This window comes from Bactrocera oleae, chromosome X, assembly GCF_042242935.1.
Source record: "Bactrocera oleae isolate idBacOlea1 chromosome X, idBacOlea1, whole genome shotgun sequence".
NCBI classification, from domain to species: domain Eukaryota; kingdom Metazoa; phylum Arthropoda; class Insecta; order Diptera; family Tephritidae; genus Bactrocera; species Bactrocera oleae.
The window spans coordinates 35,314,632-35,386,720 of NC_091541.1; the positions used below are offsets into that span (position 1 = coordinate 35,314,632).

General features: G+C 34.8%; 1 protein-coding gene across 11 annotated transcripts; it reads right to left on the reverse strand.

The window, feature by feature from the left end:
* Positions 1 to 4,398: 4,398 nt before the first annotated feature.
* Positions 4,399 to 32,340, reverse strand: NfI (Nuclear factor I). 11 transcript variants are annotated; one of them, XM_070112748.1, is made up of 13 exons: positions 32,187 to 32,340; positions 31,828 to 31,966; positions 31,452 to 31,581; positions 30,941 to 31,387; positions 26,800 to 27,082; positions 18,243 to 18,398; positions 16,106 to 16,643; positions 15,438 to 15,533; positions 15,056 to 15,292; positions 14,712 to 14,978; positions 13,574 to 14,619; positions 7,092 to 7,317; positions 4,399 to 6,892 (listed from the first exon to the last, which is right to left on the reverse strand). In XM_070112748.1, exons 5-13 carry the CDS (start codon positions 26,878 to 26,880, stop codon positions 6,843 to 6,845), a joined length of 2,697 nt encoding a protein of 898 aa, XP_069968849.1. In that variant the 5' UTR covers positions 26,881 to 27,082; positions 30,941 to 31,387; positions 31,452 to 31,581; positions 31,828 to 31,966; positions 32,187 to 32,340; the 3' UTR covers positions 4,399 to 6,842. The 11 variants fall into 11 exon arrangements, with proteins under 11 accessions (XP_069968849.1, XP_036231741.1, XP_036231739.1 ...); XM_036375848.2 differs by having other exon boundaries at positions 32,061 to 32,340; XM_036375846.2 differs by lacking the exon at positions 31,828 to 31,966.
* Positions 32,341 to 72,089: the final 39,749 nt, after the last annotated feature.

The window sequence follows — 72,089 nt, forward strand, 5'->3', positions numbered from 1 at the left end:
GGTGAACAAAATTATTATACTCTGTAGCAACATGTTGCGAGAGTATAAAAAAGTAATAGTACTTTAGAAAGAGAGGTGCAAGAATTAAAAAAACAATTAGGAAAAAAAGAAAAAGAGATTAAGGCCCTAAAAAAAAACAGTTTGCCTATTGAAAAAAATGAGAATAGGCATATTGCTGCATGTGTGAGGAATAGTTTGACAAATAATAACCGTAATCTTCTCGGTAATAGATATGATAGGGAATTGAAAACCATAGCTCTGGGGGTTCACTTCTTATCACCTCTAGCGTATAAATATTTAAAGCCCTATTTTCTTTGGCCATCACCAAGAACTTTGACACAGTTTATTTAGATTGGCCATGAAGTCCTGGTTGCACATATAGCTGCATATAAACTCTGGAACTCCGTAGCCGTGGCTTTACGAGTGACCAGAAATACGTGTCAATTTGCTGCGATGAAATGTCTCTGAAGACCCATTTGCAGTATGATAGATATAGGGACTTAATTGTAGGCCTGGAGGATTATGGCGATGAAAATCGTACCTCCAGAATTGCTTCAAGTGTTTTAACACTAATGGTTCAAGGCATAGGTGGGGAGCCTTGGTCTCAACCGTTAGCATATTTTTTTGTGCATAAATAGGTCTTCACCCCTGCCATTTTGTATGTGACCAAGGGTCAAATTTTGTGCATTTTGCTCGGGTTGTAGGAGTGACAGAGGATAGGCCATTTCTCATAGTTAATAGAGAGGAAATCGTATTTTTTTACGATTCTCCTCATCTTATAAAAAGTGCGCGAAATTGTATGCAAAATACCAAGAATTTAGTAAGTTTTAATGGTCGTCTTGCAAAATGGAGTGATATAATTCACCTAAGATAACTTCGGCTCATCTAAGGCCTACAACTTTTGAGAAAATGAGTGTGCATTTAGCTACACAGGTTTTCAGCAACACGGTTGCTAGTGCAATGTTCGTATTATATAGCTCCGGGAATTTCAATATTTCTAAGTCTCCAACTTTCCTTAATACCAACGAAATTGTTCTTTTTTTTGATAAAATTTTTAATATATTTAATAGTAGTAGGCTTGGAGCCCTACGAAAATATAATGAACCTTGTTTCGGTAGTACGGAAAAAATTACCTTTCTCCTAGAAGCCGGGAATTTTTTTACATCTTTAAAAATTACTGATAGCATAGGTCGTTATATCACGAATACATTTTCTTTTATTAAGAGATGGCTTCTAAATATTAAGGGTTTACGACATTTGTGGAAGATCTTGTCCACCAAAGGTTTCGAATATATTAGAACAAGAAATCTTTGTCAAGACATACTTGAGCATTATTTCGGACAGATTCGTAAGGGGGGGGCGGAAATAACGTAAGAACTACTCCGTACATGTTCTCATGTCTTTTCCGAAAGTCCTGGGGCCTTAGGACCGTTAATTATGTGAGCTTTTTCTTGAAGTAAAATTCGTTCGTTTATTTTTGCGGCTATATGTATTCAAAGTTTTTAAAACTTCATAATTGTATGAATCCTATCCCTCGCCTTGAAGATGAAACTGATTCTCGTTTTCTTTTTTCAATGGAAAAAGAATATAACGACTGCAGTCTGATGAAACCCCCTTCAGACTTTATAAACTTCCTCGAAAAATTAGAGGAAATATTTTGCAGCAATTTTGATTCTTGCTGTCATTTACGAAGGTTTTCCAAATTTTTATTTGAAAAAATGCAACACATAGAGCCGTTTTATTGCTGTGAGAATTCTCAGCCAGACGTTCTTATATCCCTTTTTATTAGAATAAGAACGTACTTTTCTATTAAAATTTTAAATAAACAGACAAGCACACCTGCTTTCAAGCATGTGAAATTTTTATGGGTTGCACACATGTAAAATTTGTCTGAAGTCCTTTGTCCGGGTGTCTATCTGAAAAAAAAATCTTCATTAGTTGTCCTGACTACAACGTGATAGAAATTTTCACATTTTGAAGTGCTCAATTAATTATTAAAATAGGAATGCACATATATTCTTTTTATTAGGCACATTTTATTGATAGGTCCTACCCCACCCAACCATGCATCATTTGGAATTTTCTCAGGGTTTTTGTTAGATCTCCACTGTTGGCAATGCATGCATATAAAATGTATTTATATAATTATTGTAAAATGAACTTTTTAAATGTTTTTGTTTATTTATTATTAATAATTTTGTTATTTAGTTTTAAGGTATATGGGTGAAAATAGGCCTCCTGGGGAACCGAACACCCAAAAAAATCGGTAACGCGCCATTTGCATACCTCATGGTGGTGTGGAAAATGCATTATAGATATAAGGAAATGTACTAAAATCCAACGAAATAAAACATATTAGTTGGCACAGAAAAAATCATGTTTTTATTTAAACAAAGTATTTATATTAAGATGTTTAAATTGTTTCAATGAATGCAAATAGAGGCGTTGCAAATGAAGAAATTGCCCATGATTCTAACTTTTGTTGGTGTTGAGCACTATAATACTGGCCACATATTAGTTTTGGAAACAATTAGATGCACACTAAAACATTTACTCTGATAAAAGCAATTTGATCGTAGGAGTATGATAATTTACATATAAACAATTTTGTATCATTTAAAACGTAATGTTTGTTTCACTTTCCAAATCATTGTCATACATAAATCAGTTTCTAAATTTAAATCACTCAATCAAATTTAAATCTCGCAATCTAAGGAATCAGGACGTCTATTAATGAAATTATATCCTTCCAAAACGATATAAATATCATGCACATTGTGGGCGGGTTAAAATAGCTTTAGTTATTATTTATTATTCTATTCACTAATACACACCTGCATATTTTAAATTCTTGTGTGAGCAGTTTTATCAAGAGCAATTAGCATTAAATATTCACTATTTTACAAAGTTTGTGTTGCAAATTTTTAAACATTGCCCTCAGTTTCGTTGAATAAGCATTTTCTGCATCCCGTTATTTGACATAGTTGCCTAATTGCACCTTACATTTTTCTGTGGTGAATATTTATTAAGTTACCACAGTTAAAAAAAGGCATAAATATATATCGTAATTATTCTGAAATTTGCAAATAATAGCCGCTTTTTTAAGAACATATATTAAAATAAACTTATTTTATTTTGAAAACATATTAAAGTTTTACATATAATCAATATTTTTTGGACAACTTTTTCATAAATTAAAAGAAAATAGCAAGATGCAACCATTTTCCGGTTAAAAGTCGGCCATCTTGGCTATCAATAGAAACTCAACCCCAAGGCGGACTTGACGTTTCTCCATGGACCCCTTTCAGCTGTAGCATTGTTTACATCCATCAGCTGATTCTTTCTCTACTCCCCCTTTACGTTGATATTAACTGAACGATTGGAATAAAGTGCTTGCAAGGAAAGCTTTTTTATTTGACGAGGTATTCTTACGAAATAAAGCACGAGTTATTGTTTAAGCCATCTATGTATTCTCCGAAGAAATTATTCAGATCAGATCAATGTTGATTTTGACTTCCTTGTCTAGGAAGCTTTAGATAGACTGACGCTCTGCTTTTTCATTTCCCGTTTTAGCGGTAATTGATTTAGCTTTCGCTTGCTTCCTTTGCTGTATAAGCTCCCATTTTGTGTCAGATAACCAAATTTTACGGGTATGTTCTGGGTAATCGATATGTTGCTTTACGGCTTCACTGAAAATGTTTTTAATTGTTGATCAAATTTGCAATCGATAGTTGTTTAGAGCATTTGCAGCTATTTGGGGAGTGTATATTTTTTACATAGGACTTTGTAGCTTCCTGATGTTGAATTTTCTGAACTTGCGCTTGGTATGTTTTGTTTATTAGTATCGGGCCCATAAACTAAATTAATGTTTTCAGCCGCTTTGGCTGCTTTTTCGCTTTGATCAAAGAAAAATTGTAAAATATAGCGAATTTTCTCTTTGTTAGTGTCCATCTTTGACGAGCGCTCACAACGAACTGAGTAAATCAATCGAAAAACTGTCAAAGACAAACTTTTAGCACGAATAAACACGTTTTCAGCGCCGTATAGTATGACATGATGCGACACGTAACACTAGTACTATGGACAATAACGCCATCTCTTAGATAAAAACCGAACGAACTTTTTACTTGACCTAATATTTATGACTATTATTTAACAGTCCATTGATCAAACTCAAAGTAGAGTTTCAACGTAGGCGATTTATCTCGTAAATCGTTTCAATAATATCTTATATATGATGTTATAATAAACATAATTTACGCCCGTAGCCCTAATATATTAAAAATACAAAAATTAACCACCACAAAATCTATAAATACTTAAGCTAATGGATAACATGACTTGCCAGTGTACCTTATAGTACGAATTTCATTAAACAACCCCTCAATAAAATGCACATTTAAATTGCTTTTTAGCGGTTTCCTTTAATTGTTCTTGAACTTTTCGCTTAGTCAGGCTTTTCTAAAACTAAAAGAGTATAAATAAATCTCCACATAATTAAATGGCTAATGTACAATTTTTCAAATTCAATTAACCGGAGATTTCTCTATCTTTATATACAAGCATAGGTATGTCGTTTATATATATTATACATACGTTATTTATATATCATTTATTATTCTAAATCCTCTACGCAATAGCTGTAGACTGATTTATGCTGTTATTTGTGTGTTCCATTAATTATTTACGATTTCATAAAATTATTTGCTAACGTTATCGAGTTAATGTACATATGTTCTAATTATGTCTACTATTGTCTCAATTTAATCTTTTAGTTTATATCAGTGTAAGCCCTTGCTTGTACGCTTAATGAATAATTGTATATTTTGTAACCTCATTTTCTTGTTTCCTATCTACATAATTACATGATATAGTTTTGAGCCTATCCACCTTGAATATGAGTCATAGGCAACCGTATTGCATACATACTTGTATGAATATGTGCTAATGCAAAGAAAGCTTAAGTTTTTTAAATTTTAAAAGCCGCACCAATATTAGGTGCCGACCGAAGGAACATACTACTTTAAATAATTTTATGCTTTAAAACTCATTGATTTATTAAAAAAAAAAAATTACTTTAAAGTAACTTTGGAATACAAAAAAGTTTGCTCCTGCCATAGAATGTTTTTGTTAAATTTATGTGAAATATGGGGAACGTTTAGTTCCAAGTTTAAAAAAATATCTTTATTCAAGCTCTGTTAAATATGGCCGACTGATTACAGCCAATATTTTAAATATGAAGACTATTATACAATGTCGCAATGAAATTTTAAAAAATTTAAGTCTAAAACATGAAGTTTTCGCAGCGTGCAATTTTTTTCTAAATTTAGTCTTGAAATTTAATTTACATGAAATTTACTTTACAGAATTCTTAAATCGGTAAGACACGCAGCTAATTAAGTCCGACGCCATCTTTACCTAATTATCAATGTTAGTTTTGATACACTTTCTTCTTTAACCTGGAGAATGTATGAATGCAACACGAAATTCTCACGTTAGATGGAATCAAATCTTAATGTAATGTGTGTCAAAAGTAAAATATTATTGGTAGTAGTATTTTAAATATAATATCTACGCTTAAGAATATTTTTACACAAAGACGCAACGTATTATAGGAATTTTTGGTAATGAAAGCTTAAGTGATATAAAGAGATGATATAAATACATATAAAAAATAGTGATAACAACTCCCTAAAACTATTTAACAGTAAATAAAGTGCAAAAACAATAATAAATATAGACAAAGTATTTAATTGTATCTATGTACATATATCTGTATTTATCATGCTTACGCATGTATGCATGTAATTTATTAATGTGTATTTCAAAGCGCAGTTCATAAATATATTTCTTTCTTCACCTTAAACTAAGCAACTGCTTCGTCTTCACTACAAAACAAAAAGTTAATTGCCGTACTCAATCATCAACTGTGAAATCAATTCATGTTTTATATATTGCATAAACAATATTTCTAATATTTTATAGTAGTTCATTTCTTTATTGTGTTTCACGTTTAAGACGAATACTTGTAAGCGCTTTTTTGAAAGTAGAAGTTATCCTTAAATTGTAATAAGCACACATTTATTTGCAAATGTGTATACGTATTTAAATGAAAAATGCATCTTTTATATCCATACACATGTATTTTCTAATAATTGTGACCACTTATTAGAGCTAATATGTGTATTAGTATATATGCATTTTTCAATAATAATTTAAATAAAATATTGTAATAAACTGGTAAAAAAGTTTTTTCAAAATAAAAACATAAGTTAATAAAAAATTATGCACAAATATGCGTGTATATAGGTATATGAAATTTTTTTTATATATATAACACATATGTACTTATGTACATAGCAGAATGTGTATGCTACAGCAAAAATATAATGGACCTAATACATACATATATTTATATGTTCACTAGCAATGCATATATATATGTAAATGGATTTATGCACATGCCTTAACACATGTGTGAATTGGGGTAGCCACGTGCGTGTTTGAAGATGTGTTTAATATATTTTCTCGTACGTTATAGAACTTCATATTTTGTATTATTTGCTCACAAACTAGAGTATAAATATGAACGCATATTGATATATGTAGGTACATATCTAATGTGCCTATAAATGTATATGTATGTGTTTATTAGTATACATACATACACATATTTATGCATATGTGCTTCAATAACTATATAATTGCTTTATATTGTATTATATAATCGAAACAATATTCACTTGCCCTTAAAATGAGAAACTTACATATAAACCCTAACTATTATTATCTAAACAGTTTTAGTTATCCTAATGGTAGTCATCTGCAATTGGTATTTTTAATCATGTAATGTAGTCACGATTCTGAGTATATTCCTCATTATATCGGCCAGCTGGAAATTGAGATTTATTTAGTATAATGAGATTATATATTGTACTTGAGTACAGAACTTAAAAATATACTTTTAAGTGAAAAAATAATAATGGCAACCAAAATAATATAATACTACAATTCACTAATTCGCTTTATGTGAAATATGATATTGGTATGTATGTAGTATCTATACCATACAAGAAGTGTTTGTTGCTTACCATCTTCCATTAATATCACCGGAGTGTTTTCAGAGTTTGTGCTGGACACTGAATGTGGCATCATGCTAAACTCATCCTCCATAAGGAACGGCGGGTTCCATCGCGGCCGTGGTGTTGACCGATGAGGTACATTTGAAGCACCAGTGATCGGCGATGAATACAAACTTAGATTAGTCGGACTGATAACACCGGAAATGGTCGAGATTGAACTAGTGTAGCCAAGAATCTGTGAAAATTTTTTCTAATAAGTTAATAATACAATCGCTACGCTTAATGGAAAATTTGCATACCACACAATTAAAAAGGCGTTGCAATGATTTTTATGATGGTATAACCAATATTAAAAAAAAAAATTTAAAACAAATTACTACTGAAAAAATAACAGGATTGTTTTATTTGACCGTCATAAGCTAACGAAATAAATCTTAAAAATAAAACGCACTTAGCTTATTTCAGGTCAAACTGGTAATAGATACCATAGTATTTCGACGTAAGCAGGGACGGGCAACAGCAGGTCAGACGTCTTACGTGGGTATTGGTGGCGCCTCAATAGCATAGCATTCAGATAGGTAGTCTAACTATGGACGGGGGTACAAAAAGGGCTGGATCATGCGACCGGTGACGAGGATCATCCTGACTGGGGACCCTTAAATATCCCAGTTTAGAACGGAGCTTACGGATACCTGGCGCCTTTCGTAATAAGATAGCCTAACTGGATGTTCTAGTTGTTCCCAGAAGAGAGCAGCGTTCGTTACGAGCTCGAGAGTAGCCAGCGTGAGGACAGGAACGAAGGGGTGGAGACCAAAAAGGCCACGATGCAGATTCTGCTGTTTTTAATAAAGAAATTCATCGAACCACATAACCACTAAAGTGGCGGGGAGATCAAGTACGGATTCACGAAGGTGAGAATCACGACTTAGAAACCTAACGTTTTTATGTTATGTTAAGGTGTGTTCCAAAGTAAACAGGACTTTTAAAAAAAATACAGAACAAATGATTTTATCGGCAAAATCTTATAAACAAAATTTTATATTCAAAAAAGTCTCCTTCTGCTTTAATACAGCTTTTTGCACGGTCCCAAAGCATGTCAAACGAGTGTTTTAGCTCGTTGCCCGGTATGGCCACCAGTATCCCCGTGCAAGCCTTTTGAATGGCCTCCACGTCTGCATAACGCTTTCCTTTCATCGGCAAATGCATTTTTCCGAAAAGGCAGAAGTCGCACGGTGCCATATCAGGTGAATACGGGGAGTGGTTGATTGTTAAAATGTGAGTTTTGGCCAAATAATCGGCCACAAGCGTTGATCGATGAGACGGCGCATTATCGTGCAACAAACGCCAACTTCCATCTTCGCGATATTCGGGCGAACACGTCGAATACGGCGCACCAAACGCCTCAAACTCCAAGGTAGAATACCGCATTAACGTTTTGGCCGGGTGGAACAAATTCTTTGTGGATAATACGCTTGGAATCATAAGAACAAATCAGTATTGTCTTCACTTTTGACTTCTCCAGGCGCGATTTTTTGGGTTTCGGCTCATTTCTCATAGACGGCGCATTATCGTGCAACAAACGCCAACTTCCATCTTCGCGATATTCGGGCGAACACGTCGAATACGGCGCACCAAACGCCTCAAACTCCAAGGTAGAATACCGCATTAACGTTTTGGCCTGGTGGAACAAATTCTTTGTGGATAATACGCTTGGAATCATAAAAACAAATCAGCATTGTCTTCACTCTTGACTTCTCCAGGCGCGATTTTTCGGGTTTCGGCTCATTTCTCATTTATGTCCTCACGACCACTTTGGAAACGTTGAAACCACTCGTGCACTCTGCTACGGGATAGACAATAATCGCCATAAACTTGTTTCATCAATTGAAACGTTTCGGTAAAAGTTTTACCAATTTTAAAACAAAATTTAATGTTGGCTCTTTGTTCGAAGCTCATTTTCGCTCCGATGACAAAAACATACTGACACTTAAAACGCAATAACTTCACTCCCAATTGATTAAATGTCATGAAATTTTTCCTGGAAATCGATAAAGGATAGCAGATTCTAACGCACTAGTCGACATATAGATGGCGCCACTAGAGTTTACATTGTTACTTTTTAACTACTTTGGAACGCACCTTGTAGCAACCATGACACAGCAGCAGTAAACTGGAAAACGGGCGCCACTTACCGGTTGGTGTCAGGCTATACAATACGCCATATGGTGAGGAGCAAGTATCATCTCAGCTGGTAAAAAAGTGGGTACGGGATAGCGAGGCATCCAAGTGCAGTGTCTCAAACGCTCACCATACAATCTGGGGCAACTCAGACGTCAATGACAGAGGTGAGAGTCTCTCTAATTACTTACTAGGCATTAATATAATATTATGTTGTATAATATAGGTAGTATGCCAACGTTTGTCACAAGAAACAAGCAGTACTAGATATCACTTATATTTTTTCTTTTCGGATCACGGATATATTGAATGTATTATTGAAGAAAGGGCAGACAGAGTCAACAATTTTAGGAAAACGAACTGTCAGGTGCACATGCAAGAGCTGAAAAAACATATTCCTATGATTCCGCCTTTTCAGCCCAAGAACAAGGAGGACCTCGACAAGTATTAGAGGTGGCTTGTCCAATAACACGTAGTAGGGGTAGAATTAGGCCCCAATGGTGGTTTCCCGAACTTAAAAAATTACGAAAAGACTGCAGGATGCATTTTAGTTTAGTTAATCTATCCCAAGGCGAGAAATATTAAGTCATACAAAACATAGGTTAGGAAAGCAAAAAAAAATTTCTTGGAAATCTTTTCGCAATGATACGGCGGAAGCGTCCCGACTTAGGAAAATAATCACACAATCGGTGCATAGCATTGGATACCTTCAGAAGCCAGACCACAGCCAGAGCAGGCACCACTCTACAATTATTGTAAAGATTTACTAGACGAACATGTTATAAATTTATCTGAGTCTTTGTGGAGTCAATCCCTGACTTGCTCAACAAGCCGGCAAACGGGACATAAATGGAGTATGGGGCGCACAAACCGACTATTAAAATTCAAAAGGACAAATATAAGAACTCTAGTATGAGTGCTAACAAGACTCTGTCTAATTAGTAGACATACCAGCAGACTAGGTGCACTAGGTGTAGAAGCTGTCAGGTGGTAGAAGTAGAGGACACTGTAAAATATCTTCTATGCGTATGTACCGTTTTACAGAACAAGTATGGAAGTTTTAAGTTCGGGTGTAGCCGAACATTTTATACTCTCGCAACTTGCTAGGATCAAAGCCCGGGAAATTACTTCAGGTGTTGGCAAAACTGTATATTAAAGGAAGTATTGATCCGATTCAACCAATTCTTGACACAAAAACATACTATTATCGAGAGTTTCATTTATTTATTTTATTATATGAATTTCAATTATATATCTTACACATTGACCTATTTTTTCGGTAAAAAGTCAACGATAGGCACTGGAGTCCACATAATCAGTACCTAGGGGCTTGAACAGTTTTGGTTCGATTTAGACAATTTTTGGTCACAATGTGGCATACTTTAAACGCATTATTCACGCAAAGTTTTGCCCCGATACAATCATTGTTGCTTGATTTGCATAGTGGAAAGTGAAAGAATCAGATGGAATTTAAAATGGTGTTATATGGGAAATAGGCGTGGTTGTAATCCGATTTCGCCCATTTTCACACTATAAAATAGAAATATGGGAAGAATGTTATGTAGCGTATGTATTTCGTCGAAATCGGTTAAGCAGATCCCAAGATATGTGTTTTCACCTAAAAGTGGTAGTTTTTAACAGTACCGTTATATGAGGAGTGGGGGTCGATAGAGGTGCTAAAACATTTGTTCTCAGTAAGTTTTGTTATTAAAGTTTTAGCGGTTTAGGAGATATGCACATTAAATCTAAAAGGGGCCACGCCAACTTTTTAAAAAAATTTAAACTGCAGGTGCTCTTCCCTAATGTTATCCTGTATACCAAAGTATAAAGTCTTGTATCTAATTGTGGAGCTTAGTTATGGCAATTTCTTTGTGGCATGGTTGGTATAATGGCGATTTGTGGGCGTGGCAGTGGTCCGACTACGCCCATATGCAATACAAACCGTCTTACTGTACCAAGTTTCATAAAGATATCTCAATTTTTACTTAGTTACAGCTTGCACAGACGGACAGACGGACGGACAGACAGTCACCCGGATTTCAACTCGCCTCTTCATCCTGATAATTTATATATATATTACCCTATATCTAACTCGATTAGTTTTAGGTGATACAAACAACCGTTGAGTGAACAAAATTATTATACTCTGTAGCAACAGATTGCGAGAGTATAAAAATAATCGCAACTATCGGTCGAGGGTTTTTAGACGACGACTCGGAAGTTGCTCACATAAAACTATTTGTACTGATGAACTTTACGGGTTGGTTCAGAGAGGAGACAATAGTGTGAGGGAACATTAGTTCCGGTGGTATCCCAATAGGCCTTCTATAGGCCTAGGTGCGCCGTCAGACAGCCCATCTACCTGACAACCTAGCTTATTTTTTGTTTTCGCTTAAGTAAGGATTTGGTTGGCAATGCGAGCAAGAACAGTCAGCTGATATTCAATTTATTTCAAAATGTCTGACATAAAGAAAGATAAGTTTGAATTTTTAAATTTGTAAACAGATTTCTAACATACCATCCAAATAACAAAAGTTTTAATTGTCTTAATTTTAACCCAAATCCCTTCTACACGGATCTGTATTTTTGGTTTGCTAAGATACTTTTTGATAACCAAATATAACTATGTTGACTAAGTCTTCCATACCAAATAAGCTTGACGTACTGGTCAAATAAAACACGTCTAGTAATACTTTTGTGGAAAGATCGCAAATAGCTGCCAATTTTTTATATAGAATAATAGTTTAAGCGCACAAATATTAATACAAAATAACAATTAGATAAATTTATAGAAAATTAAAGGTAGAAGCGATAAAAATTCGGACATGTATTTAAATTCAACCCGTAAACGAACTAATCTAACATGATCGGTCAGCTTAAATGACGGGGACTGCAGCATATGTATAGAACAATTTATGCGAAGATTATTGCGTTGCCTTGGTCCATGCCAAATTGTGTGAAGATACCTTGTCAAATAAAAAAGCTTTCTATACGAGGACTTGTTTTTGATCGGGCAGTTTGTATGAACAATTTACAAAGTAAACAAAAGAGTCATTAACCCCTTAAAATATAAACAAAGGGGAAATTCACCTTATTGGATGTAAACAAAAATGCTATTGGGCTAAATGTGAGCAAAGGTTTTTGACTTGGCTGAAGATAAACATAAGGGTCGTTGACCCCACAAATGTAAACAAAGGGGCCATTCACCTCATAAGATGTAAACAAAAAAACATTGAGCTAAATGTAAACAAATGTTGTTGACTTGGCTAAAGGTAAACAAAAGAGTCATGGACCCCATAAAATGTAAACAAAACGGATCATTGATCCCATAAAATAGAAACAAAAGGGTAATTTACCCCTTTAGTATAAACAAAAATGCACACGCTCTTTTTTTCCAAGAAACTGCTCAGTACTCGGAATAAGACATAGCACACTTTTTTTTTTTCCAAGAAACTGCTCATTACTCGGAATAAGACATAGCTCTCATACAAAGTGATCGATCAAAATCAAGTCCTTGTAAAAAAAAATTTTCTCACAATGTAAACAAAGGGGCCATTCACCTCGTAAGATGTAAACAAAAAAACATTGAGATAAATGTAAACAAATGTTGTTGACTTGGCTAAAGGTAAACGAAAGGGTCATGGACCCGATAAAATGTAAACAAAACGGATCATTGATCCCATAAAATTGAAACAAAAGGGTAATTTACCTTTTTAGTATAAACAAAAATGCACATGTTCTTTTTTTTCCAAGAAACTGCTCATTACTCGGAATAAGATATAGCTCTCATACAAAGTGATCGATCAAAATCATGTCCTTGTAAAGAAAGCTTCAGGACATTTGGGTATAGCTGCCATACAAAAGGACGGTCAAATTCATGTCCTTGTATGGAAAACATTTTATTTGACAAGAATTTTCACGACATTTGGCTTGATTTATTTACCAAGGCAACACCACAATCTACGAATATATTGTTCAGATCTGACCACTACGCATATAACTGCCACACAAACTGATCAATCAATATCAAGATAAAGCTATGCGCTCTTATGCTATAAGAGATGTCTCTGCGAAGGGTATTTGAGCTTCGATACAGCTAAATTTGTGTTTTTTCTAGTGTTTCGTATTTTCGAACGATATCTTCATGGTGTCTAAGGAAAAACAATTACAAGTTTTTTTTCATCCCCCTAGTGTAAAATGTATTTTCGAACTTGTCAAAAAATCTTTTCCGAGCTCAGAACATTATTATTTAACGTAAAAAAATATTTAATTAAATACAAATAATAATAAAAAAAATTATAATGTATACTTACTGGAGTTGTTTGTGAATGGAAATGATTGAAATACTCCCGACTGGTGGCTGGTGAGTACGACTGTGTGCCAATGCCACCAATTGTCGAGGATTTTGTGCTCCGTACAACGTCTATATGCCCTTGAGGACTTATCGGAGGGGGTGGCGAACTAGCCACTACAATATCAGTTGAACTACTACTGCTGTTATTGCTACGACTAGTAGCAGATGTGTTCGTTTGCATATTGGAACTGGGAACGGTAACCGTATCCGTTGTACTCGAAACCGAAGTAGTATTACCGTTACCACCACTAGTATTCGTAGATGTGTTCGCCGTCACGATTTGACCATTTGATTCACCGTGCTCGACTGTAGTATGTTGAGGATGTGATTGTGGGTGGCACCGAGTCTGATGTTGTTGATTTTGCTGATCCTGATGTGTTTGCTGATGCCTGGATGATTCCTTACCCGATTGATTAGAGTTTGGAGGGGTGGCAGATGATGGTGGTGATTCTACCATTGTCAAATCACCTGTGGACCTAATTATCGCAACTGGACGCGCCATTGGTGGCAAAGGTGGCGGAGGTAACATCGTACTGTACTGTTGATAATGAGAGGCTTGTACGGACGGCGCTGCGGAGGATAATTTTGTATTACGACTAGATGACGGTCCTCCTGTAGCAACCGTTTGTAACTGAAAGTGGCTTTGAAGATGTGGCGGGTGGTGAACTTCATTAATGTGAGTATTGCTATTTCCGGTTTCTTGGCAAACGTAGGTGACAAACTCGGACATATCATGTCCACTTACAACTTCGGGAGAATATTTTGAAATAGAAGCCGCTGCAGCTGCTGCAGCCGCGGCTGCAGCTACTGAAATTTGTGAACCATGGCTGTGTAAGTTTTGTTGGTGTTCATGGTGTTGAGATTGTTGCCTTTGGTGATGATGGTTATGCTGAGTACTACTGTCATCTGATGAACCATTTGAACTATTATGTAACTGATAGTACATTGCACCAGGGCTCACTGAATTTGTAACCAATGCAGACGTTACATTGTGTTGGATCAATACTAAAGGGAATTTTAAATAAATTAAAATTACAAATTTATGTAAATATATTCAATATGTAGTACTCGGTTTCGTTACAATTTAGAAAAATTACCTTCGTTCGATCGCACTTGACTCATATTCAATAATGAGCGATTTAGTGAAGGGGTATATCGCTGAAGCATTGATATATCGCTTCCTTGTATGTTAGCACCCGTCGAATCATTTGGACGCAATATCACAGAAAAACCACCACCGCTACCGTTATTTCCACCAACATCAGGTGGCGAAGTACATGTGTCAGTTTTACATACGGCTGCTCCTTGAGCTCGCAAGAGGGGTGATGGGGGTAAATGCATACTGCGTGGATCAACAAAGTCAACTATTTTCGGAAATAATTAAATAATATATTACAAAATTATTCAAAGCAAATTATTTTCTTTTCGTCAGATCCCTTACTACTATACCCAGCTGGAACAATCATAGAAGAGCCCGAGGCAGCTGATCGGCCGGAGTCCGTGTTTGCTAACATATTATTCGACGCTACCAAGCTACTAGGGACATCTACACCAACGCCAATTGACGGTGGTGGCAACTGATATGTGTTGCATTCATAGGCTCCGGTAGAATTTTCCATCTTAATATGGCTAGCATTTGCCGATAATAAATCATTACTTGCCTCATCAAGAATTGATGCTATACAATGAAAAAAATTTAACTTTTAGTTTTCTCCTCACATAGCTTCTTATTAACTCATTTATACATGATATAGATATATCTAAATGTTTTGACATAAATCAAGAATACTCCCACATAAAAATACATTAATCTGTAAACCTACCTTTAGAGAGGCTCCACAATTCCTTCGATGAAAAAACACCAGTAGCCAATATTATATCGTTACATATAACTCCATTGTAAGGATTATGGCTGTAACCTAATTTTATGTAAAACTTATTAGTTAATACTACTATTTCTTCTTTACAGAGAAAGTATTTATAGAATATAGTTCCTGAAATTAGTCCTCAAGCTTAATAACGCTAATATTCCGTCAAAAACATATGTAATGTTTATTAAAATAAGCCTATTTCATAAGAAAATCATTCGCTAGTTTTAAAAGTTGCGGAAACTATAAAAACAATACCTTTTCGTTCGTATATATACAACAAAACCTACTGATGAATATACAATCTGGCAGTTACTTGCTAGATAAAAATTTCATAAGGCACAATTCATTAAATGGAAATCAACAAAAAATTACCTGAATACTCAAAAGCTAATATTAATTAAATATGTCCATGGCTTTTTTTATTTCCCACAAATCATAAAGAATATTTAATTTTAACAAAATTTAAAAATCAAACAAACGGTGTAATGGGCAACTACCAACAGTCGACGTGGAATATACAGCTCAGACTTTTAACCTTTCCGTAATATAGAAATGGATGATCCTAGCAAACGCATATATATATGTAGGTGTATTTAAGTTCTCCATACTGCTTTTATTACCTTTCTCTTTGCGTCCTTCACCATCTTTCTTTATTTTGTTCATATTGTTATTACTGCCATTTGTATTGCTATTGACGTTAACATGGGTGTGTTCGTTGTTATATGCGAATAGTGCCATTGATGTGGGCGGCGGCGACGGCGGAGTTGGGCTGTGAAGTGGATCATGTGTATTGATGAAATTCGCTAAATACAAGTCCAGTTCGCGAACAGATACATTTATGTGATAGGGATTTACACATAAGCTGGGATGTGTACATTCGGGATTTTTTTCCAGCCTTTCTCCATCGGTACTTTCAAGCGGTATCGCCTTAAAAAGTATGACCATTACCAAATCCAAGCGCCAAACCTTATCTGCCTGTCGTAAGCAGTCGATTCGTCGCATTTTTCCTTTTTGATCGGGATTCGAAAGTACGCAAATCGATTTTCGTTTACCGGTGATAGATTGCACGAAATCTTCTCGGCATTCCTGGGTAATATCTTTACGTAATTTGCCTAGTAACCGGGACGCCCACTTTTGTTTTACCTCCGCTTTTTCATTCTATTGCATAAATACACTTATATAGTTTTTCACACAAAAATTCATATCAATTGGAAAAATAAATGCAGTTAAAGAATTTCTCAATTAAAAATAACATCTCAATTAAAAAATATGTAAGTAAAGAAGTTTTTCTTAGTATTAGATTATATGCTTCGTCTAATAACGAAGAGCAAGAAGCTGCGGCGGAATTCAATGTTTTATTATAAATACATTTTAATGAAGATATGTATGTCGATTTGAAATTTAGCAAAGATAATTCAAATAGCCAATGGGATATTAATTTTGAACATTTTAATACAGTTTCATTCTGCCTTGTAAAGGGTGTTTTTTTAGAGGTATAGAACTTTAAATTGCAATAAAACAACGATGGATTATTTGATTGACATGAATTTTATTTATACGAAAGATAATCTTGTGGCATTACATTTTAAATATGATTTCTGGCATATGACCGCCACGGCTGGCTAGACGTTAAATTAGGCGGTCACCAAACGTGTCTTTCATTCAATAAATTGATTGCGGCACGAGCTGAGTGACATGTTGCGACGTATTGTTGGAACCACAGCTCCGGGACACCATGGTTGTTCAATTCAGGAATGAAAAATTTAGTAATCATGGCCATCATCGTTTTTGAAGAAGTTCGGACCAATGATTCCACCAGCCAATAAAGCGCACCAAATAGTCAGTTTTCTGGATGCAACGGTGTTTCGACATGAGGATTAGATTCACTCCAAATACAGTCGTTTTGTTTGTTGACGTAGCCAACCAGAAGTGCGCTTCATCTTAAATGAACGTAGTGCGCGATACGTATTCCGCACAGAACCATTATTTTCGAAATAAAATTGCACTATTTGCAAGCGTTGTTCAGACGTGAGTCTATTCATGATGAATTGCCAAACCAAACTGAGGATAAAAATCAGTACTGCCAACTTAAAGTTCTATACCTCAAAAAAAACACCCTTTATATTTAAGGCAGTTACATGAAACCAGCTTCGAATTTTGACGCCGGAATAATAACCTATGAATGTTATGAATGTATACGTTTCACTTACCATCCCGGACTTATGTATACTATCTTACTAATACTATCATTAAAAATGAATAGCTAATTTCGGATGCCGAAATCGTAATTTGTTATATTTCCTATTTCCAGGTGCTGATAAACTTTTACTATAACTTATTATTATTAATTAGAGTATAAAATAGTTCCGGCGTCCCGCACAACTACATTATAAGCAAGTAAAGCGAACTTAGCCCGGATGTAGCCGAACATTTTATACTCTCACAATTTTCAAAGATCAAAGCCGGGTAAATACTTTCAAAAAAACTTTATATTAAACAAGTAAGGCAGAGCTAAGTTCGGGTACTGGAAAGTTTACCGAAAAAGCAAAAATTTTTATATTAGGTATATGAAAAGATCAGTATATGGTGGTTTAGGGAAGATATGAACAGATTTAAACCTTCCTACTGTGATACTTTTTAATATACTCTAGTTTTGTTCCATAATATTTTAAGATTTTTTCATATTTCAAAGTCTCACAAAATATAGTTACCATTTCAATATTATAATATTTGGGAAATGTTGAAAATAAATCTTACTTGTAGTTCATCCTTGCAATGTCGCTCCTCCTCCAGTGACATACGTTTTTCATGTTTTTTGTAGTACTTTCGTTTGGCAGCTTGCAAATTGAACCATGAATATGAAAACGATTTGACAAACGGCAAGAGAGCCTCAATGAACGGATGAAATTCATCCTATGTTGACGTGTTTAGTAACACGGAATTCGTGAAAGAAACAAAATATTTCATAAATGCACTTGGCCTTCAAAATTTCAAAGTATTAATACCCATAAACAAAATATAATATATAAATGGCCCTGCAAGAAACAATTAGGTACAATCAAAGTAAAACGAAAATAAAGAATTCAAGAGAAATCTGAAGCAGTTAATTTATTATTATTTCCCTTCTTAACAGGTTAGAAAACTTTAGAGGGACTGTAACTATTAGGATTATTTTGTTGATATCGGCTCAGTACATTAGCGATGCGACCTAGGTATACTACACAGCTGTGGCCGCCGCTACATCCGGGATTGTTAAAGTAAAATTTAATTTTTAAATACAAAGGCACTTATGAATTTGTTAGCGAATATTTTAATGTGCTTAAAAATATCAAGAACCTAAGCATGGCCTAAATAGTAACTTTAATGCCATCAATAGGAAAATGCTATTAATTAATCGTATTGTTATAAGGTTAAGAAATATTTTTAAAAAAATCCACTCGACATATTGTAAACTAATTCCGTTTCTTGCAAGGATTTAAATTTACATTAATATATTCTACTAATTACTATAAAATGCAAAATAAGTACATTTACATATGCACAATTACTTACAATTTTATATAAAATAAATATGTGTAGGTATGTGCATATGAAAAAATATAACACACAGAGGTTTCTAAGTTCTTAAATGACTGAGTTTGATAATAGTTAAGCGTAGAAGAACAACTTATATATATACATAGTACAATATTTAAATGCGAATTAAGTAAAGTTTCATACGAGTGCACAAATACTTACATCGAACATGTAAAGCTAATAAATGCCTATAAGATCCAAATGCACATAAAAGCCAGTGAAATATTTAATAAAGGAAATAGGAAAATAAAATGGCAAACAAAACCAAATATAAATTCGATGATATATTATAATGAGCCAAGTCGCTCCAATAATATCCACATTGTTTGGAATAATTTAGTTCTGTTATATTTCAGCCCTACAAATCTGATTAGTCGAGCTTTTCACCTAATATGTTAAAATCATATGCTACACTATCGGCGGCTTGATGATTCGCAACAACAGCAGAACATGTGCAAGAAAGAAGCAGAAATAAATACCTGACCGGCAAGGTAACCAAAAAAATAAACATAAGTACATTCTAGATGTATGCAATACGTTATAATATATTTTCAAATTGGAATAATGTGGTAGGAATAATATATACTTGTAATATAATAATTCACAAGAAACATATTCAACAAATTCAAAGAATTTACCTAAAATATTGTTTTCATATTATTTGTAATATTAAAAACCGTAGTCTCTTTTAAGGAGGTATATGGCCACCAATTCTATCTGTCTATATAATTTAAAATACTTGTTCTCACCTACCATCTACTCCCAAAAAATATACATACCCAAATAGGAAGAATTGTGACACATGAAAGCTTATTTGTCAGCAACATAGAAATATCGTATCTCCTATTTAGGAGAATAGAGAATGAATAGAGAATGTGGAGCCGCGGCACCAAATACAAGAATGTTCCAATTTAAATTTTTAAATGAATGTATATGTATATATATATATATATATTTATCTATACACGAAAATATATAGGGAATAGCTCGTCCAAACAAACTTTCATAGGGCTAAGTTAAACGTGATCGACGAATGACTTTTTACCGCTGAAAAAACTAAGTCAATTAAGAGACTTAATTCTTATATCTATCATATTATTAAATGTAAGCGATAAATTTTAATTAAAATTTTAAGAAACATTTTTTTCATATTTTTTCTATATATAAATGATGTGTTTATTATAAAGTAACTATGTGTAAAGTTATATTTACAAATATTTACTACTAATGCAAGTGTTAAAGAAAATATTTTGAATCCAATCAGTATATTATATGTATGTATAATGTATTCAAAGAAAAAATTAAGAGAATTATAGTTATACATTGTTTATTCCATGCTTTAAAAAAACAACGCATAGGGACTATGTGAACCTTGAATTGTTAGACACATAAAAGCCCAAAAATTCTTACGAAGCACAAAAAGAAGGTTTATTGCATTTTATACCACTATAAATTTTTTTTGTAATTTTAAGTCCATTAAATAAATAGTGCAATTAATGACCACCAAAAGTTTTAAGATATCAGTGACTTTTGAGTATGACATATATATATATATATACATATACATATATATATATATAATTATATATTATATGTATATTATATGTGATATATATAATTATATATATATATATGTATATGTCATTATTTTTTAATTCGAACACCTTTTTGTAAACTAATTCGAAAGCCATTTATGTATTGTTTCCCACACAAAAACTAATTGTTGAATTAGTTAGTTATGTATTGTATATGTGTATGCACCACTACGAAGTTTGCGGGAAGTTGAGATTTTGATATTTATTAACATTTCCACCAGAATAACTTAAACATTGCTAGTTAAATTTTAACAGTGTTGTAAAAATGTTCATGCTGTTTTTATTTGATAATATTTTCCAACCGAAGTCGTTCGAGTTAAATAATGATCTATAATATGTGTATGTATAGTATATAAAGTCACAAGGCCAGTACACACAAGATCGTGCAAATATGTTTTTGTTTTTATAAATATGGTGGTAACAATGTGTAGTTATAATATCCACTTTTGTACAACATGTTTAGCACATTAAGCAACAACGGTTCTGAGACTCTTTTCCACATCTTTTACAGGTTGAGCTTAAAATATTATATGCACTTTTCCTTAATTCCAGTTCAGCTGATGATGCGCAGATGATTAAATACATAAAATCACAAATAATCAAAATTTTCCAGTATGTTTACAATTCAAAGATCAATAAGAAATTTGTTCACTTATTTTTGATGCATTTAGTTAATTCGTTATAGAGAGGCAGAAAAATATAACTGGAAAATGCTTTAAGCAGTTTATTACATGACATTACACGTGTTAATAACACAGGTAATTAAATTTAAATAATTTGATTTTGCCTAAAACATATAACCGATTGTAATGGGATCCGTTTGCGTAGATTTTGAACCCGTACCCGTAGTTCCTTTTAATAGAAAACGCGGAAGTTTAACCTTGAAATATTATAATAATGCTAAATTACGAAATAATTAACTTCTTTGGCGCACGCTCATGTAAAAAAAAAACTGATTGAATTTCTGTATAGTATTTGTACCATAATTTTAAGATTTTATATTTGTAACACAAGATTCCTCAATTTGTATCTGAGTTTTATAAAAGATTGATGATATATGGGGGTTCCTCAATTTTTAGCACCAAGCCACATAATGTCTAAGGTATAACATTCGGAAATCATTATATTAGGAATGTAGTTCTGAATCAATGGTCAACACAAAAAATCCTCATAACTACATTAAAATGTTACCCATATTGTCCAATATATACAATATTAAGTCAAACGGATTTTCGAAAATAAATTAAGTATCTAAGGACTGGGGGAAATACTGAAACGATTATACCCATTCTAACCGCTAGGAGAAGATGCCAATTCCAATTTCGAAAATTTGAAACAATAAATTTTTTATTGCTAAAATCTAAGAGCAGATAAATACAAATGTAAATATTGTATTATGTGAGATCTCATTAATACGAGTATAATATAACATAATTTATCGTTATACGCCTCCGTGTTTTGTTATCTTGACACTCATATGACGGATGAATTCGCTCAGTATTGTTGTGAGTAGGGTGGATGTACATATAATATAATATTAAAGTTGAGGGATATAGGTATATATACAAGTATACCTATATATATTTTGTGAGTTATACATTTACATAAGTGAATCCATTTAGCAATTTAATTAACTAAATGTTAAAATTACTTTTTAAAACTGAACAGAAAATTAGTCAGAGTTTAAACGTTTTATAAATTATTGCGAACCAGATTTTTTAGCTGTTATTCCGTTTGTTTTGATCATTTTTGCTTTTGTCCCTAAACTAATTTCCTGCGCAAATAACTCCGTGTTGCATTCCTAATGATTTCCTCATACTAATTCGAGAATATCAAGGTAACTTTTAATGATTTTTTCATAACTTTAGGAATATCCTTGTAATCTCTGTTTGACAGTAATATTGAAGGCAATTCATAAATCGTTTGTTACGGGTGGCGATTTGCAGCAAAAACGTTGTCATTGTGTCGCGCTAGGCATTGCGCGCTGTGAAGGGTCTATTTTTGTGCATCATTTATGCAGTTATCTCACAAATTGTCCAATATATTCCGCATAAAATCGCTAGAGTAACCGAGAAAGAAATGAATGAGAATTCGATGTTTTTAACTATGTTTCAAATGAAAGCTGATAAAAACAAGTAAGGAAGTGTAACCGAACATTTTATACTCTCTCAATAATATATTGATTATATGAGGAAAAAGTCAACCAGAGAATAGGAAACCATTATATTAGGGATATGGGGTTTAGACGAAGGAGAAGATCGATGTGATTCATAATCAGCGCTAAGTCACACAATGATTAAGCAAATATGTCCAATTTAAACTGTCATTAAAATATGGCCACATGGTTAACAGTCAGCTGGAAAGTCGAAATCATGGAAGCTTGAAACTCGTATATTAGGTGTATGAGGGCTAGGGGTAGTATTGACCCGATTTTTTCCCATTTTTAGCACAAGGGCACATTATTATTAAGTAAAAATTCCTCTGAATTTCTATAATGTATCTCATAGATTACCAATATTTCCGGTAAAACCCAGATATAGGCACTGAGGACCACATTTCGGTACGTGGGAGTTTCAAAATTTATGGTCAGATTTCGATGATTTTTTGATATAGATATAAGATTAAACTAAACATAGGCAGTATCACGCACATCTACCAGTTTTTACACAATTTTGTTTATTTAGTGACTTATCGCTATTTTAATAGATTTCACAAAATTGTTTATGGGGAGAGAGGTGGGGGAGGTTTATCATTTGATTGCACCCATTTTTGGATTGTCTAAGGATCGGCACCTGCTGAACAATTTTGGTCGATATAGCTTTAGTGGTTTGTGAGATAGGTACAGTAGACGTATTAGGGGTAATACCATCCCCATTCTTAAAACTTTTCAAATTATAGATGCTCCTCCCTTCTACATATATCAAATAAAAATCTGCTATTTAGATATAACATTTTATAAGTTTCCGATTAACGAAATTTTGTGGGCGTAGCAATGGCCCGATTCTGCCCATCTACTATAATAACTTCCCGGGGGCTGACTGTCCGCCCGGTCGTCTGTACGTACAAGCGATACCTTAACTAAAAATTGTAACATTGTTAAAATTTGGTACATGCATTTCTTGGCGCCCTCCGGAATTCAACCCGTCTCTTCATTCTGATCATTTACATACATATATTTAACTTTATATCTATCTCGATTAGTTTAAGGTGTTACATACGACCGTTTGAAAAAAACATCTATTATACTCTGTGCAACATGCTGCTAGAGTATAAAAATACAAAAACACACATACATAACTGACAAGCAATTTTTATTTGCATTCACAGATATTTTCGCGTTCGAAGCGTATACATATAAAAATTCACTAAATCTTTCCTCTTAAAAATTATGAAATATTTTTGTAACATACTATCTGCCGAAGTGTCAACGTAACCAATACTTCGAAAATCGATATATTTGATGTATGAGCACTAGGCGAAGTACTAAACCGATTTTATCAATTTTTGCACCAGGCGACACTAATCACATGTCTATAATAATTGGCCAATAATTTCAGTTTAAAGTCAGCCATAGGCATTAAAATTATACTATTATACTCTGTATCTGGGGCTTGGAGCGATATAGTCCGAATTCGACCATTTTAAGTGAAGATAATCTTACTTGTGTTGAGTTCTATTTTAAATTCTTCAATGATTTATCTGTTGTATATGGAAAGAATCTTGTGTAGTTATTGGACTAGGTTTTTTTCTATAACTGTTAAAAATTAATTAGCAACTGGATGTTATGTTTTATTGAGACTTTTGAAAACACAAACGAAACGAGTTATTTTAATTGAGCCATATTAAACATTATTGCTCGAAAAAGGGTTTGAAGCAAAGACGCTGAAAATCTACTGAACTTATGCCATGTTACTTGAAGTCCTTTCGATACAATTTTTTTGTCATAAAATTGACACTAGTAAATCATTAAAATTAATATTTTAGATTGATTACTACCCAGTACTGTTGACAGAAGGACGTCTTGCAAATTGCGACAAATGTTGAGTGCTATCGGTCAGATAATATTTCATTCTATTTGTAGTATTTTACTTAAAGCGTACTCTAATGATAACACAGTAGAATGGAATTATTTACAAAACAACAAAATTCCGAAGATAAATATTTTAGGTTAATTTTGAACAGAACTAGCAATCGCTATTTTATTTCATTTAGAACCGTTGGCACTTACTTGAGCTAAGACTATGATCAAACAGGCACCTAATTGGCAAATACGAAAATTCCAACACTTTTACAATTAATTGTTACAAAAGAAAAATTGCATAAATTTAAATTAAAATTATATATCATTGGATGTGAAAATTAATGCACAAAAATCAGAAATTGAATTAAACCATATTAGTTTACAGTAATACATTTTAAAAAAATATATGTACATATGTAAAGTAACAGTGAAAACATTAATATAAAAAGTATTAAACACCGTTAAAATTTCCCCGTACAAAATTTTACGTCTACGAAGTTAAGCGTAGTCAGAATTACCAAAAAAACTATTTTTTTTTTTAATATTTGAGAAATATTCTCACAGAATTATGAGTTTATTTGGCAAATAGTTATGGGGATATGAGCGTATTTGTAAGAATTTTTTAACTTAATGTAACTGGCTCCCAAACTTTAAATGCGTTTTTCTCAAAACTATGATTTTTGAAGTGGTGACCACTATAGCTCGAAAACCGCTCGGTAGATTTCAATGAAATGTATACAGCTTTTTGAAAACATGAAAACTAACTAGTGCCTGATTGAAGGATTTTTTTTATTTCGATTTTTATTAAACAACTAACTGTTGCTCTTTTCACGAAAATCTGGAAAAAAATTTGTAAATTAAGAAAAGCTTCGACTAGGCACTATCTATTATCTATTAATAAAGCTACTTTTTTTCCCGATTGATTTTAGTTGAATCTCTAAGGATTAGTGATGGTCAACGCAAAGAGCTTCGGTTGGAACTGGACCAACACAAACAGCCATTACTATTAAAATTATTATATTTTTAAATGTCTGCCAAGTGAAGTCGAAACCTTCTTAAATGATTCTATATTTTCCTTTCTTTGACTACACCTAACCCCGTAAATGAATGGAAATTCTGATACCAATTGCGTAGTTAAGTCCCCGCTATAAAGGGCAAAAACCAAATTGCTGAGATAACATATTTGGCCTGTTTGAACATAATATATGTATTTGAATGTACCTGCAATCAATGTTTGTCAGGGATGTTTAACTGCAATAATTTCATGTAATAGGTATGTAAGTGTTACCGACTTCAAACAGAAACAACAAACCTTGAATAATTCTGTGAATTAAAATTGAAATGCTACTCTATGTTTAATATTCAAAAGGGGCACAATTAGATCGCTTTGCAAATTTTAAACATCGATAAAAAAATAACACACACATATATGAAGTAAGTGTATTGTATATAATAGATAAGCAGATAGATTTGATAAATAGTAGATAAAAAACAGATATTATTAGTGACCTTACTGTAATTATAATTTAATTACTTCGTATGCTTCGATAGGAGTACTTTGCTTGAACTTATGCTTTCATTTTAATGAATTTAATTGAAGTTAAAGCGCGACTCTGAAATTAACTACAAATTAGCAATTACACTTTTGGTACATACGTTGGTTACGTTAGTTTTTTTTGTTTTGTTTTCTTATTTGTTTTGTTTTTCTTTCTTCTTTTAGGCTTTTACGTGTATGGAAGTATAGTATAGTATATTAGTACAAAGTAGTATTAATTTATTTGCGATGATTGCAGAAGTAGTTGTACTGTCTTAATTGTGATTGGAATTAATCGAGGAAGTATCAAAGGCAAAAGAAGAAAAAACAATGGTGGCAGTAATTAGTCGCTGTATTGATTGCTAGTGATGATCCAATTCAATTTAATACTTTATGTCTTCTTTTTGCGCAATGTAAATTAATTGCTTATGTAGATAACTTTTTCCATAAAATGCATTAACTGTACTCGGATCATATATTAACTCTCATTATTTGTATTTATGTTTCGGCACATAGTATCTGATATTTGTTTGCTTTGATGACATTTAATTATCATGTTTTTTGTTTTGTTTAATTAAAAATCAGCACCTGTCCTGAGGATGATGTTTGCAAATATGAAGATACGTCCGTCTCAATCATGCAGCTTCTCAGTGTCTCAGGTATAAACATGCCCTGCGGCACTTTTCCACACCTTATTCTCGACCACTTGTTTTCTTTCGTAATTACAATTATTAATATGTTAGTTGCTCAAAAACAATTATTGCTCAGTTAAAATCCAAACGGCTTTGTACGGTTTAAATGTCTTGGCCAGCTAACTTCGCCTTTATACATACAAATGTGTATGTATATTAATTGGTTACGTTCGGATTTCCTAAACGGTTGGTAGGAAAGTTAAGGAAATAAATGGATTATACAAAATAAAAAAAAATTAGTAAAGAAAGTACATTTTTTTAATGCATAAATTATCCATCTCGAAGATGAGAAAGACTTTTTATTGAGACTTAATATAACGGTTTTTTTACTTTAACTCGAGCACATTTTTTATAATTTATTAAGTTTTACCACTTTCTTATAAAAAAAAAGTTTCAAATCCTTCTTTATTTTATTTTCATTGTTTTTTAGTTTAGCTATATCTGAATACCATACATTATAATAATCTTTTAGATTATTAAAAGTTGAAAAAAAAACTATTTTGCCAAAATTCAAAAATTCATATCTTTGAAACGAAAAAGAACACCCCTCTAAAAATTTAGAACTTCTTAAGATATGTTAGAGGTATAACATAAAAATTTTGAATGCAAAAACTTTAGCGCGATGGTTACTTTTTACGGTTCTGAAAAATTCAAAATTTTATAATTTTGGTAATAAGTATCCTCTGAAAACTCACCAGCGTTCTTTGTTTAATATACAATAGTTTCTGATTTGAAATTAACAAACTCATAGTGAAATTTTCAATAGCTCTTAGGAAAAATGTTTCTTTTAGCAGAACTTCGTTTTATAATAAAACAAAACTTTCCACCAAAATTTATTCGAATCGGTGGGGGTCGCATCAAACTATTTGTCGATTTGACATGGAATGGCCCATATAACAAGTAAGAAAGGGCTATGTTCTAGTGTAACCGAACATTTCATACTCTTGCAACTTGCTAAGAGCAAAGCCCGGTAAATACCTTTAGGTATTGGCAAAACTTAACTCACATATTTGCCGATATATGCGGTATAAAGACAGCCGGAAGTTAGAAATATAGTAATAGAATTATTGATCAGATTCAACCCATTTTTGAAAAAAAGACATACTATTATCAGAAAAAGTTTCTTTTCGAATTTCGCTTATATGTTTATCTCATTTACATTAGTTTTGGTCCGATTTGGACAATTTGTGGTCATAAGGTGACAATCTCAAAGGCACTATTCATGCAAAGATTTATCCGGATACATTGGCGTAGGCGTGGTTTTTGTCTGATTTCGCCCAATTTCACGTTGTTATATAGGAATGTAAGGTAATATTACTTATCGAATTTGGTTAAAATCGGTGGAGTAGGTCCCAAGATATGGCTTTTCACCGAAATGTGGGCGGTGTCACGCCCATCATCCAAGTTTGATACAGGCTGCTATAAAGCCCTCTCGTACCATCTCGGGTGTAAAATTTTATTTCTCTGGCGTATTTATCAATAGATTTATCGCACTTTTAGTAGCTTTTAACAAAACTGTTATAGTGTACAGTGGGCGGGGTTATATTCCGAATTCACCTATCTTCACAGGGTGGGTGGGAAAGAAGATTTCAGGAAAAGGATTTGTCCTGAGAGAATTTGGTTATTATAGATTGAATAGTTTAAGAGATATGCACATTAAAGGTATAAAAGGGCGTGACCACGCCCACTTTTTAAAAATTTTTTTAAGCATAGATGCTGGGTAAGTTTTCGATTAATGGCGTTTTGTGGGCATGGCAATGTTCTGTTCTACGAATCTGCAATACCAGCCCTCCTTGGGTGCCAAATGACATATGTATCAAGTTTCATCAAGATATCTCAATATATATTCAAATTATCGCTTGCACGGACTGCCAGACGGATGGACACACAGACAGTCGCTCGGAATTCAACTCGTCTCGTTTCATATATATTTATATATATATAACTCGATTAGTTTTTGGTGATACAAACAACTGTAAGGTGAACAAAACTATTATACTCTGTAGCAAAATGTTGCAGGAGTATAAAAATTACGTGTCACGTTTTCTCCGGGGAAAACTCCTAAACTATTGAACCGAGTTTAGTAAAATTTAACGCACTGTGTCCAGTTTGATCGAACTTACTCCAAAACAATTTATAAATAAAATATATATATTTCCGAACGTAAGCATCTAATCAAAATTAAAAAAAATTTATATATTATTGTAATTTTGGGTAAAATGCCAAATTAGTTTATTATTTATTTTTATTATTATTTATTTATTTATTTATTATTTTTTCCATTGACAAATATTTGTATCAATCATATTCATAATCAAACATCGAGTACAATCCTTTGGATTCTTTTACTGGCAATAATAGTATTAAATGTACACTTTATAGTTCTATTAAATCCTGTTACAAAGCTGGACATTGCGAAAAACAATCTAATGAGGCTGACTATTCATATTAAATTTAAAATTAAAACTACTTCTCTATTACTATTATATACTTGTAGGTATGTTAATGGTACATATTTAATAGTGCAGTATGAAAAATTAATTCAATATGAGTCGAGTCACTTCTCTTTTTTTCCGTATATGCACCTTCGCAATACCGCGCTCCGGTTTATATTAGGTTCAATTCTCTTTTTTTAGTGTTGGTTTTATATGTACATTTTTTGACAAGAAAGCAAACCCCAAGGATAGAGAGCAGAGAAATGGTATGACTGAAAAAATGCCGAATTTAGTGGCCTCGAACTGTTGCGAACAAGAACACAAAGAATGTTGTCAGAGTACGACCAAATCATAACACTTCCCCTTTTCGCTCCGTTCCTCTGCCGCAACGAGTTGCCGAGTTATTATCTTGTTTTGTTTTGATTACGCATAGCAAAGAAAGGGGAATAAAGTGAAGCTAGCTATGGTTCGCTCGATTTCGGTCATTCTCATTGAAATTTGTTATTTTTTTTTTTATAAAACTTTGAATCAAGTATATATTTGCATATCTATATTATTTTATCTATTCACTCTCAGCTGTCAAATATTCCCCAACAGTCAAGAGTTTTATGTTTATCTAAAGTTTCTATGTTATGATATTCCTAAAAAACAAAAAAAAAAGACGTTAACTTCGGTTATTACGAAGCTACAAGTATAATACTCTTCACAAATAATAAGTTTTCCATACAAGTTGCTTTGGACAATAATCCATGACGAATTTCGTGCAGATATCTTCTGAAATAAAAAATCTTTCCACGCAAGGGCTTCATTTTGATCGTTCACTTTATATGGCAGCTATATGCTATAGTGGTCCGATTTAAAAATTGGTTAGAAGATTGGGCAATAATACTTGTCAAATTTCTTGAAGATAACTTTTCAAATGAAAAAGTTTTCAATACATGCACTTCATTTTGATCGTTGGCTTTATATGGCAGCTAAATACATACCCAATAGTGTTCCGACAAATGTGCAGCTGCTTGGAGAGAAAAGGACGTGTACAAAATTTCAGATAAATATGTCAAAAACTGAGGGGGTATATACAGACGGACATGGCTTACGTCACGGGATCATTTATACACATATATTTTGTAGGCTTTCCAAAGCTTCCTTCTGAATGTTACAAACTTATAAACATAATACTTTATAAACATAATATACCCGGTTCAGGGTATAAAAAATGTTAAAATATCTTTGGCCTTGTAATTGTCACATTATATACAGACTATATTTTACATATATTATGAATCAAACTAGTGAAACGTTTACTATCGAAATCAACTTCCTTTCCTTCTTTAAGATGAGGCATCAAATAACTATACACCACTAGACATTGTTATTTAGTACCGTTTATATCAAAGGCATTTCTTTAATTGCAACTTATAATATATAATTGATAGTCGAAAGTTAAATTTAAAAGTCTTTGCTCGTTTCCGGATATTGAAAATATTAGCTACATACAAGTATGAATATCGCAATAATCGGGCTTTTATTCGTTTTCTTTCTCATGCTCAAAATGGAAAACTCAGCATTTCTAAATGTACATAATCCAACATACATACTCACCGTTAACAGTATAGTCTTGTTCGAAAATGGGAAGACGCAGATTCATCAGATAGCAATGCATGTTTAAAGGACATTTCTGCTTGTTATCTGATATTACTTGTAATTTTTTAAGTCAAGAACTGCTAGCTAATCCATTTCATTACATCATCATTTGGAGTATTTTATATTGTTTTTCATCTATTTTTATTGTCATACCGATATCCCGATATTTTTATTTGTAGTTTTTGTATGCTTTTTATGTTTAAGTCTGCATCCGGCAAACTAGTATGCATTAGGAACTAAGAAAAATGCTTGTTGATTATAATTGTTGTAGATGATAACTCCCAACAAAATCGTGAATGTGGCACATAAGTGCGACAATTACACATATTTCAAAGTAACTTTCGAGGCATGATATTTGGTTTTTTTGGCACCGGTCAATCCGTCGAGCATTACAAGGAAAATAACCTAAAAAACATATATACATACCTAAAAACTGCACACATGACAATGTGAATAAGAATATATTTACTTGATGGTTCAATAGCGTCGAATATACAGTTTGCAACAAAAACATTGCATGGAATTAATGAAAAATGTAATACATGTATATACATATACATGCGCTGCATATAGAGTGCCACTGGCCCACAAGCATTCTTCTAAAGGGTAGAAGAGAATTATTTTAACACAAAAACATCTAAAAAAAAATTAAAAATTATTTGATTTCTACTCTACAATGCTCCGAGTTCAGTAATAATTGCAAAAATATTGCTATTTATAAATCGTTCATTAAACTTTTCAACGCATTGTTTTTCTCTTTCATTTCATTTATTATGAATGTAAATAACATGTATGCCAATGTTCAAGCGAGAAAATTAACAACGGATCATATAATAAGTACTTGCCCGAATTATTTTTTATGTTTTGGATTTCGGTTGAATGTTTATGTTTGTGTTATACAATTTAGTTTTCTTCCTTTCTGGCTCAGATGGATTTTTTAACGCTTTTATTTAGCATAGTATTAGTATATACTTCCCGACCGACCTGCATTCATAAAAACTTAAACTTAACCTTAAGAGTACCCAACGTTTATTTTTTAACTGTTTTATAAATACACAAAGTGTCCTTTGTAAATTACTCGTATAATCATGTGAAAATTTCGGGAAACTAAAACGTAGTAACCTAACACATTCACACAAACACTTGCACAGTTGACGTTATCCGTCATTTTATATATTTATTTTTGATATTATCTGCTCATTACACAATCTAATGTAGTGTTTGCAACTAAAAAAGAAAGATAGAACAAGGTGGTGGTAGCGGCGGCGGCGTTTTAAATATAGAAAGCAAAGAGGATAATTTCGTTAGGCAAACACGTCGCGCCGCCCACAATTCAGTGTTGCAGACTGAATGCAAAAACGGTCAAAGCCTGACAACGGGCTGTTTACAATCGGAATGCGTGCATGTGTACTTACATATGAAACTATATGTACAAATGTACATATTTATGCAAAAATTATGTATATTCACATATACTTATGTAAGTACCTACGTACATACATATATACATATATGCGGAAAATTGTGCAGTAAAATTCGAAATAGACTTAGCAGTACCTCAAAAAACTACGTGCAATGCAAATGTGATTTGTATTCATACTAATAAACAATATACAACCATTTTTCCCTTCCTTTACTTATATTAACAATGTCCCGAGGTATATATGTATTGCTTTAAATGTTCTCAAAGTAACACGACAGAGCACCTTTACATTAATTTTATAACTTTAAAAAAAGTCTCTTTTATTATTTTATTTATATCGTCTCACAATATTAAAATAAAAACTTGTCAACATAACTAAACATATTTAATATCCATAATGTGAAAATTTATTGAAGCTAAACATCAAATGAAACGAATAACACAATTGGATAAAATATTCGTCTACTTTCTATGATTTTGCGCAATACTTGCCCAACGTTAGTTACTATCATGTAAAATCAAACCACTTGCATACATATGTATTAGTATTACATGATTTAAGTACTCCAATTTTGCAAAGAGCAACAACTTCAGTATTTGGCTTGAAACAAATGGCTTCAAAGTTCCATACAAGAACCTGATTTTGATCGTCCAGTTTGTATGGCAGCTATATGCTATAATAGTCCGATCTAAGCAATTACGGAGATTGTACCGTTGCCTTGGAAAATAATTTATGTAAATTTTCGTGAAGATATATTTTCAAATAAAAAAGTTTTCATTAGCAGAACTTGATATTGACCGTTCAGTTTGTATGCCTATAATACATAGTAGTCCTATCCAAATAATTGTTCGGAGATTTTAGCGTTGCTTTGGAATTCAGTTTAAATGTTGTATATATTTTTCACGAAGAAATTTTTAAAATATCAGCAACTATTCGAACGTGTTTCGGGAAAAAATTGGTTTGCGGTGGCTTTTCATAACTAGGTAACGCCGAAAGGATTTTTTTAAATACCAATTTTGAAAACTTTGAAGAAACAAACTCAATTTTAAGTAAAATTCGGCTAATAAGTTATTGTAAGATATTATACAATTAAAGACAAACTAAAAAATTTTTAAAACACAATTATAAATATTGTATTAACAATCTATGTTCATTCTTAAAAATTATTTCATAACATAAAAATGTGAAAGTAAATATTTCTTAAGAAAATTATAGTATATAAAGAACAACGATTTTTCATTCAGTTAGAAGCGTTCATAAATAAATAACAAGTAAGGAATGGCTTTGTGCCAAAGTAACCGAGTATTTTATACACCTGCAATTTGCAAGAATCAAAGCCAGGGATCATATTTCGTATCTCACTAACTAACTGATTAAATCAATATAAATATATGTACATATATGATACATACTCATTAAAAGAAGGTCTCGACTGATTGCGTTAAATTGTGACAATAATGAAGTTTATTCGGAAACATGTCTCCGTGTCTTCTAAAATAACGAGCATCATTATTTGTGGTATATGATACCTGAGGTAATTCGTTGACCAATTTTACTCATTTTATGCATTTAACTATAATATAACATATTCAATATTATACATTCACAAAAGCAACCGGAGTGTGAAATCTTTACAAGTATATTGGGTATATGGGTCTAGGGGTAGAATTATAGTTTTTGGTCCATTATTCCTGTTATTAAGTAGAGACGCTATTTTAATTTATTTGTGATATATCACATATTATCTGCTATAAAGTCAACCGGAAATTCGAAAACCTTCTTAGCTCAAGAAAATTTTAGCAACTTATAAAAGTAAATATAGATACGCATTCATGAATAAAGGACTTTAAATAAACCGCCGCAAACACAACAAGAAAGTATTGGAAATAAAACAAAACGAATAAAATTATGCGTAACATGTAAGTCAGAAAATATAGTAATATTTATTAGAGATTATATATTCTTCATTAAGAGGTTCATGCAACAAGGCTACGGTTAATAAAGAAAAGTTAAATAAAATTGCAGGAGTTAGCTTAATTTAACGGAAAGCAAAATAACAAACTAAACTGATGTAAATAAAAGTAAATTATACTTATGGAATTGGTTAGCAGATGTTATTGTATACGTATTTTTGTAGCTAAAAATCTTAATAGAAGGGAACGATCTGCTATGGAACAGCATAACATGGTTACAATTGAAATATTGGAAAACTTACATACGAGAGATGGAGATGTAAAGGGCGGCAGCAGAATTAGGAAGAGACTGAGACTATTGTTTTTACAAATAACAGTAAGATCTAAAGGCTGCGTCAGATGTACTTCTACGTCAACGACGGAAAAGTATGCGAACTAAGTGGCTCTACGTAACGTAGAGATTGCCACAACGAATTCCTTGCAAAAATAAACATAAATCAGCTGTTCTTAATTACCGGCAATTATTTCGCCAGATAATTTGAAGATATTTGCTTAGCCGATTTATTCTATTATACCTTTTGTCATACAGACAAGGATGCATTCGCACCAAGAATGATAGAATAAAAGATTACGCCAACCTCTTCTCTTGTCACGCATTTCTTTTAAGATGACAAGAAGAAGCATCGAACAGCATGTTAATTGTAAAAAAACACGTCAACATTCTTGTTACACGTTAGTCACTGTCAGCTAATTTCTGGTAAACTTTACCGAAAGAAGGGGTCTTAGTTAGTTTCTAAGCAGTCAGCTGTATAATCTATAAGCATAGACGGAATTCAAACGGGGATTCTTTTGTCACTTATTATCATTATTTATTAAGCATATTTGCATTCCTACCAAATATGCATATTCCATGCAAAAAAAGGGTAATCATATTTAAATATCCGAACATAAGGTAAATATTCCTTTGAAACCGAGCGCTGCTGTAACTATGAAAGGAATTTCTAAATTAAAAAGAATGCTGAATTGCGTAGCAGCGGGCTGTTACGGAAAATAACACTAAGCGTGCCACCCAAGCACGAGCGGCACGGTCTCTTCGTCTTTCCTCGTCGTCCCATCTCCAACGAAAACCGGTTTGGGTGGAAAAAAGAGTCTTCGTCTGAACATACACATACATGGTTCATTACGTTTACACAGTTTTGCCTGTTCCCAATGCAAGTTTTTGTGAACTGTTTTCGCCACGCATTCAAAATAATCGAACTTTCTGTAGGTCAGCTAACCACAACTTGGTGAAAACGGTTCTGTCAGTTAAAGCTATCAACTAGTTAACCAACCAGCGGTTAAGGACCTTAATTTATTAGTTTACAATGAAAAAGTTTAATGAAATTAATAAAATAATGTTGCGTGAACATATTGGGGTAAAACGAAATCTGATAAACAAAATTTAAGCCCAGAAAATTTCGAATCGTGCTAAATAGAATATTTTCAAACCGTGTTAAATCAAAACCGTGTAAAAACAGAATTAGGTGTAAATTCAAATAAATACAACCTACGCAATCACAATCTCTTTTAATCATTCACTTTATTGGCAATTATGTTGCCAATAGATAAATGTATTTATTTGAATAACGCGCAAATATTTTCATGCAACATTATTCTATTCATTTCACTAAAACTTTTTTACTATAAACTAATAAATTATGTATATTTCACGAATTAACAAAAGTGTTCACTTTTACGTTTACAATTTACATGCTGTTCTATGCTTCTTCTTCTTATCTCAAAGAAATTACGTCAAAAGATGGCGGTATAGTGCGATTTGTTTTAGTTACAATTTTCACAGCCTAAGCCGTTTCGTTACCAGATTCTTCTCCTGCAGAGTACACATTGTCAATCTTTCGCTCTCCATATAAATACACACGTTCAACTCAGATGTCAGTTGCATACTTTTCCCAGGGATAAAGGAATGCCGAACTTATTCCAGTGTGAGAGCGCCTCAAAATTAGCCTTAACATTTATTAAGCTAAAAAAATGGTCCATCAATTCGGTGCAGTGCCGTCAAAGTCCCGGCTGAATTTCCTTTACACTGTCCAAACCCTCTTTTCGGTATCCTAAACATTCATTTTTAAAAAATATAAATAATAACCTGCCAAGTATAAACAGAATCTCCCAGAAAAAAGTTATTACGGTTTGTTTTTGTAGCACGAAGGCATGACATCACAAACGATTTCATTACATACATTTCTCTCTTTTCCAATTGCGAAACGTCAAAACCTCCGGAACTCAACTCAACTGTCAAAGTTCAGGAAGTGATTTAAGCTCTCACTTTCAATGACATAACAGTTGAGCATCTCTTTATCTCTGTTTTTCGGAATCAACGTACCCATTCTGACACCGCCTTGATTTAGTATACAAAAAATTAACAAACTACAAATCAATAAAAACTGGACCTATAAAATACGGGTTTCGTTCAAAAAGCATTAAAATTTTTAGGTTTTAACTTTACTTTTGCAAAAAAGGTGAAATTTACAAAATTTTTGTAAGGTGTAAAGAATTATACTGGAAAAGATCCTTAAACAGGGGCCCAACGTGATGGACATCTTCAGATGTAATTATCCTCGGTCAATTAAGACTTTAATAACGCTGTTGTTCACTTCCCCAAAAAGGTATTTGGGAAATCTTTGAATAACTTTATATGATATGGAGGCGATAGCGATGGTCGCGAATAAATACTTGTTGGCAGGATTTTAACCCGGAGTGGACGAATATTTTCTGTTTCGCATGCCAAGCGGTGTCAACTAGATCTAGTAGGTCTCGCATACATAAACGTAGTTGCTTGACCATATCCCCTTCGCTGGTTGTCGGTTTTCTATCTAAGAAAAATTCTGAAGGTAGCCGCAGGTTCTCGTCATAAACGGCTGGAGCTGCGTCCAAGTGGTGGTAAGGCGTAGTACAAAAATGACTAGTACCTAATAACTGTAATAATTGTTAAAATAGGGCGCTTTCGAGCTGACATCGTAAGTCTGATGTGATGGTCACAGGTACACCAAACCGAGAGATTTAACCATTCAGTAGCGCTTTGGAGATAGTTGGTGCTGTTATATCTGGTATAGGTAACGCTTCCGGCCAGCGTGTAAATCTATCAAAGATAGTAAGACAATAGCGATTTTCTTCAGATGGTCCAACAAGGTCGATATGAATGTGCGCGAACCGAAATGTTGGACATTTTTGATGCTGTAAAAGACTTCGGTTGTGTCGTATAGTTTTATTACGCTGACACTGTAAACAGCAGCGAGCGAAATTTCTGCTATCTCGCTGGACACCAGCCCAAACAAATCGCTCTGTTACCACTCATGTAGTCCCTCTAATATTTGGATGTGAAAGATTGTGAGTTGACCGTAAAAACGTATAACTAAATTTGGAACTAAAAGGAAGAGCGAAATTTTGTAGGTTAAGACAGAGCTTTATGTTACCATTTAAAAGTTTTCGAAACTTCTCGTCATTGGATTGGTACTCAGCCAAGTTATCATAGTTCAAAGTTTCTGCGTGACATACTTCGTATGAAATTAGTGTGTTCAATTTACCTTTGTTGCCTGACGGGTCACCACATGTGCGAATAAGTCTAGATGCGTCATGTTCGACTTCCAATCGCAGAAGAGATTTTTGTATTATTTGTTAAAACTTAAAGGGCTTATAAGAATGTAAAAAAGGATTAAAAACATATGTATGCTAGCTAGCGTTGCAATTTAGTAGTTAGGTAGAGTTGTATTTTAGGACTGCTGCGCCGAAGATTGAATTAACGCCGTAATGATCCTAAGAGGTTGCCACATACATATATCCAGTGCAAGTATATATATACATAGATTAGCAGCAGGCTAACACTTTAACTTAAGTGTTTAATCAATAATAAATCTTCAAATTAATATTTTTTATAATTTAATTAATATTGCAACCAACAAAGAGAAGTGTTTTTTATAAATTTAATTCATTTTACGAATCTATATAACAATTTAAATAACAAGCATAATTGTCACAGCAAAATGAAAATTTGATTAACCCATAGACAATTTTTTCACCCTACACAACACAGGAAAATATGTTACTTGTTGGCATATTGCGATTACGCATATGGTGATGAATACATACATATACTGTACACTGTTATAGTCCGCTTGATGTATTGGTTCACGTGAATAGAAGCATCTACTATTGTACCCTGACACGGGTATATTAATTATGCCACGTTGTTTGTAACACCCAAACGGAAATGTTGGAGACCCTATAAAGTATATACGGTACAGTGAAACCTCCCACAACCGGACATTGACGATTCCACAATTGTTTGTCCGGGATCCCTGGCAACTCTGGCGACGATTAAACATGTGCCAATACAGAACCTAGATATTTACGTAAATAAATCGTGTTAAAAGTGAATTTAAATTTATTATCACAAAGTTTATTAACTTATAAGATATAGCTGAACAGTTTTGTGTATTAACTTATTGATTCTAAGCGATATCCAGTTTATAATCTGTGTCAGTGTTGTATTGACGATTTAGAGGTTACAATGATTGGCATTGCGGAAATCAAGAAAATAATCGCTGCCAATCCACCTAGAATTACTATTTCAGAGGCTGGGGTCACCCAATCTGCAAGAAGCCCACAAATTGCATCGCAAGCTGAGAAAAAATAAGCCAGGGTGGAAGATCAAACCTCTGACTTTCACTAAAGATAAAGCAAGCTCAGACGGCGATATCAAGGAGCTACTGAAAAGAAAAAGAAACATGATAGAGAACTCGAACTCCTCTGATTCTGACTAAAGAAATGAGAAACCTTAAAATAAGGAAAGCAATACAACTGAGTCACAGACAGAGATTCCCTGTACTCCAACTGTTCTGCATGACTTGATGTCTTTTGAATCTCCAGCCGCTGCTGTATTAAACTCGGCAGAAGAACCTTACTTAAATGTAATAGCGATTCTTACTGCTCTTACCAAGGAAATTACATTATTAAGAACTTAATCTTCTACCAATACCACAATGCTAGAAAATCGAATAACAGAGGCACAAAAGAGTAATACATCAGCAATCTCTGGCCTAATGGGTGAACTCAAGAGTATTGAAACAACCTGGGATGGTAAGTGGCAGGAGCTTCAATCCAAACAACAAGAACTGGAAACTGAGTTAAAAACAACTAAGAATGATCTGAAGACACGCAATATACTGATCCTATAAATTCAGCGCAAAGTCTTAGTTCCGATGTCACCTAGTAGAAGCAAAAATAAGAAAGCTTGATCATCTGATTGACGCTCAAGAGAAAGAGGCTAAACGTATGAATATAATTATTAAGAATCACGCCTGGGATCTCTCCAATCTAAAGAAAGAAGTCCAGGTCTATCTCCAGAATAACTTCAGTACACAAACTAATTATCTTCGCATGGAATTTCAGTGGCAGCAGCAATCTATTCAACTACGTTACAACACCAGAAGCTGATTTTTAATGCATATGCGAAACTTGGACAACAATCAAATTACAAGCTGGTTGGCAGAACTACTATGTAATATGCAAATGCAACTCCAAGGAATCCCCTCCGATCATTTTCCTATAATTATCAATCTACGCTATTCTTCAAATAACTTCCAAGCTCAAATCGCCAGTTGCACGAGAAATACGTCTTTCCGCTGGAAGTTTGAACATAAAGAAACTTATAAAGACTCGCTAAGATACTCAACCAAATTAACTGCTAACTTTCAAGAAGAAAATACAGAGCAGCTTAGTGAGAAATTGTTGTCAACCATTAAGGAGGCTGCAAAAACTGCAAACATGACAGCAAAACACAGTCAACACACGATAAAGCGTTCCAACGACTGGTTTTATCTGGAATGCAAGGAGAGTATATTAATGGTCAAACAGCTGTTCAAAACCTGTAAAATTTCTGCCTTCAATAAAGCAGACCTGGAAGCATATAGAAAAGTAAAACAAGAATTCAGGAAGTTAACGAAGTTTAAGAAACGTCAAGCAAATAAAAAGAATCTAGACAAATTAGCAAACACTAAAGACTCCAGGGAATTTTGGAAGGCCATAAGAGAGTCTAGAGCATGGAAACCACAAGTTAATCCAATTACCATGGAGTCTTGGGAACAGTTTTATAGTACAAATCTCGCTCCAGAGGTTCCAGATGATACATTATTCTTCGGAGTTGATCATCCTGTAATGGATCAAGAGTTTACAATGGAAGAACTAAACAAGGTATTTGCTCGAGCTAAAAATAATAAATCTCCAGGGTCTGATAAAGTCCAAATGAATTTCTGAAAAACTTGACATATAATTGGAAGTTGTTTACATTATGTTTGCTAAATCAAATCCTGAAAGAAGAGACTCTACCGGCTGACTGGTTCTCCACTCTAATAGCATTAATTCACAAGAAGGGAGATAAACGTGATCATCAGAACTATCGTGGTATTGCTCTCGTGAACCACCTGGCAAAATTACTCACTGGTCTGATCAATAACCGCCTTACTAAATGGATAGAAGATAACAAGATCATTCCTGAGTCTCAATCGGGATTCAGAGCAGGTCGGGAATGTCTGGATAATTTATTTACGTTACAAGCTGCTCTTAACTGTCATCTTCGTCAAAAAAAAAGCGCTTCAGTATCTGCTCTTCGTGGACTTTAGGAGAGCGTTTGACTCGGTGAATCATCGGCTACTCTGGGAAAAATTATTCATGGCTAGATGCAGCGCTAAACTTATCCGGCTTCTGAGGAATATTTACAACTCTGCTTATTTTAAACTAAGAATAAATAATCAAACTTCTCAGAATTTGTATATCAATGAAGGAGTGCTTCAGGAAGAATTACTCAGCCCATTACTTTTCCTGATCTTCATTGCCAACTTGGACCCGTTCCTGAGAGAAAATAAGTGTGAAGGTACGAACATAGACGGGTTGATGGATACTCTTCTGCTGTTATACGCCAATGATTTGGTTTTGCCGGCCTCGTCATCTGTAGACCTTCAAAGGAAAATTGAGCTTCTTAGACAGCATTGTGCCAAAAATCAGTTACAAGTCAACATCTCAAAAACCAAGGTTCTCGTCTGTAGACGGTAAACTACTCAGTAACACGCACTTTTTTTCGGTGGCAAGGAACTGGAAATCGCTAATACATATGATTACCTAGATCTTAAAATCTCCTCGGCAGGATTAAGTCGGACGACAGCTGACACGGCAATACAGAAAGCAAAATAGGCAATTAATGCTGCTCAATCCACTCTTATAAGGTCAAAAACTGATTCATTCGAATGTATCGCTAAGTTATTCCACAGCACTATTGCAGCCCTTTTACTTTATGCTACTCCAATCTGGGCATTAAAATACTTGGAGCTGGTAGAGCAAGCCCAGACTGACTTTTTTTAGAGGATATTTGGACTACCAAGAAACACAGAAGGTGCTCTAACCAGGATTGAGCTCGGTAAAATACTTCTCGCGCTGCAAATTATTAAGGAAACTTGGCAGTAGATTATAAATATCCTAGAAATGGATAATAGTCGCTATCCGTTAATTAGACTCAAAAGACTAAAGGTACTAAATAACAATACAAGCTCAAAACATAACTGGCTAACTACCGTATTTATGCTCATCAAGCTGATCACCCCAGAACTCATCACAGCACTGGAAAGTCTCGACCCGGAAAGATGGAGAGCCTTTATGCACTATTTCTTGAAGAAATACAAAGATTATTTACTGCAACAAGACCTGGATAGAGCTTCAAACGCTTATTACCTGCAACTAAGAGTCCAAAGACCTCTGGATGGATCATGATCTAAGTTTCAGACTAGAAGAATCCATTTTCAAGCGCCTAAGGTATTTCTCCAAGCCAGACTTGCTGGTAACCATTATCATCTAGTCCTGGACCAGATGTGCTATAAATTAAATCCAAGACAACAGTGTCCAGTGTGCAATACAGGGGGATCGGATGATTTGATACACCTCATAAATGACTGTCCGCTACAATACATACCGCCTTTTCCACCTGAAGGACGATAATTCCTCGGTCCGCAATGCTACGGAAATATTAAATAGACCGGAGATTCATTCAATTAAATACTTTTTCTCTTTTATACGATACTGCTGCCGGCTCAGAGTCTAATTGTATAATAGATTTTACTGTTTCACTATATATAATATTATTTTTTTTAAATTTTAAAATTAAAATTGTACGAATAATGTTATATATTCTAGAACAATAAATTAATTATTATTATTATACTCATACTCAATTATTTGTCCGCTTGAAATAAAACGACAATTGTTTGTAACGAATTTATAATTAATAATTTTTATATACGTTTAAGTATATCATTGTGAATTACTATTTTAAACATACTATTGTGAGTTATCGCAGTGTCAAAGACATCAAAAACAAAACATTGGTTTCGGTGTCCATATTGTTGGAACTCCGATATAATTCACTCAATTTCCGAACGCCGAAGCCTGTCTCTGAGACACTGCAGTAAGTTGATCTTGCAGAACAAGAAGTTTGTAATAATCCTTTCTTTATAGAAATAAAATCTGAAAACATGTCGTGTACGAAATATGTGTGGACATGTGCATGGGGTTTTTAATTTTTATACTCTCGCAACCTGTTGCTACAGAGTATAATAGTTTTGTTCACCTAACGGTTGTTTGTATCACCTAAAACTAATCGAGTTAGATATAGGGTTATATATATATAAATGATCAGGATGAAGAGACGAGTTGAAATCCGGGTGACTGTCCGTCCGTCCGTCCGTCCGTGCAAGCTCTAACTTGAGTAAAAATTGAGATATATCTTTATGAAGCTTGGTAGAAATGTTATTTTGTACCGTGAAACGGTTGGTATTGCAGATGGGCATAATCGGACCACTGTCACGCCCACAAAACGCCATTAATCAAAAACAAATAAATTGCCATAACTAAGCTCTGCAATAAGATACAAGACTGTTATTTGGTAAACAGGATCACATTAGTGAGGGGCATTTGCAGTTAAAATCTTTTTAAAAAGTGGTCCCTCCCCTAATAAGTTTAATGTGCTTATCTCCTAAGCCGCTAAAGCTATAATAACCAAATTCACTGGATACAATTTTTTTTAGCACCTCTATTGACAGTGTGAAAATGCCCGCCCACTCCCCATATAACGGTACTGTTAAAAAATACTAAAAGCGTGATAAACCAAACACTAAACACGCCAGAGACATTAAATTTTACCTCTAGGATGGTATGAGATGATTACATAGAAACCTTGTTCAAAATTAGTCAGTGGGCGTGGCACCGCCCACTTTTAGGTGAAAACACATATCTTGGGATCTGCTTAACCGATTTCAACAAAATTCGGTGCATAACGTTCTATTTATATTTTTATGTTATAGTGCGAAAATGGGCGAAATCGGACTACAACAACGCCTATTTCCCATATAACACCATTTTCAATTCCATCTGATTCTTTCACTTTCCACTACACTAAAACTGTGCGTGAATAATACGTTTAAAGTATGCCACCTTGTGACCAAAAATTGTCTAAATCGAACCAAAACTGTTCAAGCCCCTAAGTACAGAATATGTGGACCCCAGTGCCTATAGTTGACCTACCGAAAATATCGGTCAATCCACAAAGAAATCTCAAACGAGTATACCATTTGCTTTGCGAGAGTATAAAATGTTCGGTTACATCCGAACTTAGCACTTCCTTACTTGTTTATTTTCTTTTTTACGAGGAGAAAGCATATAAAGCCTGAACCCCATGCCAGTGTAAAACTTTAATCCGAACTAAACCTCCTACCATCATGTACCGATCTCCCCGGTACCACCGTCAAGTATTATGTCGGGAGGATGTTTAAGCAACGCTCATAGGTTTGTAATAATCCGAATGCAATCAGTTACAAGTAGCATTTACTTAACCCCCATCTGTTGGTCTCTGATCATGCCCCGTGCAATATTTGTCATCAAACCCTTCCCATATGCTTTAGTAGTTTTGGTATGCGTTTGTCGGGTCCACGTTCAAGTGGTCCGTTTAGTTTTGAAGTTCTCTTCTCCGCTGTTGCTCCTGAGATTAGTTTTACTTCGGGCATCAGTCACTAAACAGTCGATTATGTTATTAAATTCTTCGTCATTAATGCTGGGAGGCATATAGCAACTATACATATTAACATCACTAACTGTTGCTCTAACAAAGTCCTTTGAAGGATAAGGGTGTTCCAGTTGCGGGGAGTTAGGTTTACATTTCCATATAGCCGCTTTATTCCTTAAAAGCCCTGTATTCATTGAAGAGTTTTTACCGCTTTCTTGTATACCGGGCATCTGACGCTCCCAGTAAAGTGATTAGTTTCACTACAGGATGGAGAATTTATCGTTTGCCTTGATTTTTCTGAAAATTATACTTCTACTGTTCAAAATGCCATCCAATCTCATCATTGGAATACTAGTCAGGCTACAATTCACCCTTACGTTGTGTACTATAGAGAAAATGAAGAAAAGAAACATATAAACTACGTTGTAATTTGTTAGTCACGACGCGAGCTCAGTTCACCTTTTTAATTTTAAATTGATACAATTTTTAAAAAATAAGTTTGGAGCGGATAAAATAAAAAATATTTCCTATTTTTCGGACGAAGCTGCTTCTCAGTACAAAAATAAGTATAATTTTGTGAATTTAATAAATCATAAAAAAGATTTCAACGTGGACACGGAATGGAATTTTTTTGCTACTTCTCATGGGAAAGGAGCATGTGATGGTTTCGCAGGAAGTTTTAAGAGGCAAACTTTTCGTGCAAGTCTTCAACGGGAAAGCAATAAGCACATAACCAATGCAACTTCTTTATTTGAATGGGGTAAGAATGCATTTGAAAAAATTAACTTTGGTTTTTGCTCTCAAGAAGATCATGACTCCCATGAGAAGATGTTTAAATTACGTTATGACTGATGTGTAACCATAAAAAATACACGCCAATATCATCATTACAGAGCTCTTAATAATACATCACTCGAGTGCAAAGTTTTGCCAAAGACATTAAAATCGTTACCAATAAAGTTAACAAAAAAAAAAAATTAAGAAATACGTATAAGTTACAAGAATTAATTTAACAATTATTTAACTTCTTTGTTTTTTATTTATGAAAAAATATTTAATTTATTATATTTTATTTGTTGAAATAAAATTAATCATAAAATAACGATATTTTTAATTAAAACATGAAGTATTATTCCTTATTTATAATTACTAAGTAACTCTAAAGATAAGTCTATGACTAAGATACTCAAAAATATTCCATTTAAAAAAATTATATTTTTATTATTATTTAGTTCGAATATCATTTTATTTAAAACAAGAATTGTAATGGTAATTGGATGTTTTATAATGAATAGAGATGGGGTAAAAAAATTATGAGTTTTTAATACCTAAAGAATAGGAAATTCCAATTAAAAATTTGGCCTTGAAATATTAATAGCGGGTATTCAATACATTCTGGTGGATTAGGGAATTCCCGTCTTAAGTATTTCTTTGAAACTATTAAGCGGGTAGGTATTATGCATATTGTTCTACCACATTCATGCTAATTCACTGCAAGCTAAATGTGAGACCATCATCCAAACATACAAATGAAATATGCAACACACTCTAAGTGTCGCGTTGCCGAACCGCACAAACATAAACCGCTATACCGGCAGCGCTTAATCTAATCGCGATTAGTCAAATTTTTTTGCAGATTTCGTTACTTTAATGTTTATTGCAAAATACTTTAAAAAAAAAATTTTATTTTTTGAGGGAGAAGTCACTAAAATTTTCATTTCTTTACTCAAAAGTTAATTAACAATTTGAAAAAAAAAATTATTTAAATTCATACATATTTTCTCAAAGTACAAGTTTTCAACTATAACTCCTGAAAATTTCATTAAAAAATCACCAGTAGTTTTCTAATTATTAATTTTTTAACTAAAAGTAGTAAAAATTTTAAATTAAAAAAATGTTGTTAAAATTAAAATTTAAAAAAACTGAGCGAGGGATTACTTGCTCATGATGAATACTTTATGAAAAAATGCTCACAATCAAATTCGATGATCAAGTGGAAAATGGGGGGTCCACTTGGCGTGTTTTTACTCAGCTATAAGCTATATTATGGGGTCTCCGACGTTTCCTTCTGAGTTTACAAACTTCGTGTCAAACTTAATATACCCTGTTCAGGGTATAAAAAGGAGACGACAATACGAGCAGTTAAGGGTGCGCTCTTTGCGTTTTCTTTGTTCTGCGCACCTTCGCTCAAAATAAATAAATACAAGTATAGTAATACATAAAAGATAGCCTCACCTCTTCTTGGATTTTGCTGTCGTTTGGTTTTCGTGCAGGTTTGTCAGTTGTGAGTACACTCTGCGTTTTCGCTTTTATAGCTTTTTAGTTTTTTCTTGCGGGACCGCCGTATGGCATTTCTTTACAAGAAAAAGCTTTAGCTGGTTGGCTCGACTTCTATATTTTTATACTCTCGCAACCTGTTGCTACAGAGTATAATAGTTTTGTTCACCTAACGGTTGTTTGTATCACCTAAAACTAATCGAGTTAGATATAGGGTTATGTATATATAAATGATCAGGATGAAGAGACGAGTTGAAATCCGGGTGACTGTCTGTCCGTCCGTCTGTCCGTCTGTCCGTCTGTCCGTCCGTCCGTCCGTCCGTGCAAGCTCTAACTTGAGTAAAAATTGAGATATCTTTATGAAACTTGGTAGACATGTTTCTTGGTACCGTGAGACGGTTGGTATTGCAGATGGGCGTAATCGGACCACTGTCACGCCCACAAAACGCCATTAATCAAAAACAAATAAATTGCCATAACCAAGCTCTGCAATAAGATACAAGACTGTTATTTGGTAAACAGGATCACATTAGTGAGGGGCATTTGCAGTTAAAATCTTTTTAAAAAGTGGTCCCTCCCCTAATAAGTTTAATGTGCTTATCTCCTAAGCCGCTAAAGCTATAATAACCAAATTCACTGGATACAATTTTTTTTAGCACCTCTATTGACGGTGTGAAAATGCCCGCCCACTCCCCATATAACGGTACTGTTAAAAAATACTAAAAGCGTGATAAACCAAACAGTAAACACGCCAGAGACCTTAAATTTTACCTCTGGGATGGTATGAGATGATTACATAGAAACCTTGTTCAAAATTAGTCAGTGGGCGTGGCACCGCCCACTTTTAGGTGAAAACACATATCTTGGGATCTGCTTAACCGATTTCAACAAAATTCGGTGCATAACGTTCTATTTATATTTTTATGTTATAGTGCGAAAATGGGCGAAATCGGACTACAACAACGCCTATTTCCCATATAACACCATTTTCAGTTCCATCTGATTCTTTCACTTTCCACTACACTAAAACTGTGCGTGAATAATACGTTTAAAGTATGCCACCTTGTGACCAAAAATTGTCTAAATCGAACCAAAACTGTTCAAGCCCCTAAGTACAGAATATGTGGACCCCAGTGCCTATAGTTGACCTACCGAAAATATCGGTCAATCCACAAAGAAATCTCAAACGAGTATACCATTTGCTTTGCGAGAGTATAAAATGTTCGGTTACATCCGAACTTAGCACTTCCTTACTTATTTATTTTCTTTTTTACGAGGAGAAAGCATATAAAGCCTGAACCCCATGCCAGTGTAAAACTTTAATCCGAACTAAACCTCCTACCATCATGTACCGATCTCCCCGGTACCACCGTCAAGTATTATGTCGGGAGGATGTTTAAGCAACGCTCATAGGTTTGTAATAATCCGAATGCAATCAGTTACAAGTAGCATTTACTTAACCCCCATCTGTTGGTCTCTGATCATGCCCCGTGCAATATTTGTCATCAAACCCCTCCCATATACTTTAGTAGTTTTGGTATGCGTTTGTCGGGTCCACGTTCAAGTGGTCCGTTTAGTTTTGAAGTTCTCTTCTCCGCTGTTGCTCCTGAGATTAGTTTTACTTCGGGCATCAGTCACTAAACAGTCGATTATGTTATTAAATTCTTCGTCATTAATGCTGGGAGGCATATAGCAACTATACATATTAACATCACTAACTGTTGCTCTAACAAAGTCCTTTGAAGGATAAGGGTGTTCCAGTTGCGGGGAGTTAGGTTTACATTTCCATATAGCCGCTTTATTCCTTAAAAGCCCTGTATTCATTGAAGAGTTTTTACCGCTTTCTTGTATACCGGGCATCTGACGCTCCCAGTAAAGTGATTAGTTTCACTACAGGATGGAGAATTTATCGTTTGCCTTGATTTTTCTGAAAATTATACTTCTACTGTTCAAAATGCCATCCAATCTCATCATTGGAATACTAGTCACGCTACAATTCACCCTTACGTTGTGTACTATAGAGAAAATGAAGAAAAGAAACATATAAACTACGTTGTAATTTGTTAGTCACGACGCGAGCTCAGTTCACCTTTTTAATTTTAAATTGATAAAATTTCTAAAAAATAAGTTTGGAGCGGATAAAATAAAAAAGATTTCCTATTTTTCGGACGGAGCTGCTTCTCAGTACAAAAATAAGTATAATTTTGTGAATTTAATAAATCATAAAAAAGATTTCATCGTGGACGCGGAATGGAATTTTTTTGCTACTTCTCATGGGAAAAGAGCATGTGATGGTTTGGCAGGAAGTTTTAAGAGGCAAACTTTTCGTGCAAGTCTTCAACGGGAAAGCAATAAGCACATAACCAATGCAACTTCTTTATTTGAATGGGGTAAGAATGCATTTGAAAAAATTAACTTTGGTTTTTGCTCTCAAGAAGATCATGACTCCCATGAGAAGATGTTTAAATTACGTTATGACTGATGTGTAACCATAAAAAATACACGCCAATATCATCATTACAGAGCTCTTAATAATACATCACTCGAGTGCAAAGTTTTGCCAAAGACATTAAAATCGTTACCAATAAAGTTAACAAAAAAAAAAAATTAAGAAATACGTATAAGTTACAAGAATTAATTTAACAATTATTTAACTTCTTTGTTTTTTATTTATGAAAAAATATTTAATTTATTATATTTCATTTGTTGAAATAAAATTAATCATAAAATAACGATATTTTTAATTAAAACATGAAGTATTATTCCTTATTTATAATTACTAAGTAACTCTAAAGATAAGTCTATGACTAAGATACTCAAAAATATTCCATTTAAAAAAATTATATTTTTATTATTATTTAGTTCGAATATTATTTTATTTAAAACAAGAATTGTAATGGTAATTGGATGTTTTATATTGAATAGAGATGGGGTAAAAAAATTATGAGTTTTTAATACCTAAAGAATAGGAAATTCCAATTAAAAATTTGGCCTTGAAATATTAATAGCGGGTATTCAATACATTCTGGTGGATTAGGGAATTCCCGTCTTAAGTATTTCTTTGAAACTATTAAGCGGGTAGGTATTATGCATATTGTTCTACCACATTCATGCTAATTCACTGCAAGCTAAATGTGAGACCATCATCCCAACATACAAATGAAATATGCAACACACTCTAAGTGTCGCGTTGCCGAACCGCACAAACATAAACCGCTATACCGGCAGCGCTGACCGCCCGTCATAAACAATTTTTTTTGCTTAATCTAATCGCGATTAGTCAAATTTTTTTGCATATTTCGTTACTTTAATGTTTATTGCAAAATACTTAAAAAATTTTTTTTTTTTTTGAGGGAGAAGTCACTAAAATTTTCATTTCTTTACTCAAAAGTTAATTAACAATTTGAAAAAAAAAAAATTATTTAAATTCATATATATTTTCTCAAAGTACAAGTTTTCAACTATAACTCCTGAAAATTTCATTAAAAAATCACCAGTAGTTTTCTAATTATTAATTTTTTAACTAAAAGTAGTAAAAATTTTAAATTAAAAAAATGTTGTTAAAATTAAAATTTAAAAAAACTGAGCGAGGGATTACTTGCTCATGATGAATACTTTATGAAAAAATGCTCACAATCAAATTCGATGATCAAGTGGAAAATGGGGGGTCCACTTGGCGTGTTTTTACTCAGCTATAAGCTATATTATGGGGTCTCCGACGTTTCCTTCTGAGTTTACAAACTTCGTGTCAAACTTAATATACCCTGTTCAGGGTATAAAAAGGAGACGACAATACGAGCAGTTAAGGGTGCGCTCTTTGCGTTTTCTTTGTTCTGCGCACCTTCGCTCAAAATAAATAAATACAAGTATAGTAATACATAAAAGATAGCCTCACCTCTTCTTGGATTTTGCTGTCGTTTGGTTTTCGTGCAGGTTTGTCAGTTGTGAGTACACTCTGCGTTTTCGCTTTTATAGCTTTTTAGTTTTTTCTTGCGGGACCGCCGTATGGCATTTCTTTACAAGAAAAAGCTTTAGCTGGTTGGCTCGACTTCTATATTTTTATACTCTCGCAACCTGTTGCTACAGAGTATAATAGTTTTGTTCACCTAACGGTTGTTTGTATCACCTAAAACTAATCGAGTTAGATATAGGGTTATGTATATATAAATGATCAGGGTGAAGAGACGAGTTGAAATCCGGGTGACTGTCTGTCCGTCCGTCCGTCTGTCTGTCCGTCCGTCCGTCCGTCTGTCCGTCCGTCCGTCCGTGCAAGCTCTAACTTGAGTAAAAATTGAAATATCTTTATGAAACTTGGTAGACATGTTTAGCGTCTCTATTGACAATGTGAAAATGGGTGAAATCGGGTGACAAGCCCGCCCACTCTCCATATAACGGAACTGTTAAAAAATACTAAAAGCGCGATAAGCCAAGCACTAAACACGCCAGAGACTTTAATTTTATCTCTGGGATGGTATGAGATGACTTTATAGGAACCGCGTTCAAAATTAGTCAGTGGGCGTGGCACAGCCCACTTTTAGGTGAAAACCCATATCTTGAGATCTGCTTAACCGATTTCAACCAAATTCGGTGCATAACGTTCTTTTCATGTTTCTATGTCATAGTGCGAAAATGGGCGAAATCGGACTACAACCACGCTTACTTCCCATGTAACACCATTTTCAATTCCATCTGATTCTTTCACTTTCCACTATGCAAATCAGGTAACAATGATTATATCGGGGTAAAACTTTGCGTGAATAATGCAATTAAAGTATGCCACCTTGCGGCCAAAAATTGTCTAAATCGAACCAAAACTGTTCAAACCCCTAAGTACTAAATATGTGGACCCCAGTGCCTATAGTTGACCTTCTACCGAAAATATCAGTCAATCCACAAAGAAGTCTCAAACGAGTATACCATTTGACTTTGCGAGAGTATAAAATGTTCGGTTATTTCGGTTTTTATTTGGTTCAGTGCTTTTAAAACTACTCACTACATAGTTTTTTTTTCAAACTGTTTGGTTTTGTTCTTAGATTAATATATTAGTATTTCCATTGCTTTTGCTTTTAATTGTATTTATTATTACTATTATAATATTTAAATATCTTTGTGATGGGCTTGCCCATATTAAATGTGCAGGACTTACAAGTAGAATCTTAGATTCTATTCTCGACTGTAAGGGATTGCGTTGGTCCTGTTTAAGTAGTAGGTCGGTTGAAATTGATATATTTTTGTTTATAAGCAAACACGGATTGGCTTTTATAAAATCAGTCGAAATCTTGAAACCGTCACCGAAATATTTAGGCACTACGACACGACACGAATTCTCCAAGCCTGCCCTTAAGTGTAAACGTTTTTCCGATGAAGTAATACTTAGTTCTTCTGTACAGAAGAGTACGTCTCCTCCAATTGTTTTTGTAAATCTATCTTCTCCTTGCCCTCAAGGTGATAAGCCGTCAACTTCCAAAGAGCTCAATTCCCCAAAAGATATACCTAATGGTAATAAGCGTCTCACAATTCCAGAGGCTCCCCCTAATATTTTAGCAGCATCTGTTGCAAATTTGGTGATTATTCCAACTAAAAAATCTATATTTATTTCTAGACTTGCCAAGGATACCATGGTGGAGGACTTTAAGTCTTACATATCGTCGCACCTAAAAATTGATGATATCAATATCCGTAAGTTTAACTTAAGTTACGATAGAAGTATACCATAGTTTAAAATAGACGTTTCTCTTGAAACCTTTAAAAATATCTTAGCTCATTCTGGCCACCCTAGGCTTTTGTACGTGAGTTTAAGCGAAAACTTATAAATCATACTGAGGAAAACATTGTTAAATTACCGAAAATAACCACGGTTATAAAAAACTGATTGGTAAAAATTCGCTGAGCATTTATTATCTAAATGTTAGAGGTCTCAATACAATATTAACCGATTTGTACTTAAAAAGTTCCAATTTTATTTTCATACAATTGATTTACAGCAACGTGATTAAAACCATTTTTGGTAATGAGATTTTTAACAGAGAATTTCAAATATTAAGATGTGATCGACTAAACAGAATCGAGGGAGGTATTCTATTTGCCGTACATTCCTCTATCCCATCTGAATATGTTCTCGTTCCGGGAACTGACTCATTTGAATTAAAATGTATTAGAGTCTACGTTAATAGTTGCTTTATTTATTTAACCCTATATTATATACCACCGCATTCAGACTTATCTATATAACATGCTTTTTTAAAAAATAGTGATATCTCGATGACAAGTAATGCGGATTCAATAATCATGCTAGGAGATTTCAATTTACCGTGTGCCTCGTGGAGGGCTTTCGATGACTTTATCGTACCGATTTGCACCGGTCATACTTTAATGAGTTTGGAAAAAATGTCCGACTGGGGTCTGAACCGAATTAATTTGATTCCGAATAAATTTTGTAAATGCTTACATTTATTAGACGTTGATACCTCTTTAAAGTGTTCCTTCATTCAGAGTCATCCAAAATCGTTTTATGATTTCGTTAACTCCAAACGCAGGATTTCCGTATTTCCGTCGGCGATGATATACAAATCTATCATGCTATAAGAGAATCGCATTATATCCAATATGTTTGCAGAGTTATTCTAGTCAAACTACTGTAACAATTCTCCTAAAACTTTTTTCCTATCAGCACCTGCTGTGTCCGAATGCTTAAATTATCGCTCCAGTTATTTCTGAAGAAGTCGTCCTACTTAGTTTAAATAAGTTAAAACCATCTTTTAGTTATGGCCCAGACGTTATATCCTTATGCTTACCGAAAAATATATAATTTAATTCCTCTAGACGGTATATTTCCTTCAATAGTCATTTATGATCCCTTTGCATAAAAGTGGATTTAGATCCAACATTGAAAACTCTAGGAGTATTGCAAAACTATCAGTTATACATACCTAAACTTTTTGGAGCTATCATTGCAGACCATATAACTTTTTCGATTTCCCGTTACTTTCTTCTTCTCAGCATGGATTTCATAAAGAAAAATTGACTTTAACACATTTACCTGAATTTGTAAACCATGTATCATTGGGTTTAGGGAACATAAGCATACGGGCTTTTTATACACAGACTTTAACAAAGCTTTCGATAAGAATCAAGTTTATGTATGATAGTCGAGAGAATTGACTATCATACAGAAACTTGATCTTCTTCAATAGGTAGCTTCTTATAATATGTTCCGCAAGGTTGTACTTGTTGATTATTCACGATATCTCTTCTGTAATATAATCCTCAACAATTTTATTATACGCCGACGACGTTAAGTTTTTAAATCATGTTGGGGCAGTGTTGTACTTATCGGCAATGTTTAGGGCCTTATTGGGTATGCAATCCAAGCCAACCTTTACATCACTCCTATGACCTCTTCGTCGGTGACTATTGGTGTAGAGAGTTGCACTACTACTTAATAGTTTAGGACAGGTCGGTGCTTGTCCTTAGTGACCTCTTACTTTTGTCTTCATGATTGTGTAGGCGTTACTCCAATTGTTTCCATTAATTTTTTTCCAGAGCTATTTGGAGCAATCTGCCTTTTTTTTATCGCTTTCTTGAATTTATTCGCATTCTTTTGAAGCACGAGTATAGCCTTGTGTATTACAATGATTACCGTCCCCTTTGACATAGACGTCTCTACAGACGTCTGACATTCGGTTCTTAGTCCTTCAATTTCCGTATTCCACCAGTATGCCGACTTTCTTTGCGCGTCGTGTTTTTTCCTGACCATAGCAGCATCACAGGCTCTGCTGATGTATTTCACAAGATGCTTGGCCCGTAATTCTATATCCGTTGCGCTATTCGGATTGTTACTTAGCATGATTTTGAATAGTTCTTCGACAAAGGTTTCGACTTTCCATCCTTTAGTTTGGGCCCTCTTGGCGGGGATGGATTTTTATATATGCGTATGTTGTCTGATTTCAAATAGAATGGCCAGGTGGCCGCTATGTATGTATATATCGCTCACCTGCCAAGTGGTTGACCGCACTAAGGAGCTGCTAGCGAAAGTGATATCAATCACGGAGCCTCAACCGTTATTTTCGAAAGTGTTCCTATTGCCAGTATTAAGTAACACGGTGTCCGGCACGTTAAACGTCCTGAAAAGGGCTTCTCCTCGTCTATTCGTAAAGGTGCTTTCCCATTCCATCGCTCAAGCACTGGAGTCACCTGCCTTCTGCTACCTAATGGGTGATCTGAGTTCACCTTTCCTCATTTTTACACACACCACAAGACACACTTTAGACAGCACTGGCTCCTATCATCTGGATTGCTACATATTCTTGCCAGGAAACATTTGCACCGGAAACATTTTTTAAGGTTCGGCCTTTCCCTTACTCGGCATACAACCCAGCTTATCTTTATTCTTTTCGCCTCTAAAAGTGACCTTGATTGTAGGGCGGAGACGCTTCTAACTGTCTCTGTCTGTGTGCACGCGTATGCCGTTATGATGCTTTTGATTGAGCCTTTGTTGAAATCCTTTAATTGGGAGCGGATGGCATTATCAATGTCTTCTTCGACAGTTATTTTATCCAGGTCCCGGATTTTTACTGTTACTTAATGTATTAGGGCTTTAATTTCGGTTCGCGCAATGACTATAGCGTCAGGCCGAAGTGGATGTTTGTGTGCTGCTTTCTTTTTTATTCTTGTTTCTGTCTAACCACCTTCTTTACCCGCCCGCCATTATTCCAATGCTATCGTTGGTTGGCTTGTCGACTTTCTCTCTACGTTTGAGTGGTTCTTTGTTTGTTCTTCATGGGTGTTGTTCCTCTTTGGTGGAGTACGTCGTTTCACCTGGTTTTCGTCGCGTGGTCTCTTAGGCGTGATTTCCATAGTCGCGGGCATTCTCAGAATGTTTCGTCTGGCTCCCTTCCTGGTATTTTAGTCTTCTTGTGCTCTATGGTATGTTATGTAAGTTACAATATCTCTTGGGCTTTTGTAAGGGTTCGTTGTAGTAGACGCATGATTTTCGTCAGTTTTTTATTTCTTCTCTTAACTCGATCATATAATCTCCACCCGATTGTAGTACTTTCGCCGGCGGAATGCCATCATACAGCGCTGGTGATGACAACTTTGCTCGCGTTGGTTTTTCGACACTGATCACCTTTGTAGGCGATCTGCCAAGTCTTGGAGCACATTTGAACGGGTCAATATCAGTAGTTGGTGTTCTTTGCGACGCGTCTGCCTCTGGTACTCTCCTATTAGTTCCGTCACTTGTGTTACTAGTGTCGTTGCCCATTATTATAGCGTAAATGTTACTGCTGTTTGTGGCTGCATCGTTTGTGCTGTTTCTGTTTGTAAAATTCCCTCCTTTATTGTTTCCCAACACAAAACTGTTCAAACCCCTAAGTACTAAATATGTGGACCCCAGTGCCTATAGTTGACCTTCTACCGAAAATATCAGTCAATCCACAAAGAAATCTCAAACGAGTATACCATTTGACTTTGCGAGAGTATAAAATGTTCGGTTACATCCGAACTTAGCCCTTCCTTACTTGTTTCTTTTGCTATTTACAGCTGTGTTGCGCGAAGTTTTTTATTTGGTTCAGTGCTTTTAAAACTACTCACTACATAGTTTTTTTTTTCAAACTGTTTGGTTTTGTTCTTAGATTAATATCTTAGTATTTCCATTGCTTTTGCTTTTAATTGTATTTATTATTACTATTATAATATTTAAATATCTTTGTGATGGGCTTGCCCATATTAAATGTGCAGGACTTCTATCTAATCTATATTTATTTCTAGACTTGCCAAGGATACCATGGTGGAGGACTTTAAGTCTTACATTTCGTCGCACCTAAAAATTGATGATATCAATATCCGTAAGTTTAACTATGATTGGTAAAAATTCGCTGAGCATTTATTATCTAAATGTTAGAGGTCTCAATACAATATTAACCGATTTGTACTTAAAAAGTTCCAATTTTATTTTCATACAATTGATTTACAGCAACGTGATTAAAACCATTTTTGGTAATGAGATTTTTAACAGAGAATTTCAAATATTAAGATGTGATCGACTAAACAGAATCGAGGGAGGTATTCTATTTGCCGTACATTCCTCTATCCCATCTGAATATGTTCTCGTTCCGGGAACTGACTCATTTGAATTAAAATGTATTAGAGTCTACGTTAATAGTTGCTTTATTTATTTAACCCTATATTATATACCACCGCATTCAGACTTATCTATATAACATGCTTTTTTAAAAAATAGTGATATCTCGATGACAAGTAATGCGGATTCAATAATCATGCTAGGAGATTTCAATTTACCGTGTGCCTCGTGGAGGGCTTTCGATGACTTTATCGTACCGATTTGCACCGGTCATACTTTAATGAGTTTGGAAAAAATGTCCGACTGGGGTCTGAACCGAATTAATTTGATTCCGAATAAATTTTGTAAATGCTTACATTTATTAGACGTTGATACCTCTTTAAAGTGTTCCTTCATTCAGAGTAATCCTACTTGTATTGTTCTACCAGAGGATTCGTATCATCTGGCATTGGAAATATCTGTCGAAATCATAGGCAATATACGGGATGGTAATCATCAATCTTCTAGCTTCTGTACTCGGTTTAACCATGCAAAAGCTGATTTTAAAAAGTTAAATAGAGAACTTTCTACGATAATATGGCCTGATTATAATGGTGATATTAAATTGAGTGTCTCGTTATTCTAATAATATTATATTATTACGAAATTATTTGAAAAGTATATTCCAATAGTAATTGTTAGTAAAAGGTAAAAGTACAAGTCCGTGGGTTTCGAAAGAGTTAGACTTAAACAAAAAATTTTATATTATAATATTTACTTGAATAAGGTAAAAAAGAATATTGTACGTCATCCAAAATCGTTTTATGATTTCGTTAACTCCAAACGCAGGATTTCCGTATTTCCGTCGGCGATGATATACAAATCTATCATGCTATAAGAGAATCGCATTATATCCAATATGTTTGCAGAGTTATTCAAGTCAAACTACTGTAACAATTCTCCTAAAACTTTTTTCCTATCAGCACCTGCTGTGTCCGAATGCTTAAATTATCGCTCCAGTTATTTCTGAAGAAGTCGTCCTACTTAGTTTAAATAAGTTGAAACCATCTTTTAGTTATGGCCCAGACGTTATATCCTTATGCTTACCGAAAATTATATAATTTAATTCCTCTAGACGGTATATTTCCTTCAATAGTCATTTATGATATTTTGCATAAAAGTGGATTTAGATCCAACATTGAAAACTCTAGGAGTATTGCAAAACTATCAGTTATACATACCTAAACTTTTTGGAGCTATCATTGCAGACCATATAACTTTTTCGATTTCCCGTTACTTTCTTCTTCTCAGCATGGATTTCATAAAGAAAAATTGACTTTAACACATTTACCTGAATTTGTAAACCATGTATCATTGGGTTTAGGGAACATAAGCATACGGGCTTTTTATACACATACTTTAACAAAGCTTTCGATAAGAATCAAGTTTATGTATGATAGTCGATAGAAGATCAAGTTTATGTATGATAGTCGAGAGAATTGACTATCATACAGAAACTTGATCTTCTTCAATAGGTAGCTTCTTATAATATGTTCCGCAAGGTTGTACTTGTTGATTATTCACGATATCTCTTCTGTAATATAATCCTCAACAATTTTATTAAACGCCGACGACGTTAAGTTTTTAAATCATACACTTAAACTGATGAGAGGTATCTGTTGCAAACAGACTTAAACAATTTGGTTGCTTGGTGTGATAGAAATGATTTGCCATTGAATCTCAATAAATGTAAGACGATGTGCATTTCCCGTGAGTCTGTGCACCCCTCTCCTTATGTAATACAGCACCATAGTCTAGAACAAGTTTTTAACTATGTTGATTTGGGAGTTAATATGGACCCTAAGCTTAATTTTAGTCTTCATGTTGATACCATGGTCTTGAAAGCAAAAGCTGTCCTCAGTTTTGTTAAACGTTGGTCTAAAGAATTTAGAGATTCGTATATTACTAAAACACTTTTTAGAACTTTGGTTAGACCTATATTGGAATATGGCTCTGTTGTATGGAACTGTAGCTACCAAATCCATTCTGACAAGTTGGAATCTGTTCAAAAACAATTTTTACTTTTCGCCTTAGGTCATTTCCGATGGGATTCAAGGTTGAGTCTACCTTCACTCACTAGTCGTTTAAAACTTATAAATCTACCTATTAAGTAATAGTCGCAGAGAAATGCTTGACATAATATTCTTAGTGAAAATCTTGAATGGAACAGTTTGCAGTTCTTTTCTCTTCTCTGATATTAAATTTAATATCCCGGTTCGCTTTTCAAAGCAGGTTAGACCCTTACTGTCAAAATCTTGTAGATCAAATTTTGAACTAAAAGAACCATACCACCGTATATGTATTTGATTTTAATTCTTATTCCTGCACATTTGATTTATCTGACTCACTTCTCGAAATTAAAAATACTATATTGCTTTCTCTTAATAAATAAAATCGTAACAATTTATCATATCATAACTATATATCTTAGCTGTTGACATTTATTTTTCTGTAGCTGAGCAGCTTTAGATCTCAACGCTTAAAAAACTCTCTTGCCTTTTCTGACTCGGTTCATTCCGCACGTATGCGGATTGCGCCCCTCGCGTCGGTTGGGCGGGAGGAGGGTAATCGTTGGAGGAAGTCGTTCATTATTATTATTATCTTTGTTAGGGCTCTTGCCGCTTTCACATAGGCTTTCGCGGGATGCGTCTTGTACTTTAGCCTCGCGACTATCATCACACGTAAGTACTTCACGGACTGTTGTGTCGGAATATTATATCCATCAATAATTAACGTAGCAACTTTTAGTTTTTTCCCTCTCGTAATTAGTACTGCTTCAGTTTTTTCTACTGCTAACTGAAGCTTAGTTGCACTGAGCCATACCTTTATTCATATTGCCAAGACCACCGCGCAATATTCTTTGGAACCATACATCCACGTTTTTTCTTCTATTGCTTTTTTCGCGACATCAGTTCGTTTTTTTATTGCATCAATTGTTGACGTATTTTATCGGAATCCGTATCAGTTTTATATATATATGTATAAGAACCCAAATTTACTTCTTCCGTATTTTGGGAAAAACGCCCTCTCTTAGGCACTGCATATATAATTGCGAGAATGGGGCAGTGTTGTACTTATCGGCAATGTTTAGGGCCTTATTTGGTATGCAATCCAAGTCAACCTTTACATCACTCCTATGACCTCTTCGTCGGTGACTATTGGTGTAGAGAGTTGCACTACTACTTAATAGTTTAGGACAGGTCGGTGCTTGTCCTTAGTGACTCTTACTTTTGTCTTCATGATTGTGTAGGCGTTTCTCCAATTGTTTCCATTAATTTTTTTCCAGAGCTATTTGGAGCAATCTGCCTTTCTCTTTTTTATCGCTTTCTTGAGTTTATTCGCATTCTTTTGAAGCACGAGTATAGCCTTGTGTATTACAATGATTACCGTCCCCTTTGACATAGACGTCTCTACAGACGTCTGACATTCGGTTCTTAGTCCTTCAATTTCCGTATTCCACCAGTATGCCGACTTTCTTTGCGCGTCGTGTTTTTTCCTGACCATAGCAGCATCACAGGCTCTGCTGATGTATTTCACAAGATGCTTGGCCCGTAATTCTATATCCGTTGCGCTATTCGGATTGTTACTTAGCATGATTTTGAATAGTTCTTCGACAAAGGTTTCGACTTTCCATCCTTTAGTTTGGGCCCTCTTGGCGGGGATGGATTTTTATATATGCGTATGTTGTCTGATTTCAAATAGAATGGCCAGGTGGCCGCTATGGATGTATATATCGCTCACCTGCCAAGTGGTTGACCGCACTAAGGAGCTGCTAGCGAAAGTGATATCAATCACGGAGCCTCAACCGTTATTTTCGAAAGTGTTCCTATTGCCAGTATTAAGTAACACGGTGTCCGGCACGTTAAACGTCCTGAAAAGGGCTTCTCCTCGTCTATTCGTAAAGGTGCTTTCCCATTCCATCGCTCAAGCACTGGAGTCACCTGCCTTCTGCTACCTAATGGGTGATCTGAGTTCACCTTTCCTCATTTTTACACACACCACAAGACACACTTTAGACAGCACTGGCTCCTATCATCTGGATTGCTACATATTCTTGCCAGGAAACATTTGCACCGGAAACATTTTTTAAGGTTCGGCCTTTCCCTTACTCGGCATACAACCCAGCTTATCTTTATTCTTTTCGCCTCTAAAAGTGACCTTGATTGTAGGGCGGAGACGCTTCTAACTGTCTCTGTCTGTGTGCACGCGTATGCCGTTATGATGCTTTTGATTGAGCCTTTGTTGAAATCCTTTAATTGGGAGCGGATGGCATTATCAATGTCTTCTTCGACAGTTATTTTATCCAGGTCCCGGATTTTTACTGTTACTTAATGTATTAGGGCTTTAATTTCGGTTCGCGCAATGACTATAGCGTCAGGCCGAAGTGGATGTTTGTGTGCTGCTTTCTTTTTTATTCTTGTTTCTGTCTAACCACCTTCTTTACCCGCCCGCCATTATTCCAATGCTATCGTTGGTTGGCTTGTCGACTTTCTCTCTACGTTTGAGTGGTTCTTTGTTTGTTCTTCATGGGTGTTGTTCCTCTTTGGTGGAGTACGTCGTTTCACCTGGTTTTCGTCGCGTGGTCTCTTAGGCGTGATTTCCATAGTCGCGGGCATTCTCAGAATGTTTCGTCTGGCTCCCTTCCTGGTATTTTAGTCTTCTTGTGCTCTATGGTATGTTATGTAAGTTACAATATCTCTTGGGCTTTTGTAAGGGTTCGTTGTAGTAGACGCATGATTTTCGTCAGTTTTTTATTTCTTCTCTTAACTCGATCATATAATCTCCACCCGATTGTAGTACTTTCGCCGGCGGAATGCCATCATACAGCGCTGGTGATGACAACTTTGCTCGCGTTGGTTTTTCGACACTGATCACCTTTGTAGGCGATCTGCCAAGTCTTGGAGCACATTTGAACGGGTCAATATCAGTAGTTGGTGTTCTTTGCGACGCGTCTGCCTCTGGTACTCTCCTATTAGTTCCGTCACTTGTGTTACTAGTGTCGTTGCCCATTATTATAGCGTAAATGTTACTGCTGTTTGTGGCTGCATCGTTTGTGCTGTTTCTGTTTGTAAAATTCCCTCCTTTATTGTTTCCCAACACAAAACTGTTCAAACCCCTAAGTACTAAATATGTGGACCCCAGTGCCTATAGTTGACCTTCTACCGAAAATATCAGTCAATCCACAAAGAAATCTCAAACGAGTATACCATTTGACTTTGCGAGAGTATAAAATGTTCGGTTACATCCGAACTTAGCCCTTCCTTACTTGTTTCTTTTGCTATTTACAGCTGTGTTGCGCGAAGTTTTTTATTTGGTTCAGTGCTTTTAAAACTACTCACTACATAGTTTTTTTTTTCAAACTGTTTGGTTTTGTTCTTAGATTAATATCTTAGTATTTCCATTGCTTTTGCTTTTAATTGTATTTATTATTACTATTATAATATTTAAATATCTTTGTGATGGGCTTGCCCATATTAAATGTGCAGGACTTACAGGTAGAATCTTAGATTCTATTCTCGACTGTAAGGGATTGCGTTGGTCCTGTTTAAGTAGTAGGTCGGTTGAAATTGATATATTTTTGTTTATAAGCAAACACGGATTGGCTTTTATAAAATCAGTCGAAATCTTGAAACCGTCACCGAAATATTTAGGCACTACGACACGACACGAATTCTCCAAGCCTGCCCTTAAGTGTAAACGTTTTTCCGATGAAGTAATACTTAGTTCTTCTGTACAGAAGAGTACGTCTCCTCCAATTGTTTTTGTAAATCTATCTTCTCCTTGCCCTCAAGGTGATAAGCCGTCAACTTCCAAAGAGCTCAATTCCCCAAAAGATATACCTAATGGTAATAAGCGTCTCACAATTCCAGAGGCTCCCCCTAATATTTTAGCAGCATCTGTTGCAAATTTGGTGATTATTCCAACTAAAAAATCTATATTTATTTCTAGACTTGCCAAGGATACCATGGTGGAGGACTTTAAGTCTTACATTTCGTCGCACCTAAAAATTGATGATATCAATATCCGTAAGTTTAACTTAAGTTACGATAGAAGTATACCATAGTTTAAAATAGACGTTTCTCTTGAAACCTTTAAAAATATCTTAGCTCATTCTGGCCACCCTAGGCTTTTGTACGTGAGTTTAAGCGAAAACTTATAAATCATACTGAGGAAAACATTGTTAAATTACCGAAAATAACCACGGTTATAAAAAACTGATTGGTAAAAATTCGCTGAGCATTTATTATCTAAATGTTAGAGGTCTCAATACAATATTAACCGATTTGTACTTAAAAAGTTCCAATTTTATTTTCATACAATTGATTTACAGCAACGTGATTAAAACCATTTTTGGTAATGAGATTTTTAACAGAGAATTTCAAATATTAAGATGTGATCGACTAAACAGAATCGAGGGAGGTATTCTATTTGCCGTACATTCCTCTATCCCATCTGAATATGTTCTCGTTCCGGGAACTGACTCATTTGAATTAAAATGTATTAGAGTCTACGTTAATAGTTGCTTTATTTATTTAACCCTATATTATATACCACCGCATTCAGACTTATCTATATAACATGCTTTTTTAAAAAATAGTGATATCTCGATGACAAGTAATGCGGATTCAATAATCATGCTAGGAGATTTCAATTTACCGTGTGCCTCGTGGAGGGCTTTCGATGACTTTATCGTACCGATTTGCACCGGTCATACTTTAATGAGTTTGGAAAAAATGTCCGACTGGGGTCTGAACCGAATTAATTTGATTCCGAATAAATTTTGTAAATGCTTACATTTATTAGACGTTGATACCTCTTTAAAGTGTTCCTTCATTCAGAGTCATCCAAAATCGTTTTATGATTTCGTTAACTCCAAACGCAGGATTTCCGTATTTCCGTCGGCGATGATATACAAATCTATCATGCTATAAGAGAATCGCATTATATCCAATATGTTTGCAGAGTTATTCTAGTCAAACTACTGTAACAATTCTCCTAAAACTTTTTTCCTATCAGCACCTGCTGTGTCCGAATGCTTAAATTATCGCTCCAGTTATTTCTGAAGAAGTCGTCCTACTTAGTTTAAATAAGTTAAAACCATCTTTTAGTTATGGCCCAGACGTTATATCCTTATGCTTACCGAAAAATATATAATTTAATTCCTCTAGACGGTATATTTCCTTCAATAGTCATTTATGATCCCTTTGCATAAAAGTGGATTTAGATCCAACATTGAAAACTCTAGGAGTATTGCAAAACTATCAGTTATACATACCTAAACTTTTTGGAGCTATCATTGCAGACCATATAACTTTTTCGATTTCCCGTTACTTTCTTCTTCTCAGCATGGATTTCATAAAGAAAAATTGACTTTAACACATTTACCTGAATTTGTAAACCATGTATCATTGGGTTTAGGGAACATAAGCATACGGGCTTTTTATACACAGACTTTAACAAAGCTTTCGATAAGAATCAAGTTTATGTATGATAGTCGAGAGAATTGACTATCATACAGAAACTTGATCTTCTTCAATAGGTAGCTTCTTATAATATGTTCCGCAAGGTTGTACTTGTTGATTATTCACGATATCTCTTCTGTAATATAATCCTCAACAATTTTATTATAAGCCGACGACGTTAAGTTTTTAAATCATGTTGGGGCATTGTTGTACTTATCGGCAATGTTTAGGGCCTTATTGGGTATGCAATCCAAGCCAACCTTTACATCACTCCTATGACCTCTTCGTCGGTGACTATTGGTGTAGAGAGTTGCACTACTACTTAATAGTTTAGGACAGGTCGGTGCTTGTCCTTAGTGACCTCTTACTTTTGTCTTCATGATTGTGTAGGCGTTACTCCAATTGTTTCCATTAATTTTTTTCCAGAGCTATTTGGAGCAATCTGCCTTTTTTTTATCGCTTTCTTGAGTTTATTCGCATTCTTTTGAAGCACGAGTATAGCCTTGTGTATTACAATGATTACCGTCCCCTTTGACATAGACGTCTCTACAGACGTCTGACATTCGGTTCTTAGTCCTTCAATTTCCGTATTCCACCAGTATGCCGACTTTCTTTGCGCGTCGTGTTTTTTCCTGACCATAGCAGCATCACAGGCTCTGCTGATGTATTTCACAAGATGCTTGGCCCGTAATTCTATATCCGTTGCGCTATTCGGATTGTTACTTAGCATGATTTTGAATAGTTCTTCGACAAAGGTTTCGACTTTCCATCCTTTAGTTTGGGCCCTCTTGGCGGGGATGGATTTTTATATATGCGTATGTTGTCTGATTTCAAATAGAATGGCCAGGTGGCCGCTATGTATGTACATATCGCTCACCTGCCAAGTGGTTGACCGCACTAAGGAGCTGCTAGCGAAAGTGATATCAATCACGGAGCCTCAACCGTTATTTTCGAAAGTGTTCCTATTGCCAGTATTAAGTAACACGGTGTCCGGCACGTTAAACGTCCTGAAAAGGGCTTCTCCTCGTCTATTCGTAAAGGTGCTTTCCCATTCCATCGCTCAAGCACTGGAGTCACCTGCCTTCTGCTACCTAATGGGTGATCTGAGTTCACCTTTCCTCATTTTTACACACACCACAAGACACACTTTAGACAGCACTGGCTCCTATCATCTGGATTGCTACATATTCTTGCCAGGAAACATTTGCACCGGAAACATTTTTTAAGGTTCGGCCTTTCCCTTACTCGGCATACAACCCAGCTTATCTTTATTCTTTTCGCCTCTAAAAGTGACCTTGATTGTAGGGCGGAGACGCTTCTAACTGTCTCTGTCTGTGTGCACGCGTATGCCGTTATGATGCTTTTGATTGAGCCTTTGTTGAAATCCTTTAATTGGGAGCGGATGGCATTATCAATGTCTTCTTCGACAGTTATTTTATCCAGGTCCCGGATTTTTACTGTTACTTAATGTATTAGGGCTTTAATTTCGGTTCGCGCAATGACTATAGCGTCAGGCCGAAGTGGATGTTTGTGTGCTGCTTTCTTTTTTATTCTTGTTTCTGTCTAACCACCTTCTTTACCCGCCCGCCATTATTCCAATGCTATCGTTGGTTGGCTTGTCGACTTTCTCTCTACGTTTGAGTGGTTCTTTGTTTGTTCTTCATGGGTGTTGTTCCTCTTTGGTGGAGTACGTCGTTTCACCTGGTTTTCGTCGCGTGGTCTCTTAGGCGTGATTTCCATAGTCGCGGGCATTCTCAGAATGTTTCGTCTGGCTCCCTTCCTGGTATTTTAGTCTTCTTGTGCTCTATGGTATGTTATGTAAGTTACAATATCTCTTGGGCTTTTGTAAGGGTTCGTTGTAGTAGACGCATGATTTTCGTCAGTTTTTTATTTCTTCTCTTAACTCGATCATATAATCTCCACCCGATTGTAGTACTTTCGCCGGCGGAATGCCATCATACAGCGCTGGTGATGACAACTTTGCTCGCGTTGGTTTTTCGACACTGATCACCTTTGTAGGCGATCTGCCAAGTCTTGGAGCACATTTGAACGGGTCAATATCAGTAGTTGGTGTTCTTTGCGACGCGTCTGCCTCTGGTACTCTCCTATTAGTTCCGTCACTTGTGTTACTAGTGTCGTTGCCCATTATTATAGCGTAAATGTTACTGCTGTTTGTGGCTGCATCGTTTGTGCTGTTTCTGTTTGTAAAATTCCCTCCTTTATTGTTTCCCAACACAAAACTGTTCAAACCCCTAAGTACTAAATATGTGGACCCCAGTGCCTATAGTTGACCTTCTACCGAAAATATCAGTCAATCCACAAAGAAATCTCAAACGAGTATACCATTTGACTTTGCGAGAGTATAAAATGTTCGGTTACATCCGAACTTAGCCCTTCCTTACTTGTTTCTTTTGCTATTTACAGCTGTGTTGCGCGAAGTTTTTTATTTGGTTCAGTGCTTTTAAAACTACTCACTACATAGTTTTTTTTTTCAAACTGTTTGGTTTTGTTCTTAGATTAATATCTTAGTATTTCCATTGCTTTTGCTTTTAATTGTATTTATTATTACTATTATAATATTTAAATATCTTTGTGATGGGCTTGCCCATATTAAATGTGCAGGACTTACAGGTAGAATCTTAGATTCTATTCTCGACTGTAAGGGATTGCGTTGGTCCTGTTTAAGTAGTAGGTCGGTTGAAATTGATATATTTTTGTTTATAAACAAACACGGATTGGCTTTTATAAAATCAGTCGAAATCTTGAAACCGTCACCGAAATATTTAGGCACTACGACACGACACGAATTCTCCAAGCCTGCCCTTAAGTGTAAACGTTTTTCCGATGAAGTAATACTTAGTTCTTCTGTACAGAAGAGTACGTCTCCTCCAATTGTTTTTGTAAATCTATCTTCTCCTTGCCCTCAAGGTGATAAGCCGTCAACTTCCAAAGAGCTCAATTCCCCAAAAGATATACCTAATGGTAATAAGCGTCTCACAATTCCAGAGGCTCCCCCTAATATTTTAGCAGCATCTGTTGCAAATTTGGTGATTATTCCAACTAAAAAATCTATATTTATTTCTAGACTTGCCAAGGATACCATGGTGGAGGACTTTAAGTCTTACATTTCGTCGCACCTAAAAATTGATGATATCAATATCCGTAAGTTTAACTTAAGTTACGATAGAAGTATACCATAGTTTAAAATAGACGTTTCTCTTGAAACCTTTAAAAATATCTTAGCTCATTCTGGCCACCCTAGGCTTTTGTACGTGAGTTTAAGCGAAAACTTATAAATCATACTGAGGAAAACATTGTTAAATTACCGAAAATAACCACGGTTATAAAAAACTGATTGGTAAAAATTCGCTGAGCATTTATTATCTAAATGTTAGAGGTCTCAATACAATATTAACCGATTTGTACTTAAAAAGTTCCAATTTTATTTTCATACAATTGATTTACAGCAACGTGATTAAAACCATTTTTGGTAATGAGATTTTTAACAGAGAATTTCAAATATTAAGATGTGATCGACTAAACAGAATCGAGGGAGGTATTCTATTTGCCGTACATTCCTCTATCCCATCTGAATATGTTCTCGTTCCGGGAACTGACTCATTTGAATTAAAATGTATTAGAGTCTACGTTAATAGTTGCTTTATTTATTTAACCCTATATTATATACCACCGCATTCAGACTTATCTATATAACATGCTTTTTTAAAAAATAGTGATATCTCGATGACAAGTAATGCGGATTCAATAATCATGCTAGGAGATTTCAATTTACCGTGTGCCTCGTGGAGGGCTTTCGATGACTTTATCGTACCGATTTGCACCGGTCATACTTTAATGAGTTTGGAAAAAATGTCCGACTGGGGTCTGAACCGAATTAATTTGATTCCGAATAAATTTTGTAAATGCTTACATTTATTAGACGTTGATACCTCTTTAAAGTGTTCCTTCATTCAGAGTCATCCAAAATCGTTTTATGATTTCGTTAACTCCAAACGCAGGATTTCCGTATTTCCGTCGGCGATGATATACAAATCTATCATGCTATAAGAGAATCGCATTATATCCAATATGTTTGCAGAGTTATTCTAGTCAAACTACTGTAACAATTCTCCTAAAACTTTTTTCCTATCAGCACCTGCTGTGTCCGAATGCTTAAATTATCGCTCCAGTTATTTCTGAAGAAGTCGTCCTACTTAGTTTAAATAAGTTAAAACCATCTTTTAGTTATGGCCCAGACGTTATATCCTTATGCTTACCGAAAAATATATAATTTAATTCCTCTAGACGGTATATTTCCTTCAATAGTCATTTATGATCCCTTTGCATAAAAGTGGATTTAGATCCAACATTGAAAACTCTAGGAGTATTGCAAAACTATCAGTTATACATACCTAAACTTTTTGGAGCTATCATTGCAGACCATATAACTTTTTCGATTTCCCGTTACTTTCTTCTTCTCAGCATGGATTTCATAAAGAAAAATTGACTTTAACACATTTACCTGAATTTGTAAACCATGTATCATTGGGTTTAGGGAACATAAGCATACGGGCTTTTTATACACAGACTTTAACAAAGCTTTCGATAAGAATCAAGTTTATGTATGATAGTCGAGAGAATTGACTATCATACAGAAACTTGATCTTCTTCAATAGGTAGCTTCTTATAATATGTTCCGCAAGGTTGTACTTGTTGATTATTCACGATATCTCTTCTGTAATATAATCCTCAACAATTTTATTATAAGCCGACGACGTTAAGTTTTTAAATCATGTTGGGGCAGTGTTGTACTTATCGGCAATGTTTAGGGCCTTATTGGGTATGCAATCCAAGCCAACCTTTACATCACTCCTATGACCTCTTCGTCGGTGACTATTGGTGTAGAGAGTTGCACTACTACTTAATAGTTTAGGACAGGTCGGTGCTTGTCCTTAGTGACCTCTTACTTTTGTCTTCATGATTGTGTAGGCGTTACTCCAATTGTTTCCATTAATTTTTTTCCAGAGCTATTTGGAGCAATCTGCCTTTTTTTTATCGCTTTCTTGAGTTTATTCGCATTCTTTTGAAGCACGAGTATAGCCTTGTGTATTACAATGATTACCGTCCCCTTTGACATAGACGTCTCTACAGACGTCTGACATTCGGTTCTTAGTCCTTCAATTTCCGTATTCCACCAGTATGCCGACTTTCTTTGCGCGTCGTGTTTTTTCCTGACCATAGCAGCATCACAGGCTCTGCTGATGTATTTCACAAGATGCTTGGCCCGTAATTCTATATCCGTTGCGCTATTCGGATTGTTACTTAGCATGATTTTGAATAGTTCTTCGACAAAGGTTTCGACTTTCCATCCTTTAGTTTGGGCCCTCTTGGCGGGGATGGATTTTTATATATGCGTATGTTGTCTGATTTCAAATAGAATGGCCAGGTGGCCGCTATGTATGTATATATCGCTCACCTGCCAAGTGGTTGACCGCACTAAGGAGCTGCTAGCGAAAGTGATATCAATCACGGAGCCTCAACCGTTATTTTCGAAAGTGTTCCTATTGCCAGTATTAAGTAACACGGTGTCCGGCACGTTAAACGTCCTGAAAAGGGCTTCTCCTCGTCTATTCGTAAAGGTGCTTTCCCATTCCATCGCTCAAGCACTGGAGTCACCTGCCTTCTGCTACCTAATGGGTGATCTGAGTTCACCTTTCCTCATTTTTACACACACCACAAGACACACTTTAGACAGCACTGGCTCCTATCATCTGGATTGCTACATATTCTTGCCAGGAAACATTTGCACCGGAAACATTTTTTAAGGTTCGGCCTTTCCCTTACTCGGCATACAACCCAGCTTATCTTTATTCTTTTCGCCTCTAAAAGTGACCTTGATTGTAGGGCGGAGACGCTTCTAACTGTCTCTGTCTGTGTGCACGCGTATGCCGTTATGATGCTTTTGATTGAGCCTTTGTTGAAATCCTTTAATTGGGAGCGGATGGCATTATCAATGTCTTCTTCGACAGTTATTTTATCCAGGTCCCGGATTTTTACTGTTACTTAATGTATTAGGGCTTTAATTTCGGTTCGCGCAATGACTATAGCGTCAGGCCGAAGTGGATGTTTGTGTGCTGCTTTCTTTTTTATTCTTGTTTCTGTCTAACCACCTTCTTTACCCGCCCGCCATTATTCCAATGCTATCGTTGGTTGGCTTGTCGACTTTCTCTCTACGTTTGAGTGGTTCTTTGTTTGTTCTTCATGGGTGTTGTTCCTCTTTGGTGGAGTACGTCGTTTCACCTGGTTTTCGTCGCGTGGTCTCTTAGGCGTGATTTCCATAGTCGCGGGCATTCTCAGAATGTTTCGTCTGGCTCCCTTCCTGGTATTTTAGTCTTCTTGTGCTCTATGGTATGTTATGTAAGTTACAATATCTCTTGGGCTTTTGTAAGGGTTCGTTGTAGTAGACGCATGATTTTCGTCAGTTTTTTATTTCTTCTCTTAACTCGATCATATAATCTCCACCCGATTGTAGTACTTTCGCCGGCGGAATGCCATCATACAGCGCTGGTGATGACAACTTTGCTCGCGTTGGTTTTTCGACACTGATCACCTTTGTAGGCGATCTGCCAAGTCTTGGAGCACATTTGAACGGGTCAATATCAGTAGTTGGTGTTCTTTGCGACGCGTCTGCCTCTGGTACTCTCCTATTAGTTCCGTCACTTGTGTTACTAGTGTCGTTGCCCATTATTATAGCGTAAATGTTACTGCTGTTTGTGGCTGCATCGTTTGTGCTGTTTCTGTTTGTAAAATTCCCTCCTTTATTGTTTCCCAACACAAAACTGTTCAAACCCCTAAGTACTAAATATGTGGACCCCAGTGCCTATAGTTGACCTTCTACCGAAAATATCAGTCAATCCACAAAGAAATCTCAAACGAGTATACCATTTGACTTTGCGAGAGTATAAAATGTTCGGTTACATCCGAACTTAGCCCTTCCTTACTTGTTTCTTTTGCTATTTACAGCTGTGTTGCGCGAAGTTTTTTATTTGGTTCAGTGCTTTTAAAACTACTCACTACATAGTTTTTTTTTTCAAACTGTTTGGTTTTGTTCTTAGATTAATATCTTAGTATTTCCATTGCTTTTGCTTTTAATTGTATTTATTATTACTATTATAATATTTAAATATCTTTGTGATGGGCTTGCCCATATTAAATGTGCAGGACTTACAGGTAGAATCTTAGATTCTATTCTCGACTGTAAGGGATTGCGTTGGTCCTGTTTAAGTAGTAGGTCGGTTGAAATTGATATATTTTTGTTTATAAGCAAACACGGATTGGCTTTTATAAAATCAGTCGAAATCTTGAAACCGTCACCGAAATATTTAGGCACTACGACACGACACGAATTCTCCAAGCCTGCCCTTAAGTGTAAACGTTTTTCCGATGAAGTAATACTTAGTTCTTCTGTACAGAAGAGTACGTCTCCTCCAATTGTTTTTGTAAATCTATCTTCTCCTTGCCCTCAAGGTGATAAGCCGTCAACTTCCAAAGAGCTCAATTCCCCAAAAGATATACCTAATGGTAATAAGCGTCTCACAATTCCAGAGGCTCCCCCTAATATTTTAGCAGCATCTGTTGCAAATTTGGTGATTATTCCAACTAAAAAATCTATATTTATTTCTAGACTTGCCAAGGATACCATGGTGGAGGACTTTAAGTCTTACATTTCGTCGCACCTAAAAATTGATGATATCAATATCCGTAAGTTTAACTTAAGTTACGATAGAAGTATACCATAGTTTAAAATAGAC

Excerpts from the sequence above, each read along its gene's own strand:
- NfI (XM_014240826.3), bottom strand. The coding sequence starts at position 26,880 with ATGTTTATACCTGAGACACTGAGAAGCTGCATGATTGAGACGGACGTA. Across the intron at positions 18,399-26,799 it reads AAACATCATCCTCAGGACAG|GATGAATTTCATCCGTTCAT; the intron begins GTGCTGATTTTT and ends ACGTCAACATAG. Across the intron at positions 16,644-18,242 it reads ATTGCAAGGATGAACTACAA|AATGAAAAAGCGGAGGTAAA; the intron begins GTAAGATTTATT and ends TTTATGCAATAG.